This window comes from Girardinichthys multiradiatus, chromosome 15 (assembly GCF_021462225.1).
Source record: "Girardinichthys multiradiatus isolate DD_20200921_A chromosome 15, DD_fGirMul_XY1, whole genome shotgun sequence".
NCBI classification, from domain to species: Eukaryota; Metazoa; Chordata; class Actinopteri; order Cyprinodontiformes; family Goodeidae; genus Girardinichthys; species Girardinichthys multiradiatus.
The window spans coordinates 6,357,034-6,429,122 of record NC_061808.1 but is presented as its reverse complement, the minus strand read 5'-3'; the positions used below and the strand labels follow the sequence as shown (position 1 = coordinate 6,429,122).

General features: G+C 39.8%; 1 long non-coding RNA gene across 1 annotated transcript; it reads right to left on the bottom strand.

The window, feature by feature from the left end:
• Positions 1–34,323: 34,323 nt before the first annotated feature.
• Positions 34,324–63,407, bottom strand: LOC124881667. Its single transcript, XR_007041706.1, has 3 exons — positions 63,310–63,407; positions 41,207–41,277; positions 34,324–34,363 (listed from the first exon to the last, which is right to left on the bottom strand). It is a non-coding gene; the product is annotated as an uncharacterized LOC124881667 (long non-coding RNA).
• Positions 63,408–72,089: the final 8,682 nt, after the last annotated feature.

Below are 72,089 nucleotides of genomic sequence, written 5' to 3'. Positions count from 1 at the left end.
TGACAAATTTATTCTAAAAATCAGCATGAAAATCATAGAAAACATGACATTATTTTACATTTTTAAAACTAGATTAACTGCAAACAAACTGTAAATTTTTCTGCAAAAAAATAGGGATATTGCAGCTTACTCTAAAGCCCTAAATGAATTATTTCTGACTTAATCTAGGCAGTATGCAGTAACATTTGCTCCTCCTAAACTTCTTAAAACTCCAGTCTGATTTTTGGTAAATTAAATTCTGCCTCTTAAATTCTTCTAAATCACTTTTTTGCTTCATTTCCATCTGTAGCCATAATGAGGAAGTGTACGGCGTGCACTAAATCATCATGGAGAGTAAATTACAATAATCTGACAGGAACCCGGCATTTGCACAACACCTTCCTAACCACAGTACAGCACCCTTAGATTGTGTGTATGAGTTTGTTAGAGAGGGAGTGTTTCAGCAGGTCTGTGTTTCAATCATATGGACTCTCTCAGGGGAGTGGGTCAACTCTCAGAATACAGTGGGCTGGCAGGACATTTAGCAGCCATCAGAGAGAGGTTGACTCTAGTTTCACTGAAGCCTAAAGGTGAAGCTTAATAAATGGACACACGCACACACACACACCTTATCCACCTTCCTTGGTTGCCTGTTCAGGAAAAGGGGTTTGACCTTTATCAGATGGGAGCACTAACACGCTAATAGCCCTGTCCACACTCCAATTAGAGCTGGTAAGAGAGGAGTTGAACAGAGAACAGCCTGCCACTACGGATCCGACTGAGAGATGGGAATTGTACAGCCTGTCGGCCCCAGAGAGAGGGAAAAGGTCTGGAAAAAGATGAAAATTGAAAGGAAAGACAGAAATGTTACATAAAAGGGGGCTTTTAAAAAGTCTATACCGACTTTATATTTGCGGAGATATCCAGTCAAAATGGTGTATAAATTAACAAATCTAAGAGACATAAAGTGCTTCAATATTATATCTTAAAGTTGTAATTACTCATTTAAAAAAAAAAAAAAAAGTTAAACTTTTGAAGCAACTATAGTATTGTTGGATATTCCCACTGGTGTCCAAACATTTTGCCCTGTGCACCAAAACTGACAAGTTAAAAGCATATAGTTGCCATCTTTTTTTTTCCAATTAAAAACACTAAATTTTACTGTACATTATCTTTTTTCCTGCTGAGCAATACATTAAAATTGCAACATTTCAATGAAACAAAAGTAGGAAAGATATTATTGTAGGTCAGAAAAATGTCCTCCGATGTTTCTTATAATAAAGAAAAGGTGTACAGTTTCCTGACTTTTTTGGGTTGAATGTTTTCCATTTTGTTGGTCTAGAAAATGCTTTTAAATCAGTTCCTAGCTATAAAAACTTTCCTTAAGAATCTTGGCTATATTTAGCCAAGTTTAATTAATGGGTGTGTTCAAGTCTGTTTCTGAGTAAAAAGTTGCTGGTTGTTTGGGGCACCTACTTACAATGATAATGAAATGACAGCAAATAAAAACATTGATCAGAGAAACATACTTGGAGTTGTAGGTAATATTTTTCACTTATGAAAACTTAAATCTCCCAAAAATTACAATAAACTTCGATCTGCATCAGCTCCATTTGCTGGAGGGATACAATTGTACCATTCATGGTACATAAACTGCAGTCGGGGTGCACACAAAATTATTGCATGGGCTCCAAATGGCCCTTCGGCTGCGCTTTAGACACCCCTGCTCAAGTCAGTAATAGAAGCAAGAAAGACGACTGTGAGGAACTCGTAAGCATTAAACCCAGCCCCTCTAATACAGCAAAAAACTCACAATGAACAATTTATGATTAAGGTGACCTTTTACTCAACCCAACCAGGGAGTTTTCTTTACATACAGAGCCTTACCTAAATCAAATCTAGTACTTGTAGATTTATTTTAAAAACTTTACAGAGTGCTGAATTAGCTTATTTAAATGTTTTTATTATTTTTGCAATGTAAGCTATCCTCAAAATTCAATATTTTAATCTTTAATTTTCTCCACCGGACTTCCAGATTGACATCTCCATGTCCTAGCTTGCAGAGAGTCCTATGGTTACCTTCAATGTATGGCGAGATGTCTTAAGACAGAGATGTTCACGAGTCATTTTTCTCAAATCTTTGAGGAACAAGTTGAAGTATGGAGTTTTTAGGGTAAGATTAAGATGATTAGGGAAGCAAGTTTTAAATCTACATTTAAATGCTTTGTTGGCAAGGCTAAACGGTAAACATCTTCCAAGTAATGCTATAAATTACAACATCACAAGCAAGAAGTATAATGAGTACATGAGAGAAGGACTTTTTTTTTTAACAGAAAAGGGTGTGCTTTTATTTTGAAAAGTATTTTTTATGTGTAGTGTTGCAACATTGCAGGCATACCATATAGATCAGATGGTTGCCTACATGTTCCAGGGCGGTTTTGTTCTATAAAAAGGTGTCGTAGCTACCGCAGCCTGTTGGCGGTCAGACGTCTCGGAGTTCCTCCGGTCCTTGGTCCCCAGAAGCAATCATACACTCTATCTAACACTGACTCTTAAATGAACGACTCTCAAACAGAAAGGATGACAAAAGAGCCCTGAAAGAAGGTCACATGAAGTTTTATATCTGGCACTCCAATGCAATGGATGTTCCCTCCCTCAGTAATTATAGTAGACTATGTGTCACCATTGTGGTGTCTATCTGGTAGGTTGTGTAGTAGCGGGTGTCCTGTCATTCTAATCAAACCAGTTATACTGGCTGCTCCACCATCAAACCCAGAGCCCCAGCCTCAGGTCATTCATGACAAACCTTGGACCATTTATCCTTGTGCTGTGTGTCGATGAGCATTCTTATCCTATTCTAACAAAAGGGAAACATTAGAACGTATGCTTCATATCACTATGGTATAAATGGGAAAAACAGCTATGAGTAATATTAATAAAGGTTATTGGAACATTGGATATCTCAAGACAGAATCAAACCAGCATCAAAGTAGGCAGGCCACATTGATATTATAGTAACCTGAGTTTGTATGCCACTCTACGCCGCATATACCAAGCCCAGAAACCGATTCACCCTGGTGGCCCAGGGCCCATTCCAACCCCTGGCAGCAAGACCCCTGGCACCAAGCAGGGGAGACCCAGAGCCCCCCACCACATCAAGCAGGCACCAGCCTCACCTCAGCAGTTGGAACTCTGAGGGACCAAGGTAGGAGCAGCAAGGTGGAAGTGTTATGATTTGGGGGTGTTTGGTTTTTGGTTGCGGATTTTTCCTCTTATGTTTCTCACAGTTGAGTTTTGGAACCTGCTTCTGTTTATTGTTTTAAAGGTGGTGCTATGTTTTGGTTTCTTCTGATTGTTGTGTCCTGTTCATATTGCTTTCTGGATTATGTTCTGTTATTGCCATGTTTCTTAGGTTTGATTATGTCCAGGTAGTATTTAGTTCCTGCCATGTTTTGTTTTCACTCTCTATCTGTTAGGCTCAGCTTCATTCGGCCCGCCTGCACCATGTCAATCAGCTTTTGTTTTTCACCTGTGTTTCACCACGCATATACACACTTATTCTGTTCATTCCTCCTGTCTTCCCTGCCTGTCCATGCCTGTTTTTGCCTCCACTTGCTGAAGTGAGTTTCATTTATTGAATCTCTTCGTTTACTCACCACCGCTGCTTGCTGTCGTCTGCATTCTGGGGTCCTCCACTACACCGCTTCTGGCAGGAAGTGTCTTTGTAAATAATGCAGCTAGCTTAACTGCAAGAGAACGTCTGAGGTAAGTTTATTTTTTTCTGAAACGACCTGCAGTCTTGATGCACTTATAATTATACAGCAAACATGAACCAGAAACATTAACTTGCAACGTTTTAATAAATCAAGTGCACCCTTTACCACCATGCTTTACCAACAGCATGGCATGGAGCACAACGCCTGTAACAGCTGCAGTCTGTAGCTTACATTCTAGCTTGCCTTCACCCCAATTATACGCGACAAAGGTTGTTAATGAGACCATGTGTCTGAGTCAGTCTCGAGTCTTAGGTAAGTCTAAAGTCTGTTTTTACGACTTCTGTCCACCTCTTAAGTTTGAATCACCATCACTACCTTGAGAGTCTGATTAGTGGTCCTGCTAGAATAATTTTTATCATGCACACAGATTATATTTTTTATCAGAATTTTGTGGTGTATTTAAAACTTATGTCAGAATCAAAATCAGCTTTACTGGCCAACATTGTGTACACGAAAAAGAGATCTGACTTCGGTTATGCACACAGCGTACAGGCATTAAATATAAATCTACAAACTTTAGAGCAGATAAGAAACTAAAAGAACAATGTGTACATGTGTAGGTACGACCATTTTTTTAAAGGGCACCTGGTGGTAGTGCAAATATGCTTAGTTTGTTTCACAGTGGAATAGTTGACTACTCAGGCTGTAAGATGTTCACAGAGTTCATCAGAGAAACAGTCTGGGGCTTAGTCTAAGGTTTATTACCAGGCCTGTGCAGAACTTGACTGCATATTGAAGAAGTAATTCAGCCATTTAATTCAGGTGTGATGGACAGGGAGTACATCTAAAAGTTGCAGGACACCGGCCCTCAAGGACTGACTATCCCCACCCTCTGCCCTAGACCTTTACAAGCCCTGGATGGAGGCAGGTCTGCCCTGATGATCTTCTCTGCAGACCTAATTGTTTGTGGTAGTTTGGACCTGTCCTGTTTTGTACATGAGCCAAACCACACAGTAATGGATGAACACAACACTGACTGAATAATGGTAGTGTAGAAGATGACCAGCAGCTTCTGTGAAAGGTTGTACTTCTTGAGTTGCCACAGGAAGCAGAGTTTCTACTGGGCCTTTTTCCAAACAGTGTCTATGTGTGAGGACCATCTCAGTTCCAGAGAAAGGGTAGTTCCTAGGAACCAGAAGTGATCCACAGGAGACACAGAGGATAATGAGGGGAGGAAGTGTGGGGGTGTTCTCTGGAAGTCCTGTCTTCCTTGAATTTCCTTTGAAACATGCAAGTTCATCTAAGCTGAGGTACATTTATTTATTATGTCCTCTTTAATGATTCAATGCAACAGTGCAACACTCGGGTTTGCTTTCATTAAAAGGTGATGTGTCAACCTAAACTGAGGCTTTATTTCCTGACAAAGCATTTGTTGGTTTGTGCTTTGGTGCACAAAGCACAAACCAACACATGGTTTGCTTTTCATCAACCAAAATGTCAGATGAAAAATCTGACATTTTTCCAACTCCATTTTCCAGTTTGGACAATATGTTTGACAGTCCTGCTTAGTGGTTGCTCCCATTATATAGAATCTCACAAACCCAGGTAAATCTTTAGTTTAGAGGAGGGCAACCAGATTGAGACTGTGCTCACATGTAAAAAATGGCCAGGGGAGGGAAACATTTGTTCTTTTGTCAACAGTCATACCCAGATTCTTTTTGTACTTTCTGCCATAATACTATATGGATAGAAGAATAGAAATAGAAAGTATTGGTATAGAAGTAACTCAGTTCTTTGGGTGAATTTTAACTAATTTTGTCATCTGCCAAAATAAAATAAACCAGTAAGTTTTAAATCTAGCATAAAATCAGATTTAACTTCATATTTTATTTCCAATTCAGTTTTACCTTGCATATGCCTTTTTTAGTTTTCCTTTGTGTAACGTGTCACTGTGTTCATCTGTGTTGTTAGACGGCTTGGTAATTATAAAGCTTCTTCATACGTTGGTCCCTCAGCTTTTCCAACAACATGTCCGGCTTTATTTTCCATTTAGATTTTTTTTGTTTCAACTCTAAATACCTCCCATCGTTTAATTTTCCGGACTTTTATATTGTTTGACTTTAATGAGATTCTTGGGAGGACTTCGCAGCCCTTTTTCATTTGTGTGCCTTCACCTCCAGCCTTTCTTCACTCTCCATACATTCTTATTAAAGTGTCTTTGTTTATTTGACCTATGATAACCAGAGTTTCTGGGTATTTCCTCAGTTCAATAGGACGCGGTGCCATGCACAAAGCTCATCTGTCCACTTTGATAGAGGTGTATATATCTATATTTAATTTGTGTGTGTATGTGCATTGGGGATTTTTTGTGTATAGTGGGACCTGAAAGGTAGGTTGAGCCCCCTCTCTCTGAGCAGATTGGACTGAGAGCTCATGTGATATGAGACATACAGAGTTATTGAACCCTGGCTGATTGGATGGTAACTGAGAATGATTGCTCTTTTCTTTTTCAGCTTATCCCTTCCCATCCATGGGTTTTAGATGGAAAGACAGTATCAAATAACGCACATCTAAGGTTTCAGACTTCTATTGTGATAACAGCAGGAAATATCACAATTAAATGCCTACAATTAAAACAAATGTCTTTGGACTGTTTCTTGGTATGTTTGCATGACAACAAACATGTGAAAATCAAAGGACCAGTTTATTATGAAACATTTTGTTAGCAATATTAAAAACAATGCATTTTGTCATTAAAGTTCAATTCATGTTTAGTAGACTAATGTATCTAGCCGGTTTATGGACAGCACATAGGAAATAATTGAGAATGTTTTCAAGTGGGACATACCTTTCCACAGCAGACGGTATGGAGAAACAAGAAGACATTTTCATACAAAATGTAAGATCAGATCTCAGAAAACAACTCAAAAGTTATAAAGGGATGTGTAAGAGTGTAAAGATATATTCAGTTTGAGAGACTGGATAAAATAAGGTCCCAGGACGAGATGAGATGGGATTTAAACATTTTTATCAAAACTAAGAATCCTAAGTTTTTTGGTTATTTAAAATAAAGGTTTCTGTCTAAACTGTCTATTTACTTTTCAGTGCCATTTTTGACTTTTATTATATTGTTTTGGGATTAGTGCCAATTACATGACTGAACAGGTAGACTGAAAGAACCAGCAGTCTCAGGAAACCTATTTTTTTAGTAATGCAAATAATGTTTAGTTTAAAAAACAAAAGTACTTTAATATGGATGACATCTGCTCCTACATAATTCCAGTCTGACTAAATGTTGACTTTTTTTTTGTGCGAATACGTCGTATAAAATGTTTGTATTGGTTGAAGTTTCATGACTGCTTAGGTATGAACTTTTAGCATGGAAAATAAACTGTATTTGTAATTTAAACTTTAGTCCATTTGTTCATCAATCAATGTTTATCCATCTATTTGTCTGTCTGACTGTCCAACATTCATTTACTATTCGTTCCTGTCTATCCATCAATACGTTAATGTAATTGCTCATCTGTCCACCTCAGTTTTTCAATTCAATTTAAAGATACTTTATTGATCCCCGAGGGGAAATTAGAATTCCAGTACAACCCATCCAAACATACATCATGACACAAGACAAGGGGGGCGACGGGTCACCGAGGCTTTGCTGCCCACTCACAGGCGCTGCCCTTGCTAGATGAGAAAAGAGGCCACATTAGGTAAGTAGAGGGAAAAAAATCATATTTCACACTTTATCCTTAGCAGGATACAGTTTGAGACTGCAAAAAAAACCTCAGCACAAGAAGCAACAAGTTGACAAAACAACATCATGCTGGGAACGGTGAAGGTGGTGTGAGGGGGTGCATTTGTTTATCTTGAGCATGTGTGTGTGTGCAAGTGAGTGTGTGCAAGTGAGTCTATGAAGCACTGTCCCAGAGGCCATTGTCCTTGATGGTACGTTGGAATGTTCATCAACCGGCTACAAAGTTCTGAGCAGGTCCACAGATGTCCTCAGGGAAGGGAGGGGGCAGAGGGAGCAGAGCGTCATGTTTACATAACTTCCAGGAGAAGTTGAAGATAGCCAGCCATCAAGGCCGTGCAGGGGAGCCATATTCAGAAAAACAACAATTATTTGGGTTAGTCTGACTCTTAATTTCCCGTCAGCCTTGAGAGTCTCACTGGTGCTTCTCAAAGGCGAATCCAAACAGCCAAATTCCTGGTCTTTCTGCCAGATCCGAGCGATCAATTTTCTCCAAGATTTATCCCATTTCACCCCTGAGTCCAGGAACCGCAACCTGCCTGCAATCCTGTGTAAGGATCACATCCAGTCTGCGATTCAGCTCACGTAACATCTCAGTCTGAGTGTTGATCACTCTGAAGATCCCATCATACATGCCAGGCAGCCTCACAATTGCCAGAACAGCGGCTGACATTCTCCGAATTGGGCTCTCCCGACCCCTGTGTCGGGATCTGGGAGCCTGTCTGTTTTTTGCTTTCTGCTAACCTTATTCGTCCAGCAGAGGGTGTCGAAGCTACAGGAGGAACGTGGACAGGTGTTTTCCATCTTCTGATTGCTGTGTACGCTACTTAAGCCGTGGCTGCCTGCTACTCGTCGCCTGAATGTTGAGCCTATGTGGTAACCAGCTCAAGCCAGCTTTCTGGTTTTGATCAGTTCTGTTTTCGGTCTGTTCTGACTTGTGTTTTCGCCTTAGGAAACTGTAACCTGTGTGTGCGACGATCCTATCATCATTCCTCTAGCGCTTGGAGTCTTTTGGATTACCTGTCTGGATTCTGCATACACTCCAGGACCGAGCATTCTTCATCTTCTACTGGACCTATGCTACACTACAACAAGGGTACTCCTCCTGCAGACCTGTTCACCCTCCAACGTAACTCCAGCTTCACCCTCCGCTCACTTCCCACGGAGAGTACGAGTGCTGTGAACTCTACGTTAGTTTCTTAACTCCGTCTCCCCTGGCGGATTCCGTTCTCTCTCTAGTAAGAGCATTTATCTTTATTTTGATATATATATATGGAAGATATGCAAAAAGAGGCTCCAAAAAAAAGACAAGACACAGAGCTGAATCAGGGCAGATATGGGAGAGCTGTGGGAGACAGAGGAAAAGCGTCCTCCTCCACCGAGAGCATCCATCCATCCACCCAGGCTTCATATTAAAGCCCTGACAACTGAAGAAATATCCACAATAAATAGACTTTTGGCAAACTATTTCTTTATATAGTTTAGTTTTACAGGTAAGAAGGATAAAAGTACAGACTGCACAGAGAAACCCCTCTACCTAACAATAAACAAACATTTCCAGGTTTGGTTTGTGCCATCTGGAAGTGGTTCAATATTTAACATGCCCCCCATCGAAGTGCACTGGATGCTTATCTAAATAGAGCACAGCCACAAACTACAGAGGTGGCAATGAAAAAGATTCAGTCTAAATGCCATTATTCACTCATCCGAAGATGAGTGAATAATGGCATTTTACTCTCTGTATATTACTACTTTCAGTCATGTTAATGTGCACACCTACGATTCAGCAGTGCAGGTGGGTGGATTTCAATGAGCATAGACTGAATCTGGCAGAGGCCTCACAAAAAATACAGAGATTATAAGCAGAACTAACAGAATATAAGAAAAGAGCTAATGTATGAAAAATGAATAATTCTTTTTCTGCTTGCTCTTTGTTGGGTTCTGACTCCTATTAAAGTTCAGGAATGACCCAGGCTGTGATAGATGTGGCGACACACAGCAGAAATAAAAGAGCAGGTAATGAAAGGTAAAAAGGAGAAAACAGCGGGAGATGAGAGGATGATAATACTAAACTACACAAGGAGGCAAATCAGGTACAAGACTGAGAACAAAGAGCATTACAATGTGTTGGAGTTGACATGACACAGACAGCTGCGGGTGCACATTTAAACCTACTGATGATATCGTATTATTTGACCCATTACAGAGCCAATGTGGGGCTCAAGCTATATTCTGTGATTTTGTTTAACGCCCCGTACCCCACCTTCCTTTCTGTAGCCTCCAGGAAGAGAAGATATCAAAGTGAGAAGAAAAAGAAACAAAGAGTGCTCATTTTATAAGCAGGTAAAGACTGAGGAGCGCTGGAAGAGAGGATAGATGGGCCATAAAAGGCTTTAAGAGAAACAATAAGTCATATATACGATTTACTCTCATTATTAATGTTGCTTCTTATCATTAATTCAACCTGAAGAGGAAACAGAGAGCACAAACTCCACTGGAAAAGTGCCACTGTGGTGACAAATGAAAGAAATAATCTGTAATATAATAATAAATACTGAACCTACATTTACCGCTTCATATATTTTGGTAATAATATAGCCAGGATTCAAGCTAGTCAGTGAAACATCTAGTGTACATTGTTCAGGTTTCTAAGCTCATAAAAACAGACCTAGGAAGGAAAAAAGGTCTGCAGCTTCTTCTTTTTCTGGTTTCAATCTGTGTTCCGATCCAATTTATTCATAAAGCACATTTAAAAACAACAAATGGTTGACCAATTGCTATACATTAAGAGAATAAGGAAAAATAGTAAAGTAAAAACAGACATAAAACAATGTTAGACACAACAACTCACACAAAGACAGTAAGAACCCTGCCTAGCCTATAGAGGAAACCCGTTCAATAACTGCAGAAGTTTATCACCTCCATGCTTCACGCTCGTCTCTGGAATGCCAGGAGCAGCTTGTCAGCCGACCTTAGAGTCCAGGAAGTAGGAACATTAAAAACAAACTACTAGGTGATTTTAAGTATTAAACACATATCTAAGATTACAGTCTACTGATAGGATTAATTGGGGGCATAAAAAGTTTTTTTAAATGCATAGTTGGAGCGCTCATCAGGAAAAAAAAAAAGATTTTCAGCCACAAATTGTATTTTATTTGAGGATTAGAGGAGGCAGTGGATGAATGAGTTTTCTTTGAAGTGTCTAGTTCCTTTTACTTGTTTAAGGAGCAGATTTTACACCTTAGGCAGTGTAATTATGCTTTAATTATTTACTTTAATCACACAAGAATCTCAATCAGTGGCCTAACGATGCAGCACTTGTGTGCATTATAGCTGCAGCTGATATCTGCCAATGAGCTGTTAGGGGGCTTTAAAGTTTTTAGGGGTGGGAATCTTTAGGCAAATTGATTTCATTATGATTATGGTCAATGCTGCATTAATGATGCAGCATTGACCCCTCCACCATACATACAGATTCATGTCTTACTAAAAGTAAATCCTTCTTAGTTATCTGTAGTTTATCTGTTAGAGATGTACGACTCTGCTTTCCTTCTCTCGTTTGGAGCGCACAACATGCTAGTTTCTATAATGCTGCATACCATTTACCTTTGAAACTAGGAACTGGGAAGTCGGAGTGACGTAATCTACGAGGTGAGAGGTCCAGTTTCCGGCTTGTCTGAGAGTCGGAAAAAACATGGATGCCAGTATTCTTCATTGCTCATATATGGCCATTATGGCCACTGTTTCAACAATGACACTGTATTTTGTGCCTAAACAGCGTTGAAAACATCTCATCAACACTGAAAAGCAGAATGTGTTGATGTGAGTAGAAGCCATCTTGAATGTCAAAGTTGGGTACGGTCGTGTTGCCCCTACTTTCAGATTCATAATTCCGACATTTTTACCATTCACCATAAAAATTTCCTAGTCGGAGGTCCAAAACGTAGAAAACATACAAATAAAACGTTGACTAACAATTAAATGCCAGCTGCTAGCACACTAGCACAACAGAAAATGTGCAGCTACAATGACATTCCAGTCAGTGGCTTTTCATGCATCATATGTTAGAGTCATTTTCGTTTTAGTCTTACTGTATCTGAACAATTATCGATCGTCACAGATCCTGATCGTTAATAGATTGAACTTTATAATTTGCATAGCCTTTTCTGAATTAGGCAGAATCTTTAGAATTGCTAGATTGATGAGCTTCCGGTTTACGGGGTTAATTTACTTTCACGTCTGAAACAAAATGTGTAATATGGTTCTGCTTGTTTTCCTTTCAGTTTCACACAACCTACATATGGTATGGATCCTGTCCAAGTTATTTTCTCTTTGCATGTGAGGTTCATCATAAACCGACCAGGTGCTGACCCAACTACCAAACCGGGGTGTACAGTTACACTCCTAGTAGCTAGTGTTACATCAATGGAAGTAGATACTGGGAACAAAAGAGAGATTGAATTCATTACATGAACATTTCAGACGTTTGAACAATCAACAACGAATACACAGAACTACACAGCAGCTTTCCCATTAATTAATGGTAACTAATTTACAGAACCAATGAACTAGTCTGTACTACATGATTGTTTTGACACCAGCTGCAGTCTCTGCTTAGTAAATGAACGCAAAGTTCTGTATAATGTGTCAGACACAATTCACAGCATTTATTTTTTATTTACATGTTCCAGCTTTCACACATACTTTTATTTTCACTGAGATAATGGAGTTCAATTTTCATTGTAACGGAAACCCCAAAGCTGCCCTAAACCATTCCTTAATATTAAAGGTCAACTGTCAGGACAGTTGTTGAAATTTTACACAATAAATGCTATTCAGCGCCCATTAAAGTTTGTTGTCATTATAGTTTTTCAATTAGAGAAAGATACTTTTCAATTTCTGTCTTAAAAAACAAAACCGCACTGGTAACAAAATCTGCATTTATCTGCTGTAATGGATCTTGACATCCATCTATCCTTCAAAATATTATCTAGTCTTTGCACAGCATAATGAACGTAAAAACTAAATAAAAAAGAAAGTACACCATGGCCCAGTGTACCCAGAATTTCTGTTTACAGGCTAAGAACCTCTTCTTCTTTCACCTTTGTTTGCTCTTTTTTAATGTAAATTCTTTTTTTAATCCTCTGAGTTTTCAACCACTTCAAAGCAGACTTTTCCAGGATTGTCTTGTATTTAGCTCTGTCCATCTTCCCATCAACGCTGATCTGCCTCCCTTTCCCCTCTGAAAAAAGGCCCCCCCATAACAAGATGCTGCCTGGTGTAGTCAGGATCATGTGCAACACATTGAATTTTATTGGCATGCGGCCTTAAAGTTCAGTTCTGATCAAATGTGACCAAAGCAACTCCCTCCAGTGCCACACTAATAGTTGTCCTGTCAATAGATTCTCCCACCTGAGCTGTGGATCTCAGCAGCTCCTCCAGAATTACCAAGGAACTCTGGGCTGCTTCCAAATCTTCCCACAAATGTTTCCCTGACCTGTCTGCTGTGGTCCTGGGCCTTAATGATGTCTCAATTTAAGGCAGATTGGTAAATTGAAGCCAGTGTTGTCGACACAAAACCTTGAGAAAATTATTCACATATTTCTCACCAGCCATCTTGACTGCTGTAATGCATTTTGTATTAAACTTAGTCCCGCCTCACTATTGTGCCTTACACAAACTTGCCTTCCAAATGTCTGATGACCACAGGAGCACCAAATCCACAATAAAAGTTATCACAAAAGGTAAAAAGCAAGACCACATGATTAAGAAGCATAAAGAGACAATGAGAGAAGAGTGTAAAGATCATGGAGCTTAAGGATTTTCTCAACTGAACTTTCATGCTTAATAAAGAAGCCACTAACATCCCAGGACATATAAGCACCTCATCATTAATTATAGCATTAATCCTCATATGTCCAATTAAAACACACAGCTACAGTGGCAGCTATAAATACACTGAGACTGTTTGACTGCACAATCAGCTGAGATATTAGGACAGAGATACAGGAGTTTTCTGCGGCATCATTGTCACTTTCCTGGAAGCTGAGTAATCGCAACGTCTCCATGGTGACTGACACGCATCAATTCCCCAAAACGGAAACTCATTTTTATGGAGCCATTGTGAACCAATTTGACGGTAATTAGTGTTTAATGGCTTGTGCGTTAATGCTGTTGAAGAATCTCTGTGAAGAATCTCAGACCCATACTTGTTATAGTCCGATAAGACTTTCATTGACTTTTATCGATTTTAAAATACTTTCCAGTCATCAAGATATCACTGAGTTACCTCTAAAGTCTCTTAGGTTGTTGCCTAATTGAATATCAGATGACTGCATGTAGCAGACTCTTGGGGCTGACACTATAATTACCACTCAACAGCTCGTTTTACTCCAACAAATCCAGCGCTATTTTTCAATTCACTGTCCTCATTCTTATCTTAATGTTGATAACTTATCAAGTCAGCCTGAGTTGTAATCATCTGCTCTTACAACTCATTTTAGATACAATTTCCCCAGCTTCTCCCTGGCTCTTTCTGTTTATAGGCCAGCAGACACATGTGCAGGCTCCCCAAAGGCTTCAAAAGCCATTAAGAATTCATCAGCAGCAAGATGGTGCTTTTTTAATCAAGTCTGTGTGATCTTACATTAAGCCTTATTGAAGGAAAGATTCAAAAGCCTAGGATTAGAGGAGTGACTTCAACAGAGATTTTGATGGCTGTTTTGAGCAACTTTTTAGTTTGTTTTGGTGACAAACAACAGGTAAAAAATGGTTCATTTCTGCACATCAATCTTTGAGCTTGGAACATAATAAAGCCTCTGATATAACTGGATTATTATTTAAAATTTACTTTACCTTAATATGACAGGAGAGATTTGGAACTTTTAATTTCTATTGTTTCACTTCATGTTTCCCTGGAATATATATGGTGCTGTGAAAAAGTATTTGCCTCCCTACAGATTTCTTCTGTTTTTGCCACACTTGAATGTTTCAGATCATTCATCAAGAGTTTGTGATAACGGGCAACAAGTTTTCAACATCACCACTGAGGAATTCTGACCCACTCTTCTTACCAGAAATGTTTCAAATTCAGCTACGTTGGAAGGTTTCTGAGTATGAATGGCATGTTGAAGATCATTCTACAGTATCTGAATTGAATTTCACTCCAAAACCTCATTTTGTTTTTGTACAGGTGGCCTTGCTACTGTGCTTTGGATCTCTGTTCTGCTGCAGAACCAAAGCGTGATTTGGGCTTAAGGTCCTATAATGATGGCTGGACATTTTTTTTAAAGGATTCTTGTGTAAATAGCAGAATTCATGCTTCCATCAATTATGGCCAGTTGTCCAGGTCTTGAAAAAGCAAAGGAAACGCAAACCATCACACTACCACCTCCATGCTTGACTGTCAGTATGATGGTGTGTTTCCAAAATTCCATGTTAGTTTTAGTTCAGATGTAACATGACACTTACCCCAAAAATCCACTTTTGTCTTTTCAGTCCACAGAATATTTTCTCAAACCTTTTGAGGATCATCAAGATGCTTTTTGGTAAATGTGAGATGGGCCGTTGGGTTCTTTTGGGTTGGCACTGGTCTTGACCTTCATACTCTCCCCTTGGAGACCATTTTTCCTAGTCTGTCTTTCTTATTGTTGAATAATGAACTCTGACCTTAACTGAGGCAAGTGAGGTCTGCAGAGCTTCAGGTGTGTTTCTGGAGTGTTTTGTGACCTCCTGGTTAAATCGTCTATGTGCTCAAGTAATTTCTGGTTGACCATCCACTTCTGAGAAGGTTTACCACTGCTGCATGGTTTCTCCAGCTGTGGATAATGAGTGATTTAGGTTTGCTGGCATCCCAAATTATTAGAAAGGTCTTTGTAACCCTTCCCAGACTGATTACTTAATTTTTCTACTGTTTTTGATTGTTTTAGATGATGTGTTGCTTTTTGAAATCTTTCAGCACAGAAAGGTTTTATTTAAATTATATATAAGATCTGCATGTCAAGTACTAACGAGACCTGGGTTTGGCTAGGGAAATTGAGCTAAGCCTTCTAAAAATGTAGTTTTATCACAGTTAAATTGTAATTTAACATGTGGGACAGTTACTTTATCATATAGGGCCAGGTTGGTTTGGATAACTTCCCATCTTAATGAACGAAATCATCACTTGAAATCTGCTTTTTGTATTTTTGTATCTTTATTACATATCAAATTTTGTTTGATGATCTGAAATATTTAAGTGTGACAAACAAGAAAAAACAGAAGGGGGCAAACACCTCATTTACAGAACTGTAACTGAGGTGACAATATCCTAATTTATCCTATTCATTATTCAAAAGGAGTTTTAAAAATTAAATTAAATTACTGGAGCTAAGACAGACGGTGCTATTCTTCGGAAATAAAGCCTGGCAAATGATATGGCAACTATTAATCATTATAAAAATATTATTTTTAAAGTAAATTGTCATTTAAGGATGGTTTCTATCATGTTTAAGAGTTCACTTTCTATAAACTTAACACGTTTTATTCTTATTTCATGTGTGATTTTAAAATTAAAGCCTTATTGCCAGGATCTGCCATCTAGGACATTGTTTGGGTTTTCTGTTTGTTTTTGATTGAGCAGTTTATTTACTCCTGCGTTCAGGTAGTTTTGTTTTTTCCTCCTGGCTTTAAACCCCTTTTGTTATTATTTACCCAGTTGCTTGTTCCCCTTAAGATTAGTTGTTCTTTCCCAGCCTAGCTCTTTAGTATAGTTCCTCTTGTCCCTGCTTTGTCTAGTTAGTGTTCCTTTTACAAAGCTACAATTTTCTGTTAATGGTGTTATGTATACACTAAAAGATTAGGAGATATCACCATATCAGTATTGCTCTAATTCTGAAATTACAATTAGATGTGGATAACAGTTTTTAATGTTTGTAAGGCGAGGAATTAGCCTGGGACATCAGACAGATTTATTCTAAAAGGATTATGGAATCGGTGAGGTATACACAGATTTCCCATGTTTAGAGACTTTCTTTTTAAAATCCACATCAGATGTAGGTGAACCTCATTGACATCTATAGAAACTGAACTTTTCAGATCAGAAATCTCCCTTGAATGACAATTTGCTTTAAAAAAAAATTTGTATTATAATGATCAATATTTGGCAGCCTATTTTTCTGAAAAATGTATAGCTGAATCTTTTCCAGAAGTATTGTGAATGTCTAACAATGCTAATTTATTGTTGAAGTTCTTAAAATGTGTTTCCTTTGGTTAGATTGGGAATACAGTTTGTCACCGAGTCATGCTTTTTTTCTGAAGCAGGTCCGTAAACATTAATGCCTCTTAGTGCTCTGCAAACTGAAGTATTTTTTCAGTTAGAGCCAACAGGTTACAGTAAACTATCCCGACTACCAGCGCTATCTTGCACCAAATCCACAATGCTCCTGACTTTGGAAACATGACAGAAAATAAGTTAGCTGTTTCTGTTAGCTCCTTTTCAGAACCAGGCAGCCATAATGAGACTCAGCAGCTACTTCCAAGAGGCTTGACCTCAGCCAATAGGAGAGAAGCTGAGACCGCCTCCTCTCTCTGTCCTGCCTTGTTCATTTTTACATTTCCAGCTGCATGTTGAGGAGAAAAAGTCAATACAGCACCCAAGGACTGTAAAAAAAACAAAGACGTAAATAAATGGACTGAGGCAAATCCGTTGGGTAAGAAAATACAAAAGGGATATATTAGAGGAGAAAATACATCAGTGCTTAAAAAGTAAAAAGGACGGTAAATAATTTGAAAAATATTTGGGTGGGAATAAATACAAAACAAAAATTAAAGGTCTATAAAAAATAAACAGCAAAAAATGTATCTGTATTAAACAGTCATTTTCTACCGCTTGTTCCATAGTGGGTCGCAGAGGAGCTGGTGCCTATCTCCAGCAGGCTATGGGCGAGAGGCGGGGTACACCCTGGACAGGTCGCCAGTCCATCGCAGGGCAACACACAAACAACCAAGCACACACTCATTCATACACCTAAGGGCAATTTAGAGAGACCAATTAAACTAACAGGCATGTCTTTGGACTGTGGGAGGAAGCCGAAGTACCCGGTGAGAACCCACCAGATATTCACAGGGAGAACATGCAAACTCCATGCAGAAAGACCCCCAGCTGGGAGTTGAACCCAGGACCTTCTTGCTGCAAGGAAACAGTGCTACCTACGGCACCACCGTGCAGCAACTGTATTGAATAAACAAAGGAAAAATATAGAGTTCAAGAAAAAAATGTATGACTTGAAAATTGGTGGCTTAAATAAAAAATAAGTGTAATAAAAGAGATAAATTGCAATAGTTACAATAATCTATATCTGATTAATTGATCAATTATTGAATAGATCTCTTGTTTTTATCATTTTGTTGCATTTAATGGCACTCTAATTTATATGTCTAGCTACTTTTTTGACCAGTATTTTATTTTTTTGTTTAGTATTTTATTGATCATCCTTTTAATTTTGCAGGTTTGGCATTAATATTATTACCTTATATAACATTTTATACATTTCACTATGTCTTTGGAAAAAACAAGTTCTTTTGCATTTTACTTGACGTTTCTCTGTAATTTCTGCAAAAAACAAAATACATTGTTATCTGTGAAGTAAGCCAGTCTGTGCCACTTTACTGGTATAAACCCAAACTAACATCACACTACACTACTAACTCCACCTATTGCAACTGTTGAAAAATAATTTGCTCTGGTGTCAAAATGATAAAGCTTCTATTATATTTCCTGTACAGAGAATATTCCTCTTTATTCAAATTGTACTTTCAGCCTTTCAACGACCTTTGCCAGCTGCAGTAACTACTGAGAACATCCCTATGAAAGGTATTTATGATCACTTACATATGCAGACAAACACATGCCAGAATTTTCTTTATTATATATTTTTTTATTGTTATACACAGCATGCATTTGGTCATTAAAAGGGTCTTTTTGGCAGGAAGGGTAACATAAAACAATCCACCACCTGTTTAATTCAGTGTTTGTTGCAAATAATCAGTGTTACTGAGATAATATCACCTCATCACATCTGGTGGATTTTGTTAAAAGCAACAGAAAAGCTTGCATGCGCCAGCCAGGAAAGCATTTTGAATTGGTCAGAAAAATAAAAATGTCAAAATTTGATGCAAGAGGAAAATCAAAGCCTTTCACACAGGTTTCGACTACATTAAAAATGATTAAATACTGATATAATAAGACGAGAACATTTTCATTTAGTATATATTAATGCGTTTGGAAATAATAGTGGGATAAAAAAATAAAAGCAGAGATGTATCTTAGACTCTGACCCAAAATCATTATTCGACCCAATACTGACGTTATTGTTGAAATGGATGTTAAACTAATGCCACTGATCCATATTCAGTCGTCCTGTCTGTTTTAGGTTGTATTTTGGTGGCTTTCACTCTGGAAGTGTAATTGTTGCACACTGGGATAATTTAATACATATGGGAATCTCATAAACTGTGAATATACGCATTGGATGTATGTGAATATATAGCCTGTCTGCTGCTCACCATGGCCTATTTATTTTTAGAGAGAGAAAGTACATCACATGTTTTTGTGCCTTGTTGTTTTGTTGTTTTGGTTTGTTGTACTAATAAGTAAGGACAGAACTCAATAGTGACATTAGGTGCTTTATAGGTGAGAAATTAAGAGCTTCAAAAGACAATATGAAGACAAATCAGGTTGGAGAAAGAGCTCCTAACTTCTATCTACCATTGAATATGTAATATCTGGAAATGTTGGATGGTAACTATTTCCCCATAATGTCAGAGTACTGGTACATTTAAGACAAAAACAGCAACAATCGCTTAACTTTAGAAAATGTCACATGAGATGTTCTTGATTTGGATTTGCTAAAAGCATTTTAAATGCACTGTTTAGGGCAACTAATCTCACTCTCTTCTATAAAGAAGTAGTTTAATGTATCATTTTGGTCACCGTTGTCCTCAGCCACTGGGTCTTGTAACAAAAATGACAGCACAGACCCCATTAGGAAGCGGCGCATTCTGTTGTTTCGGTTGCCTGTGCACATTCTTATTTGTGCAAAATTGTCAAGTGGCGTGCACCTAACTGGAGGAAAAGAAGGGTACAGTCTGCAAGCACAGTCATTTTACTAGCATGTACATGCTTGACTATTTTAATACACAATGCTGCATACATTTAAAAAACTGAAAGTAACATTTATAAAAAGGTCATATAGAGCTCTGTTTATTGAGAGCTTCATATGAGGAATCTACTTCCATAAGATTCTTATTCATCACGATTATTGAATAGAGGCAGGTTTTCACTGTTTAAAATTAGAACTGAAGGATTGTGAGTGTAAAGTAGCAAGAGAAAAGCCAGCTGACTCTAGAACGGACCTATGTACCTCTATATCCGAAGCTTAGCTTTGTCTTTCCTCATAAATAACTGACTGCCGGTGAAAGAATTGCTCATTAAATGTAATTTAATGAGCATTTACATACAGTTCCTTTTGTGCCATAGTTTTGGAATAAACAGGCAACCACGTACGCTCCTTTTTGGATCAGTTTATTCTTTCACATAATACAACTTGGATCTGTGAGGTCACGGGATTTTACCTAAGCAAAGTGTAAGAGGTGTTGGGGGTTCCACTTATGAGGAAATCCCCAAAGCCCTAAACTTTATGTTGCGATCCTCATGCAGGTTTTATAAATCCATTTAGTGTTTTACATTTTAGCAAAGTTATTAGGCACCACATTTTAAGTTACCTGCATCAGATTATGCTGAGCAAAATACAGCTACATCTAAAAAAATTCATTACACGGAGAGGGAAATATTTTAAGCCTTTATTTTTTGTAACTTTGATGGTTATGGATTACAGATAATAAAAACCCAAATGAAAAATAGAATTTTGTGTTAAGTTAGATATTGGAAACTCTTGTTGTCACACCCTTGTTCGTTAAATAGCTCAAAACAGCTGCAAAGGTATCCTGGGCCACTAAATGGTCTTTCACTCTGGATCGGTAGGCTACAAAATCATGTGGAAGAAGTCCAGAAGTCAGTCACTGATACCCTCTCCCAACGAGGGAAAGCCACAAAAGGCCACTGGTGAAGAAGCTGGTTGTTCATCGAGGGCTGTATCCAAAAATATTCCTAGAAAGCTGAGTGGAAGGAAAAAGTGTGGTAGGAAAAGAATCCTACACATAAGCTACAAGTGTCTTATCCGGGGGCAGTGGAGAAAAAGAACTAGACTGTTGTTCAGTGGCCCAAAGTCATTTTTCAGATGAAGGTAAAATTTGCATTTTAATTTGAAAAATCAATTCAGCTATTTAGCAAGAAATATTAAAGCACTTCATGCTTCTTTCTGTTGACAAGCTTTATGGAGATGGCGATTTCATTTTCCTGCAGTACTTGGTACCACTCTGCCAAAGATACCAAAAGCTGCTTCAGTAACCATGGTGTTAGTGTGCTTGATTGGCCAACAAACTGGCCTAACCTGAACCCCATAGAGAATATATTGTATTGTGTATATTTTGCATGTTGCAGATATTCAATTAGTTTTCTTATTTTTTTGAATCGCAGACAATGCAGTCAAACATAATGGACAAAGAGTATATCTTCTATTCTGCATGAAGAGTTGATAACAATTTGCTAACTTAATATTCCACCCTACATCTTGTAAAAGTTGCTTAGCAAACAAATGCAACACCTCCAGGTAATCAGAACCAATAATAAGATGATATAAAATATGCTGGGGGTTGCAGGAAGGCCATGACTGCAAACATAAACAGGACGAGTAGCCTGAGGGTTCAGAAACACTGAGAGGTTAAGATAAGGACTTGGTAGAAAAGCTGTTTGATGTTTTAGCTTCCCCTTAAATAAAGCTGATGTGTTCAGTGCCGTGACCTTATGAAGTCTGCACTACAATGTGCATCACTGTATCATAACAACGTAGCTGGCATTCTAAGAATGGGAAGTGGTAGTTAAAGTTTCTGGTAGTCTTGAAAGATTAATGCTTTAAAGTACATGATAATGGTAAATCTCTGACAAAATCCTGCTAGGTCAGCTGGTTCTGTTTCATCTGTACGATGTTGGATCTGCAGCCACAATCTATTAGGTATTATTTTGTTAAAACATTCAGGGCCCTTCTTAGACAAGCCCATTCCTATATTACTGAAATGTTAGAGATATACTATTGAGCTGCGGTTGCCACTACATACATCTTGTATTAATTTGTAAAGTATTCTTTTCAATGATTATGTTGGTAAATATGTGTTGCTCCTCCCTGTGGTTTTCTGTCTTCCTGCAGGTATAGCAGAAGTCTTCCAGGGTGATATCTTGTATTCTCTGTATCCTTCTTTCTCTTCTCTATTCTTGCCTCCTTCTTGCCCTTTTACCCTTTTGCCCCACCTCTCTCTCTCTTTCTTATTTTTTTTCCAGTTTTGTTTCCGTCTCTGTGTCCATTGCATATATCATGCTCCAGTCGGAAAAATAAATCTGTTGGGCTTCAACAATCCTGAGTGCTACACTGCCGGACAGGACATGAAAAAAAAAAAAAAATTGTTAAAGCCATTGGGTTTAACTCTCAGGTCCTCAAACCAATGTCTCCTAGTAGTTCCAAGGACCAGGTTTGAAACTTGCTCTTTCCTGTCGACTGTGAATGAGGTTCTTGTTTTTACATTGTATTCTGACCCAACTTGGCCCTGAAGACATTTTTATGTAAAAGATATTTTTTTATATTCTATTTGTTTGTATTATTATTGTATTATTTGTATCTTTTATTTAGCTCTTTGACCTTTTTTCATGTATTATTTCGTATATGTATTTATAGGGTTAGGGTTTATATGTATATATAGAAGTGAAGAGATATTTAGTCATGTTTTAATGTCTATGCTGTCTTTGTGATGCACATTGTAATTTCTATTTGTGAAAGGTGCTAGAATGTTTTTTGTTGTCCACACACCAACATATTTCGGAAACTCAGCACTTTACATTAGACCTATGGTGGAAATAAAATATCTATTTAATATTTAGCAGTTTGCAAGCATAACTTAGCAATTTTAAGCAAGCAAGCTTTCAGGTTTTTCTCCTCCAGAAAACAAATTAAAAAAAACTTTTGCCAAAATACCTGCTGCAGAAACAAACACTAAGGTAGACTTAGCTCTACATTTTCCTATGCAACACAAATTTCAGCAGATTTTAGGGCTCAAACATGGGCTCTACATTTGGTTTTGTCTTCGTTTGTTTCCGACCTGGGTCCTTCCAGTTCCTCTGCAACACCCAGCATTTTTTTCAATGTGATACATTTGACCATTAAAGATGATAAAGTTATGCAAGGGTGAGTTCATTCATGAGGGACTGGAGGAATTGAAGTTAGAAGGTTTGGTTAAGAATCAGGACATTAATATTGGTTTTATAATTAGCTCATCTTATCGGGGTCCCAAATTTAGAGTTGCTAAACACAAAACACCCACAGCCCCCTGCAGAGTTTTTCCTCTTAGTTGGTCCTCTTTTACAGTCCGGCCCAGGATAAGAAATACAGCATCCAAGATTATGAGGCAGCAACCTTTCTGCCATCTGTTCAAATATCAACCCCTAAAGACTACACAGATGTCTACTAGCATGTCCTCCACCCTGCCAACTTTGTTTTTGAAGGGAAATTACATTTTTAAGGCCAGAAAACCTAAAAATCTTAAAAAAACAAACAAAACAAAAATCACAATCAGCCTTTTCTATTGATATTCAAATCAGACATGTAAATCAAAATAATGTCTGACAGAATAAGAGCCTCTTAAAGCAGACATTCAGTGCCATAACTGCATAACTGTGTGTCTGGAACCAAAGAGCACGACTGGCAATTGCTGTAAACAGAGAGATGATTTGCTTTTTTTTTATTTGTTGTTTTGATTAGGACACAATAAGGTTAATATCATGATGTTGACAGACTGCCAGTAGTCATTGAGAGAACACTGAGTGGCATAAATTTACTGATGTAAGAAAATGTTATGTGGCTTTTGTCTGTGCAAAACATCTCATGTCCACAGATCAGCTTTTTAAATTAAATCAGCCACCAGAAATATCAAAATGTTCCTCCTGCAAGCTAATCCTCAATTATTAGCAGCAAGAGCAACTATTATTTCCCCTGTGTGCTGAGCCAAAGGAATGGCAGCTTGTACCGTTGCATTTTGACTTCCCTTCAGAATTAGAATATCCTTTGCTGTCACAAGTACAATGAAATTGAGAAAAACATTATCTGGTCTGTGCATAAGCAATAAATAATTTATGTAACAGTGAAAAATAGAAGCAGTTGTTAAAAAACAAATAATAAAAACATAGGAAACAAAACACACACATTGATTCTGATTGCACATTCCCATTATTTCATCTCCTTTACAGATCTGCTCTTCCTTGCTTTAACTGATTTGTAGCGTCTGCCTGACTGTGACGGTTCAAACAAAGAGCGAACCGAGTGAGAAGTTTCTTATGATGTTTTCGGCTTTTTGGAGACTGAAGTTTTTCAAGTGTGGGGACAGAGCAGCCAACAATCTTTTGGGCCATGTTAATGACCCCTCGGAAGCACTTTCCTCTGAACCACTGTGCAGCTGGTGTACCACACACAGATGCAGTAGGACATTATGCTCTCTCTGTTATGTTTCCTAAAAACTTAGGAATTCTTAGTGAAAATAAAATTTTCTTAACCCCACCAATCATTACTTTCCAAGCACTACAAGTGTAACGTAGGCTAGAAGAGACCATTTTGGAGCCAAAGACATTATAGTAAGAAAACAAACTGTTGACAGTCTATCATCTGAATAATAAGTCGACAGCTACATTACTGTAGTGCAGTAAAAAACCCACACTAGTAAAACATAGACCGTTGGTGACCAAAGGTGACCGTTTCCGCTGCTTTCATTCACTGCCATGCTTTACAGAAATTTTGCATAAGCTTTTACTAATGCTAAGAGTGTGTGCATATTCTTAATGATAAAATCATTATACCTACCTATAATACCCAGAATTGCACCACTAAAAGTGGCAGCGAGTTGGAGTAGCTGTGTTACTTTTCATTAATTATTTTTAAGAACTCAAATTCCTCTTGTGGTGGATAAAAATACTTTTTTTTGGACTATTATCCTCTCCGGTATCGGATGCTGTGCAGCTGGAATCATCAATTAGGATGGGCAAAGTGAGATCGCTGGGAAACAAGTTGGATTAACTCCAACCCCTACAAAGAACCCAGCCAGAGTACTGGGAATGCAGTATTATGCGTTTCACTGAGACATGGTTACATGATCACATCCCCGACTCCAGCCTCTCTCTGAGAGGCTTTCTGACCATACGAGCAGACGGAGATTTAAAGAGGAGCAGCAAACGCAAAGGAGGTAGACTGGCAGTACTTTTGAACAACAGATGGTGTAATGCAGGACATCTTACTGTGAAGCGTCATCTCTGCAGTCCACATATTGAACTGTTAGCAGTAAGCTTTCATCCATAATATTTACCCAGAGTCTTCACCAATGTTCTTTTGGCAACACTTTATGATCCACCATCAGCTGCTGCCGCATCACTGCATGTGATGAAGAAAATACCTCAATGCGTTTGTTGCAATATTTGGTGTTTTAACCCTTGTGTGGTGTTCATATTGTTTTTGCTCAGCCAATGTTTCTGGATCTAGTGGACCCGTTGCATTTTGTGATGTTTAATGCCTCACAATAAAACATTTAATTAAAATCATGATATGAGTGGTAACAAATTATACAATTAATATACATTAATTGTATAATTTTTCCTTCAGTAAAGAATGAAAATGGGTCCCACAGACCCAAACACCACACAAGGGTTAATCATGCTTCACGCTCGGCAACACTTCCAAAGTTTCAACAGTTTGTCAGCTGCTCTACCAGAGAAAACAAAACATTGGATTTGTTTTATGCAAATGTCTAGGACTCCTACATCTCTAAAGTAAGATCTCCTCTAAGCAAACCAGATCACAATCTGTTTTTCTCTGCTCAAAATATAAGCCCCTTGTTCTGAGGCAACCTGTGATAAAGAGAACTCTGAGAAGATGGTCACAGGAAGCTTAAGAAACCCTGTGTGGTTGCTTTGAGGCTACAGACTGGAACGCACTGTGCCAACATCATGGAGAGGACATTAATGCCATGACTGAGTGTGTCACAGAATATACACTGCTCAAAAAAATAAAGGGAACACTCAAATAACACATCCTAGATCTGAATGAATGAAATATTCTCAGTGAATACTTTGTTCTGCACAAAGTTGAATGTGCTGACAACAAAATCACACAAAAATCATCAATGGAAATCAAATTTATTAACCAATGGAGGCCTGGATTTGGAGTCACACACAAAATTAAAGAGGAAAAACACACTACAGGCTGATCCAACTTTGATGTAATGTCCTTAAAACAAGTCAAAATGAGGCTTAGTATTGTGTGTGTGGCCTCCACGTGCCTGTATGACCTCCCTACAACGCCTGGGCATGCTCCTGATGAGATGGCGGATGTTCTCCTGAGGGATCTCCTCCCAGACCTGGACTAAAGTATCCGCCAACTCCTGGACAGTCTGTGGTGCAAAGTGACGTTGGTGAATGGAGCGAGACATGATATCCCAGATGTGCTCAATCGGATTCAGGTCTGGGGAACGGACATTGAAGCTATGGACTGGCTACGGCCAGTCCATAGCTTCAATGTCTTCATCTTGCAGGAACTGCTGACACACTCCAGCCACATGAGTTCTAGCATTGTCCTGCATTAGGAGGAACCCAGGGCCAACTGCACCAGCATATGGTCTCACAAGGGGTCTGAGGATCTCATCTGGGCTACCTCTGGCGAGCACATGAAGGGCCATGTGGCCCTCCAAAGAAATGCCACCCCATCCCACACCATTACTGATCCACTGCCAAAACCGGTCGTGCTGAAGGATGTTGCAGGCAGCAGATCGCTCTCCACGGTGTCTCCAGACTGCCACGTCTGTCACATGTGCTCAATGTGACCCTGCTTTCATCTATGAAGAGCACAGGGCGCCAGTGGCAAATTTGCCAATCCTGGTGTTCTCTGGCAAATGCCAAGCGTCCTGCGCGGTGTTGGGCTTTGAGCACAACCCCCATTTGTGGACGTCGGGCCCTCATACCATCCTCATGGAGTCGGTTTCTAACCGTTTGTGCAGACACATGGATATATGTGGCCTGCTGGAGGTCATTTTGCAGGGCTCTGGCGGTGCTCCTCATGTTTCTCCTTGCACAAAGGCGGAGGTAGTGGTCCTGCTGCTGGGTTGTTGCCTTCCTACGGCCTCCTCCACGTCTCCTGGTGTACTGGCCTGTCTCCTTGTATCGCCTCCAGCCTCTGGACACAACGCTGACAGACACAGCAAACCTTCTTGCCACAGCTCGCATTGATGTGCCATCCTGGATGAGCTGCACTACCTGAGCCTTTTGTGTGGATTGTAGAGTCCGTCTCATGCTACCACTAGTGTGAAAGCACCACCAACATTCAAAAGTGACCAAAACATCAGCCAGAAAGTATAGGTACTGAGAAGTGGTCTGTGGTCCCCACCTGCAGAACCAATCCTTTATTGAGTGTGTCTTGCTAATCGCCAAGGATTTCCCTCTGTTGTCTATTCCATTTGCACAACAGCATGTGAAATTGATTGTCAATCAGTGTTGCTTCTTAAGTGGACAGTTTGATTTTACAGAAGTTTGATTTACTTGGAGTTATATTGTGTTGTTTAAGTGTTCCCTTTATTTTTTTGAGCAGTGCATAAACTTCTGTGTGGATAACATCATCCCCACCAGAACGGTGAGATGCTTCCCCAATAACAAACACTGGATCACCTGTAACCTGAAGGACCCGCTTAACAAGAAAAAAAGAGCCAACAGAGAGGGAGACAGAGAATTATTGAGTAGATTACAGAAGCAACTTAAAGTCAAGATAAGACACAGCAAGGAGGTGTACAAGAAGAAGCTGGAGAGCAAGCCCCAGCAAAACAATATCAGAGATGTGTGGTCAGGGATGAAGATCACAAGCTTCAAGCAGAATGACAATCACACTGATGGATGTCTGGACAGAGCCAATTAACTAAACGGTTCAGTTCAGAAACGAGTTCAGCATCCTCTTCTGCTCACAGCCAAACAGACATCCCACCCTCCTTTGACCCACAGCTTTCCTGTCACACCTCAAATGTTTTATCTTCCACCTCAGCCATGGACCCTTCTGCTTCTACATGTTTGCCTCAATCAAATCAGAAGATGCTGATGCTCACTTTGCCTGTGTGTCTCAAAAGGTCAAGTGAAGAGTCAAGTGGAAAGACTGAACCAGAATACGGCTGCAGGTCCAGATTGTGTCAGCCCTAGAGTCCTAAAGGCCTATCCAAGGCAGCACTGTGGGATTCTGCAGCACCTCTTCAACCTTAGTCTGGCCGAGAAGAAGGTTCCAGTGTGGTGGAAAACCTCCTGTCTTGTTCCAGTACCAAAAATAAAAACTCACGCATCAGTCCTCAATGACTATAGACCTGTTGCCCTGACATCCCACATCATGAAGGTCCTAGAGAGACTCCTGTTGGCCCACCTGAGTGAGAAAACAAACTATCAGGACCCCTTCAGTTTGCTTATCACTGTGTAGCTAGAGTTGAAGATGCCATCATACACCTGCTTTAACAAACGCACTGTCATCTGGACAAAGTAAGCAGCACTGCGAGGATCGTGTTTTTTGATTTCTCCAGTGCATTTAACACAATTCAACTGGATTTGCTTTGTCAGAAACTCCAGAAGACACAGATGGAGGCCTCAGACTGAAGGGTTGTGAGTCTAACCAGGTAGTCAGCAGCACAGGAGCACCATAGGGGACTGTACTCTCACCATTCCTTTTCACTCTGTACACCTCAGACTTCCAGTACAAGACAGACTCCTGTCATCTGCAGAAATACTCGGATGATTCTGCAGTCGTGGGGTGGATCAGAGATGGACAAGAAGCTGAGTACAGGAAGGTGGTGGACCTCTTTGTGGCATGGTGTAGAAACAGTCATCTCATCTTGAACATGACTGGACTATTTCTATCATTGGAGAAGAAGCGGAGGTGGTGGAGGAGTATAAATACCTCAGTGTTCACCTGGACAACAGACTGGAGATGCAACTGTGATGACATCTACAAGAAGGGACAGAGCAGACTGTACTTCTTGAGGAAGCTCAGGTCCTTTGGTGTTTGCAGCAAGATGCTGCAGATCTTCTATAAGTCTGTTGTGGAGAGTGTGATCTCTTCTGCATCATCTGCTGGGGTAGCAACATCAGAGCCAGGGACTTGAACAAGCTAATAAAGAAGTCTGGCTCTGTTCTGGGACTCCTCTGGAACCTCTGGAGATCATTGTGCAAAGAAGTATTCTTCATAAAATTTAGAACATTATGGAGAACCCTGAGAATCCTCCTAATGAGACTGTTGTACAACAACAGAGTGTCTTCAGTCAGAGGCTTCTTCAGATCTGCTGTAAGACAGACCGCTACAGGAGATCCTTTCTGGCCACAACCATCAGCTTCTACAACAGCTCTTTGAAGAAACCTTTATAATGAGCTACAACAACATTTAATTTCCCTTTGGGATGAATAAAGTATTTTGGATTCAAATTGATTTAGGCACCCTTGCTAAAATGAAATACTCTGCTGACATAGTCGGGAAATGGGAGTGGTTCGGCATACTGGTGTTGTCAGAGTAACAATGCTGGTCAGAACTGGAGCAGAAAATACATCTATGTGAATCCTATTTTGTTGAACATTCTTCATCACCATAAGTTGTCACTCAACATAGTGATTGACTGGGTTAAAAAGAGCTTTTAAATCTTACCATGGGGTCCTGGTTTATAAGATATTCAAACTACTGCTCTCCTCCAACAACTTCCCTAACTTCCGCTTTTTCATTACACAAATCACCATAGTAACCTTAATGGGAACTGGAGACCTTTTAATTATCATTTTCTTCTTGGTTAAGTTTTGTATACATCATCACCACCATTCAGCAACTTGTCTTTCAGGTTAAGCCAGAAAACAAATGAAGAAAAGTTGTACAAATGATGTACTTTTTAAGGTTCGCTTGAATGAAGAAACTGCTTTAGAGCCACACGTGCCCCCGTGACCTTTAAAACAAAGTCAGTGGTATCTTTCTCATTTGTGGTTAAACTTAAATTTTACGGCAACATGTACAGCCTATTCTTTTGCAGCTGTGATCGGAGTCCTCTTATAGAGAGAGAAACATTGCACTAAGGCAGTTTTTCTTCATAAAAGGTTTATTTAACTTGACCCACATTAACCTGCTTACTTCTCTATGTTGACATGGGAGCAATTTATCATCCTGCTGTGCAGTGTCCCGCCTTTGTTTTCTCATTATAAATTAGCCCTAAGCAAGCAATGTGTTTTGTTGTTGCCTTATTACAAGCTTGAGGTATTAGCTATTCCTTGCTGTAATTATCAGAACAATAAATTCCTAAACAACTTGAACAATGAAAACCCTGCAGGCTTAAGTATTTATTATAGGCAGTATTGTATCTGGTAACTTAATTGATCGAGTTGAAAACTGATTGATTGGTTGAATAATTTGCCTACTGACTTAAAATATTGTCCAAGATATTTTCTGTGGAATCATTTATGGGAGCTAGCTCTTTAGATTTGGAAAACCTTGAACTCTGTACAATGAATCAAACTAATTATTTAAGCAGAGGTTATTTTGTGAAGTAATGACAGATTTTAAGGAAAGAAAGCTTTTTGGGAGCATGTTTGCTTATTTTCATCTCCTGAGTCAGATCAAGCTTTTCAAACTGAAATTCCTTCAAAAACCTGCAGTTTTTGAAAAATATGACCTGCAAGTGGCTTTTTCATAAAGTTTTCATCTGATTTTTTGCAGTGCTCATTACATTTTGCTAATCATGAAGCTATTTAATATTGATTTTTTATTATATCTTAATAAGGAGGGAACTGTGTACCTAAGGAGTATAAGAGCCCTCCTGTCTTTTATGAATTATAAATGCTTTTTTGTCAAATATAGGATCATCTGTCTGGCTGTACTGACAGTAGCAGGTCTAGATGTGCTCCACTCAAGCGGTCAATGAAATCCAGGTTAGCATGAACATGCAGGGTGGTAGTAAAGGCAGATTACAATTCGTTGTAGTATACATTTCTCCTTCTGTTCTTCAAGTCCTCTGTTCCTCAGGATTTTCCAGGTTTCTACCTTTCCTTATCTTTTGTTACTACTTTGGTTTTAGCTCTCTTCTTGTCCAGTCCCTTCTCAGACACCCTGCCTTTCATCATTTACTCCTTGTCCATCTTCCTTTCTTCTTACCTACACAGGATAATCCATCAAAAGTCTGTATGCTAAAAGGCCAACCTGCTGCAGAGTTAAATCAATCAAACCTTCCCACCTTGTCAAAATGAGAAAAAGGACTCCCTTTTTCTCTCAAAGTAGAAGACCAGCTTTCAGTGGTCTGTAGTGGCTTACAGAGGTCATCAATTTTACACACAGTTAAATGGAGTGCTGCTACAGGTCATAAAACACTCTGTATCTGCTACATACATCAGTCATCTTTATAACGACTGGCACTGCTGCCCACTTCCTACAGTTCTGCTCCTTCAGGCCATGTTTTCTGCTGCCTCTGGACAATGGGAGATGTGTTGATACAAGAAGAAAAAAGGGGAGGAGAGACTGAGCTTAATGTTGGAACAATCATGCTGCCCTCTCATTAATAAGTATCATAGCCTTCACCGTTTTGAAGCAATGGTTCGGTGTGCTTCAATCAAGAGTTTTAAATACTTTTCTCTGTCATTTTCTGAAATTAAATTTGTCTACAGAATATAGTAAAAAAAAATACCTATTTGGTTGGATTTTATTCGGTGAATAAAGTAATATAAGACGGTATAGCCAATGCCTGACTTGAAATGGTCAATGTTGATAGTTAAATGTTTTTAAAAGCCTGTGCCCATATTTGAGAATAAAACCTGTTTAAATCATTTTGGAGTTATTCGGATATTTAGATAGCCTAGTGTACCAGCTGTATCTGAATGCAGCATGCACAACTGTTGGGAAAATCCCCTCTCATAAAAGGACTTACATTTCATAAGATGTAATGAGTTTGGGCTGATTGGATGCTACAGGTAGCGATTTGAACATCAGCTGATTTTTCTCAGTACCAGTGATGATTACATTGAGCTTATCTTTTCTTAAATGACTACAGGGGTTGGACAATGAAACTGAAACACCTGGTTTTAGACCATAATAATTTATTAGTATGGTGTAGGGCCTCCTTTTGCGGCCAATACAGCATCAATTCGTCTTGGGAATGACATATACAAGTCCTGCACAGTGGTCAGAGGGATTTTAAGCCATTCTTCTTGCAGGATAGTGGCCAGGTCACTACGTGATACTGGTGGAGGAAAACGTTTCCTGACTCGCTCCTCCAAAACACCCCAAAGTGGCTCAATAATGTTTAGATCTGGTGACTGTGCAGGCCACGGGAGATGTTCAACTTCACTTTCATGTTCATCAAACCAATCTTTCACCAGTCTTGCTGTGTGTATTGGTCCATTGTCATCCTGATACATGGCACCGCCTTCAAGATACAATGTTTGAACCATTGGATGCACATGGTCCTCAAGAATAGTTCAGTAGTCCTTGGCAGGGACGCCCATCTAGCACAAGTATTGGGCCAAGGGAATGCCATGATATGGCAGCTCAAGCCGTCACTGATCCACCTCCATGCTTCACTCTGGGCATGCAACAGTCTGGGTGGTACGCTTCTTTGGGGCTTCTCCACACCGTAACTCTCCCGGATGTGGGGAAAACATTAAAGGTGGACTCATCAGAGAACAATACATGTTTCACATTGTCCACAATCCAAGATTTGCGCTCCTTGCACCATTGAAACCGACGTTTGGCATTGGCATGAGTGACCAAAGGTTTGGCTATAGCAGCCCGGCCATGTATATTGACCCTGTGGAGCTCCCAACGGACAGTTCTGGTGGAAACAGGAGAGTTGAGGTGCACATTTAATTCTGCCGTGATTTGGGCAGCCGTGGTTTTATGTTTTTTGGATACAATTCGGGTTAGCACCCGAACATCCCTTTCAGACAGCTTCCTCTTGCGTCCACAGTTAATCCTGTTGGATGTGGTTCGTCCTTCTTGGTGGTATGCTGACATTACCCTGGATACCGTGGCTCTTGATACATCACAAAGACTTGCTGTCTTGGTCACAGATGCACCAGCAAGACGGGCACCAACAATTTGTCCTCTTTTGAACTCTGGTATGTCACCTATAATGTTGTGTGCATTTCAATATTTTGAGCAAGACTGTGCTCTTACCCTGCTAATTGAACCTTCACACTCTGCTCTTACTGGTGCAATGTGCAATCAATGAAGACTGGCTACCAGGCTGGTCCAATTTAGCCATGAAACCTCCCACACTACAATGACAGGTGTTTCAGTTTCATTGTCCAACCCCTGTAAGTTGGCCATTAACTTTAAATATGTGGAAGAAAATTAAACAGAATTCTCTAAATGACATGTACATTAAAAATATTTGTCTTCTTTGCTGCACCTTTCACAAATTGGATTTTCTTCAAAACTCCACAGAGACAGTCTCTACAGACGGTGGCTTGGGCCAATAGTCCACCCAACCACATGTGAAAGTGTCCTCCGGCAAGACACTGTTGCATACCAATATAAATATGAGTGTATTAATGTTGCAAATGGTTGCTAGTGAAGAGCTAAATAAGTTTAGTCCATGTGTTTCACCATAGTTGGCAATAAATGCAATGCTTAAACCCTGGTGCTTGTAAAATCAGGGATGAAGAAGATCACAGGCTTCAAGCAGAAGGATGATCAGACTGATGGAGGTCTGGACAGAGCCAATGAACTGAACACATTCTTCAATAGGTTCAGTTCAGAAACAAGCTTCGCATCCTCCTCTCCTGCTCACAGCCAAATAGACATTCCACCTTCCTTTGACCCACAGGACCCACAGCTGTCCAGTAACACCTCACATTTTTTATCTTCCACCTCAGCCCTAGACCCTTCTGTTTCTACATGTTTGCCTTCAACCTTATCAGAAGATGATGATTGCTTCCTTTGCCTCCCCCTTCCACCTGTGGTCTCAAGAAGTCAAGTGAAGATGCAACTGGAGAGACTGAATCGGAATAAGGCTGCAGGTCCAGATCATGTCAGCCCTAGAGTCCTGAAGGCCTGTGCAGAGCAGCTCTGTGGGATTCTGCAGCACCTCTTCAACCTTAGCCTGGCCCAGAAGAAGGTTCCGGTGTTGTGGAAGACCTCCTGTCTTGTTCCGGTGTCAAAGAAAACTCACCCATCAGTCCTCAATGACTATAGACCTGTTGCCCTGACATCTCACATCATGAAGGTCCTAGAGAGACTCCTGTTGGCACACCTGAATAATCAAACCATTAACCATCAGGACCCCCTTCAGTTTGCTTATCGCTGTGGAGTTGGAGTTGAAGATGCCATCATACACCTGCTTCAACAAACCCACTGTCATCTGGACAAAGCCAGCAGCACTGTGAGGATCATGTTCTTTGATTTCTCCAGTGCATTTAATACAATCCAACCTGATTGTCTTGTATGCCCTTGAATAAACCTGATCAAACCAGAGGCTGAAAGTTTTTCATCCGAGTGCCATCAACCGCAGGCATTGTCTGTATTTAGATGATCCAACAAATTGTAAGTGTATGAAAAGGATTAATACAACCATGTTGAAAAGAGTCATCCTTTATAGCTAACTAAGATATTTATCTAAATGCAAGCACTGTGCTCCATTTAGATGCACAGTAAGCAGTGAACAAGTGGGAAAGTGGATTACCTGTTTTGGGCTCCTGTGTGTTTGGCCATCTTCTGTTTTCCTCTGTTACAGAACGGTGCTGCAGCTTCATGAGAAACAATTACCAGTTAATATGTTTGGACATAGAGATGTGGACTACATATAACCTTGAGAGAAACAATTGCATGAATGATTTGTTCTTCTGTTGCTATTTTCTGTGGAAGTTATGCAGCTTAAAGTTTAATTCAGACTCCAATGAAGTGTGTATTAAGGGTGGTCGTACACAAGACAAAATGTCAAAATGTTTTGTCTGGACAGGACATATGGACTATATCTTTTCCATTTTTAATTAGATTTTCTGGACTAAATAAGGAAAATGACTGCAAAATCTAAAAAAATCTAATTAAAAAGTGACCTCAAAATGCCATGATAAATTAGACTTAAGGAAACACTACTGTTTACTTATAAGCTGGTTCCTACAAAAGAAATGATGTAAAGCATGAAACCCTGAAAAATGCAAGCTGATCCTAACACTGTCATGTTGCACATGGGTGGCTTTTAATGCATCAATCATGCAAACAATCTTGTCTGGTTTGATTTAATATGCATCACCTGCTGAGGATATCAATCTTTCCTTTGCAAGACTTTTCAAACTCAGTAAAATGGGCTTCCAGGGTTGCAATAATAACTTTAGGTTCCCTTTCTGCCTAAATATTTAACCTCGACTTGAACATGCTTTTATTTAAGCTGCAGGAATCCAGCCTGGCTGGGTGACTTTTAGCCACACACTGAAGATCCCTGATATTGTGTATCATGTTAGTTTACATTTGATGGCTTCTCTGTTTGAGTCATTAGGTTTCTTAATTAATGCGGAGCTCTCTTCACTCGAGATTCTGGTAAACATTGTAAGCTTCCCAGCTTCTCTGCACTGGTGTATTACAGTGAAGATAAATAATGAAGTGAAAGCTGATCTGTCTCGTGTATTCGATATGCATAAAGTTAGTCATCTTTTAAAGATTAAAAGAGATGCATTTCTTCTCGAGTAATCAAACATCAGCATACAATAATTTGAACCTGTCAACAACTGCTTGCTGTGTGGAGGCGCATCGGTGAAGTGCTGCTCATAACGGACCCTCCTGCTTTAACTAGACTCAACAGAGACACAAAATAAACGGGTCAGTTATTGAGAAAGGCGGTTATTAAAATTAAAGACACTACAGCTACAAAAAAAGCCTTTGCCTATTTATCCATGAAGTAAATAATGTGTGATGTACTTTTTCAACTTTTAAATCTGTAAGATATCTGGTATATCATCAGGAGTAAAAGAAAATCCACTTGGTTAAGTCTAATGTTTAAGTGTCAGGACAATAAAAATTATCTGGTTCTTACAGGTTCTTAATGTATATAACTTTAACCTCAAGAGTAAAAAAAACAATTTGATTCCAGTCATTTATAGAACAAACATGAAGAAAATTTGATTAAATAGCTTAGAGAAACCACATTTGCCTTTTATCAACCTTTTTTAAGACTGTGGAAGAAACTTGGCCTTTAAATCATTGCTTTCTCCATGACCTTCTTAAGATCCCACCATGGTACTTGGTCATTGAAACACCTTCCTTATTTTCTTTTTCCAGGCATTTTGTTGTAGATTTGTTGCCGTTATGGGATCATTAAGCTGTTACCCCGTTTTGGCTAAGCCTCAGGTGTCAGACAGATGCCTTCACTTTTTTCTCTAAAATACTTAGGTATTCAGAGAAGTTCCTGGTTGACTCATTGTGCAGCGGTTGTACTGCCACATTCTTTAGAAGAGAATAGACTTTCTCTGGCATTCCAAACCAAACTTATTCAGTCTTTTTTTCAAACTACAGAACAAGTATTTGATACACTGCAGATTTTGCAGGTTTTCCCACTAGTATGTATAAGTCTTTAATTTTTAATTCAGTACTCAACTGTGAGTGACAGAATCTAAAGCAAAAATCAAAAACAAAAAATCACATTGTGTGATTTTTAAGTAATTAATTTGCATTTTATTGCATGACAAATATTTGATACATCAGAAAAACAAAAAAACATAATATTTGGTACAGAACCCTTTGTTTGCAATTCCAGATATCCGACGTTTCCTGTAGTTCTGGACGAGGTTTACACACACTAAAGCAGGGATTTTGGACCACTCCTCCATACAGATCATCTCCAGATCCTTCAGGTTTCAGGGCTGTTGCTGGGCAATACAGACTTTCAGCTCCATACAAAGATTTTCGATTGGGTTCAGGTCTGGAGACTGGCTAGGTCCCTCCAGGAACTTGAGATGCTTCTTATGGAACCACTCCTAAGTCACCCTTTAGTTGTCCCCTTTGCAGAAAAGAATCCTCAAAGAATGATGTTTCCATCTCCATGCTTCACAGTAGTGATGGTGTTCTTGGGGTTGTTCTCATCCTTCTTCCTCCAAACATGGTGAGTGTTATCTCATCAGACCACATGACCTTCTCCCATTCCTCCTCTGGATCATCTAGATGGCCATTGGCAAACTTCAGACAGGCCTGGACATGAGCTGGCTTGAGCAGGTGGTCCTTACGTGCGCTGCAAGATTTTAATCCATGGCAGCATAGTGTGTTATTAATGGTCTTCTTTGAGACTGTGGTCCCAGCTCTCTTCAGGTCATTGACTAGGTCCTGCCTTGTAGTTCTGGGCTGATCTCTCACCTTCCTCATGATCACTGATGCCCCACGAGGTGAGATCTTGCATGAAGCCCCGGACGGAGGAAGATTGACTGTCATCTTGAACTTCTTCCATTTTCTTATAATTGCGCAAACAGTTGTTACCTTCTCGACAAGCTGCTTGGTTATTTTCCTGTAGCCCGTGCCAGCCTTGTGCAGGTCTACTATTGTATTCCTGATGTCCTCACACAGCTCTCTGGTCTTGGCCATTGTGGAGAGGTTGGAGTTTGCTTGATTGAGTGTGTGGACAGGTGTCTTTTATACAGATAACGAGTTAAACAGGTGCAGTTAATACAGGTAATGAGTGGAGAACAGGAGGGCTTCTTAAAGAATAACTAACAGGCCTGTGAGAGTTGGGATTCTTACTGGTTTTTAGGTGACCAAATACTTGTGTCATGCAATAAAATACAAACTAATTACTTAAAAATATGAAAATGTGATTTTCTGGATTTGAGTTATTAGATTCCGTCACTCACAGTTGAATAGAAGCTATGATAAAATTGAAAGACTTTTACATCTTTGCAGGTGGGAAAACCTGCCCATATGCCAGCAGCTCTGGTGTACGAAGTTGTATACCAACTTGGTGAGACACAAATGGCTCAGTTTCTATTGATTTTGGCCGAAATTAGTGGCTCGTAAATATATTCTTTACATTGATTATATTGAAATATTGATTATTTAGGCAAACCCAATAGTGGACTAGCAAGCGTTCTGACTTGAATCTGATAGAGATTCTGTGGAGGGTGCTAAAGGTTAGGAAGATGGCAAGGAGTTCCTTTTTTTAAACACTGCACTTACATACTTACCCATAATAATTAGATGTAGCACCATTGTTTTTCCTTTGTTTTAGCCAAATGAGTCAAATGAAGATGAGAACATTTGACTTCCCTTCCAAACATGACATGTATAGCATTAGCTTTAAGGGGCATTTTGGGCCCAAATGACATCTTGTAAGAAAACAAACTGTAGACTGAGTCACAAAGTTTTAGAGGCATGACAAATAATGTCCCTGGAATAATGTTGTACAACTATATTAGTGAGGTACAGTTAACCCCCATGAGTAAAACACAGACTTATGTGGACAAAAGTGAGACATGCACTAACAGCATGAGTCTGTATTTTGAAGTAGGTTATTCTGCTAATTTAGTTCATGGGAGTAATTTTAGTGTTATAAATTTGAGTTTGTCTCACTACTTTTGGCATCATTGTAAAATTACATTGAGACTGGGCTCATGACAAAGCACATTTGAACATAACCAGTTAGGTCTCTGAGCTACTGCTCTTAAGATCATATTTCTCTTCCTCCTTTTCACTTAATTATCATATAAATCATCACAATGAGCTAATGTTCAGGCTGCAGACTTAGCCATGACTACCTTCTTCCTGGTTGACCACTGTTTCATGCATTGATACCAATGTTTAGCGTCCCAAACATGATGCGTCTTCTTCAGCTTTCAGCGGTGTCTCATAACTATTGCACATTTGGGTGAAAATAAATCTTTTATTATTGCAAACAGTCTTTGAAAACAATACCCCGAAAAACATTTGTTGCAGTTGAACCAAAAAATGTAGCAACTATAACTATTTTTGGCCAGGCACTGTGATAGGACTCATCTGAGAAAGGAACTGTGCTTTTGACCCAAGTTGCCAGTGTGCAGATGAATTGCATCGAGAAGAACAAAAGAACCAGCTGGATATGGAAACGGTGAAGACAAGAGCTCATTATTAAAATAAACACCATGTTCCCCTCTTCCTGCTTCTTCTGTCGTCTTTGTTCGATCTGTTTTATGCATGAGCTCAAACATATCCTTGTTCTCCTTATTTTAGCATGCTGTTTCTGTTGTTAAAGATAAAAGTTAGGAATGTTTCTGCAGTGCTCTAAAGTGTTTCTCAGGCAAACTCATTCAGCAATAATAAGAGCTCTACAACAAATGACAAGATTCACAGTCTGTGGACAGCTTAAGAGACAAGGTGGAAAGCTGAAACAAGGGTGATGGTTCAGAAAAGATACTCCTTATTAGAGCTGCAAAATATATCAAGTTGCAGTCATCAATGTACTTTCAGTGTGTTTGAGTGCAACTGCCAAAAACTACTTGGATGTTATATTTGGTTAGCTGTAAATCTTTAGGGTTCATGAATCCAAACTCTGTTTGTCCTTAAAACAATTAGCCAGTTGGATGGAGCTTTATAGTTTAGGAGCGGGTGGTCTTATCACTGAGCTAAAATAATTAAAACAGAACAAGTGTAGTGTTTTTAGACTGTTCTACTGCGTTACCATACGTAGTGGTCTCCTCAACTCCACTAGTGTTAGTTAAGGCGACTCTCCATTTAACAATCAATGCACTTAATGTTGTTTTGAATAAATAAATGGTAAATGGACTGAACTTATATAGAGCTTTTCCAGTCATACAGACCGCTCAAAGCGCTTTACACTAGAGCCACATTCACCCAATCGCACTCACTAACGCTCACACATTCATACACCAATCGGTAGACAACTTGAGGTTAAGTGCCTTGCCCAGGGGCACATCGACATATGGCAGGAGGAAGCTGGAATCGAACCCACAACCTTCTGATTGCAAGATGACTACTCTTTCTACTGAGCCACAGTCGCCTTTTAGTGGGTGCCAACGAGGGCATAATATTTGTACTGTTTATAGGGTTTGCTATTGTGCTTACTATTGTAGTGGGCGCAATGAATTTTTGCGTGGTATATACCTGGGGTAGAATTATTTCATCTTGTTTGTCTTTATCTGTCACAATCGTGGGAGTTCTACTAGTAACTGTAAACAGCGAATAACACTTGTTTTCAATTAATACGCTTTCTTTGTCTGGAACTTTCCAAAACATAATTGACTCTACTATTCCACCATTTGTAGCTTCTTCTAGTCTCAATTCATATGTTTTCTCTATTTTAAGAGCTATCACGTCCATTTCCACAGTCCATCCACAGGTTGTTTTTACAACTTGTAAACCACATTTTACATTTTTATGATTTTTTACTGTAATCTGATCATTTGAATCACCAGCAGTACCAACTGCACATTCGCCGTTTGTCATTTGTGAGACCTAATCTAGAAATAATTATGCTCCTGCCCAACAAGTTATCTCTTGTTTCTTAGGAGGAAGGATCAGGTTACACATCTCACTCCATCATTTCTACTTTAGCATTTAACGTTGTATCCTCAATACGCTCCAAATCCCCTACGTCTCTTACTGCTGCGGTTGTGTCTGGATTTCTCATGATCCATGATTACTATCTTCACTCCAATGGGTTTCTAATCTCACTTCCGCGTCAAAACTGTCATCCCTTATGTTCATTGTAATTGTAAATTGATCTGCACCATACTCTGTTTTCCTTTCTTTGACATTTCTGCCACATAACCTTCTTCCAACCCAGCTTACATTCACTTCATATTCTGTTGCTAACCCTGTTTTGAATTCGGTGTCTGTAGTTCAAACCTAATTTATAGTATTGTTGATGTCCCAATTGATGAATTCTCTTACTTTGTGTAAGCTCACGAGTTAATTGTTTGCTTAACTCACTTTAGTCTTTTTAACAAGATCACATTACTACTTCTGCAGAACACAAATCACTACTGCTCACCATAGAGATCTCAAACAAACAAAAAAAGAAAACACTGCAATCAACATTGTAACCTCCAAATTGTGTACATGTAAAATTTCAACAGCTGTGGCCTTTTCCAGCGCTTTTTTGCCCTCCAGGCATCACTATGAGGCACTATATATATTATATATATATATAAAAACCTGTTAGAAAAGGTAAGTTGAGGTAAGAGAGTGCCTCATAGTGATGCCTGGAGGGCAAAAAAGCGCTGGAAAAGGCCACAGCTGTTGAAATTTTACATGTACACAATTTGGAGGTTACAATGTTGATTGCAGTGTTTTCTTTTTTTGTTTGTTTGAGATCTCTATGGTGAGCAGTAGTGATTTGTGTTCTGCAGAAGTAGTAATGTGATCTTGTTAAAAAGACTAAAGTATAGACTTATGTCTGCCCTGGCACCACGAAAAAGCTGGGGGTGCGCACTACTCTTTTTAAGACAGCCTTCAGCCAATTCCAACTATATGTTTTTTTGGTAGTCTTCCTGCATGCAGGAAACCGTGGAGACTGTGAGAAGAGAGAAAAAGAGAGAGACCAAAGTCTCCATCTACACCCCCTCAGTCGAGGGTCCGAGGAGCTGAATTTCTTTCAACAAAAGATAAGAACTCACCTTCTCTTGTTGTGGGCCCCGAACCACAGCCACCCAGGCTCCTCTCCGGAGGGGTGACTGCAAACCTCTCCCTGTAGATTGAATCACATCGGGATCACTAATATTTAGGAGCGGGCGGTCTTATCACTGAGCTAAAATAATTAAAACAGAACTCAGAAATATCTCTCTCAAACAATCCCCACCTGGGGGAACTTTTATTCTTCAAAAACACACAGAATCATCTTCATCAAAACTTCCAGAAGTCTCCCCGGTTTCAGTCTTTACAGGGCGGTTTTTATACAGATACAAAGCATCGGTGTGTATTGTATTGCATCCTGACCAATTGACATCATCATACTCATTTACGTAAACCTTCTGGGCACCTTCAACATTGCTTTTCTCTACTTTTCCGGGAATACACTCCGGCCAGACATCTGGAAAACATCAAATTGGCGTACATGACAGTTTATAATAACAATTTCATCCGTTATCTGGTTGCTGAATTCCATTGTCACAGTGACCTGGCTGCAGTGATGAGATTTCCTGGCTGAACTGCACTAACAAGCTCATTAGTCTTTCCTCTCGCCAGGAACTATTCCCCAATGTAAACTATTATCAGAAGGCTTACAAAGAGTGAACAATTCTTCACAGAATTCATCTTAAAATGGTAAAAATAATAACACTTTTTAATCTAATCAAACACAGTTTTGTGCTTCCACAATAGTCTTGTACTTTGTGACAGAAATTAAGAGTTGTGTGGTCATTGTGATGATGGAAAAGAGAGGAGAGAGTGGGGAAAATTAGGGTAACTGCAATTAAATGTTTTATCATAAAATTTAACAATATCATAATTTCATGTCATTTTAATGTCCTGCACACTAAAAACTAGTAAATATTATGTGCAATTGCAGCCATTACACATAATTGCTGTCAAAGTGTGGGTGTCATTGTGCCATCTATGGCTAACCTTGGAACTTGCCTATCAAACCCACTTTAATATGCATTAGGAAGGACTATGCAGTGTGCATGATTTTTAAAAGGTCATTATTTTGCATGAGTATAAAAACACATTTGCAGCTATTGACTTTGCACATAAAAAATATTACCTTTTTTGTGGCCTCAGAGAAACGTTTTACACTCTCTGTTTTTCACTTCTGACATTCTCCGTTTGAACCCAAAAAGTTTTCTAGAATTATGACAAGCTCCAATTGAAACAAAGTTTAGGGACGCGTTTGGTTTACTGTGAGTCTGCTGACAATAACTGAACACAGATTTTAATCTCATCTCTTAAAATGTAGCTGTATAATTAATATCTTCTGAAATAAGTCTTGAAAGATGAGTCTTCAAACAATAATTGATCAAATGTGGGTTGGTTTATAACTATGCTTAGGTGGACTGTTGTGGGATTGTTATGTGGGATAATTACGATTGGTTATGTGTAACTGCTGTAAAAATATGGATGTTTATTTGAAATTTCATGGTGTTACAAGCAAGTTGACCTGAACATTTTCACCACAACTGGTGAAGCAAAACTTGGCAGTAAGTGACCATGCGTTTTTGTTGGAAACAAATCAGTCGATCAGGGCAAGGCAGAAAACTTTGACTCCTTTGGTTCATGATTTGGCATATGAGACCTACCTACTATTTCTGTATACAGACGTTGTGTCTTCAGTGAGGACACAATAGACACAATAGAAATAGAAATAGAAAATTAACCCTGGCAGGCTACAGAAATGGTTTAAAATTATTTGTAAATATCTTGTTGGAAGTGCAAAAGTTGCTAAACGTCAAAATATTCTGAAAACCGACCATTCAGAATACTTACAGGATTTGCTACATAACCTCCTGGCATCAGAAACATCAGCGGACGGGAAATCAGTGGCCTCTTTCACAAAACATCTTAAGCCAGGTACGTCAGACAGACTGTGACTTTCAATTTTTTATTTTTTTTAAAGGGGCAAGACAACGTGGGGTTAAAATAAGCCAACTGATGTTACACCTCTGGGCAACTAAGCTAAGTCGTTCCAGTCCTGGTATGGTTGACTTATGTAAAGATATGCTAGATTAATTGATCCTCAAGACATTGCTTAAAGTTAAGGTCACACAACTTAAAACCATGTTTTGTTCATAGTTTACCACCTAAACAGTCTAAGCTGAACTACATTCACAACCTGAGCTGGTACACATTAATTTATACATTTGTCTTTAAAATGTAGATTTATTGTCTTTAAAACACACATTTTGACTGTCGTTGCCTTTACATCCTGGTTTTGCTGTCTTATTAACATCCATTTAATTATTTTTCTCTTTTTTATTTTAGTATGGCTAAATCATATATAAAGGTGTTTCCATTTTACCAGTTTTCCTGCTTTGCTAGTCAAAAAACAAAATGAGTTTGGCCACATATTACTTTTAATTGCAGCCCTCGAAGCACTTCCAGGTCGGTGTTCCTCTTTAATAAAATGCTGTTTGTATTTCGTTAAATGAACTAACTGAACTGTTTTGTTCAGTAAAAAGTTTATTAGATTGTCTTAACTTGAAAATACATTCTTTATGTGTACAAGGTCACAGCATAGTATTCATCTACTTAGTGAAAAACATATGGCATCCATTCATCTTGCTGCTGTTTCAGAATGATAAATTACAGGAATAAAAGCATATGGACGTATGAAAAGTGCTCAGGGACTCAGGACCACTGACGGCTGTATTTGTGTGAATTATTATTAAAGGACATTTTGAAGTTATTTTAAAGTACATTATTTACAGCTTTTAAGTGTTGTGGTTGTCCACCCCTGAAAAGGTTTAAAATGCAAACAGTTTTTGGTGTCATGCATGTAGCCTTTAAATTACCAAGCATATTAATAAAAGTAGCCTGAGTGATGGGTTTTTGTAAGTCACATAAACAGGCCCAAGTCTTCTTATCTAAAGTCGTGTTTATCTATGCATTCATCCATTGTCTATACCAGCTTGTCTGAGCAGGATCTCAGGGAAGCTGGTGCTATCTCCAGTGGTCATTAGGCATACTCATACCTAAGGTACATACACATTTTTATTCTTATGGGCACAAACAAATTATTTAAGCCTTTTTTTTTTTTTTAAAACAAAAAACATTTGTAAACAAGTTCATGTATACTTTGGGTCATTTGTTTTTTTTATATATTCTGCGTTTATTTATAGCGCTTGTTTTATAATCGTGTGTTTGTACTGGGTGTACTGGGAATCTGGAAGATCACCATGGTAATAAACTATTGGCTTTCTTGTGTTTTCTTCCTCAGCGATGGCACTTGACTTTGGTCATGAATTTCAAATGTTGCGCTCAATTGTGCCATTATCACATGACAAGAGAAGCAAACATTCTGCATGTTTTTTAATAAACCATTAAATTCCTTATTTGGGTGGGTTTCCTGTATAAAACTTACAGCATACAGCTTACTGCAGTGGCCAAGGTGCAGCAGCTTTGACATTTACAAGTGCCCCAGTTGCACTTCTTAGATACGAGTTAAAGTTTATGCAAGACAGCACTAGATTTACCAATGGTTGCTGTTCCATAATTACTGAGAAGACCCCCTTTAATTACAAGAGAGTTGTAATCTCTATTTTTGTCATAAACACCCCTTTAACAATGTAAGGCCATTTAAAAAAATAAAATGCATTGCCCCTGGTCCTGCTGCCCATCAGAGGCTTCCCCTGTTCAGGTCAGACAGGTTTTACAGTACAGTAGTTTAATCATAAAATGTTAAACAGAAAGAGCAGCAGGATGTTTAACTGACCATGTGAGGCCATGCATTTAAAGGCGGCCAACGAGCAAGCAGGAAGCAAAAAAGTCAGGTCAGTGACTGATGTGTAAAGCGCTTTGGAGAATTTGATATTTCTTATTCCTTTGAATCTTTTTTTTTTTTTTTTTTTTTAGGTAAGAAGATCTGCTACTACATCTTGTTTGAAAACCAGTAAATACTTTGTCCAAGCCAACAGAAAACAATAAGCTGAACATTTATGAATCCTTAGAAGTAGCCTTTCACACTTTTTCTCTGCATTGATATTCCACTTTCTTGTTTGCTTTATTTTTGTCCTTTAGGGGCAAACTCCTTTATGACTCAACTGTACAGTATCTGAAGGTCAATTACGACTTCAATATGAATTATCCCAACCAGTTTCTGAGAGCAAGTGGTTCTTAATTACAAGGAACACAGACTCTAGAGCTACAAAAGGAGTGAAGGCCACAGATCAATCATATGTGGTTCTCTCTGTTCAGGGGACTTTCAGATTGTTCTTTATATCTACAAGAAAAACAGTACAATCAACATTGACCAGGTTTTGTAGGTAAGGTTTTGCTCAGCTGGCTTACAAAAGTGCTTTAATATTAGTTAATCCAGACAAAGAAGTACTCAGGACATCAAGATGGCGCCGCAGATGATCGCCTCGGCGTGTTGGTGCGCATTGTTTTGTTTTTTGCTTTAAAACGGTCTTCTGTGATGGTACCCGGAGCTCTCTCACCAGAGAAGAACTCATGAACATCAGGGCTACTACACCAGAGGAGTTATTTCCGACTTTTCTGCCTACTGCTCTGGAATTTTTGGACATCCTGGTCAAAGGTGCGCTCACCTTTGCTCATGCGGTGAAACGCCGGAAGAGAGGGAAACGTGGACTATGAACACCGTTACCTGGAATATTTCTCTCTAACGTGCGCTCACTTCCCAACAAATCGGGGAACTACAACTGCTGTTGGGGAAAAACAGGGACTTTTATTCATCGGCAGTTTTGTGCTTCAGGGAGACGTGGCTGTGTGGATTAATACCGGACTCTGCGTTGCAGCTGGCAGGATTCCAGCTCTACAGAGCGGACAGAGACACGGAACTCTCCGGCAAAGCGAAAGGTGGAGGAATCTGTTTCTACCTCAACAGTGGTTGGTGTAACGACGTGACAGTGATTCAGCAGCACTTTTCTCCAGACCTGGAATCCTTCATCATAAACTGTAAGCCTTTCTATTCCCCCCGTGAATTTGTTTCGTTCATCCTGGTCGGTGTTTACATCCCGCCACAAGCTAACGTGCAGGTCGTACAGCGCATGCTCGCCGACCAGATACTGAGTGTGGAGCGGACCAACCCAGACTCCTTAGTTATCGTCGCTGGCAACTTTAACAAAGGTAATCTCACCCACGAACTCCCCAAATATAGACAGTTTATTAAATGTCCGACCAGAGAGGACAACATTCTGGATCACTGTTACACCACCATCAGAGACGCTTATCACGCCGTCCCACGTGCTGCACTGGGCCAATCCGACCACATCATGGTCCACCTGAATTCCTGCATACAGGCAGAAACTTAAAGCTCTGCAAACCTGTTGTGAGGACGACAAGGAAGTGGAGTAGTGAGGCTGTGGAGAATCTCCAGGCGTGTTTAGGCTGTACAGACTGGGATGTGTTCAGGACTACTACCAACAGTCTGGACGAGTACACAGAGGCTGTGACTTCCTACATCAGCTTCTGTGAGGACAGCTGTGTACCATCATGCACCAGGGTGAATTACAACAACGACAAACCCTGGTTCACAGCCAAACTCAGAAGGTCAAGACTGGATAAGGAAGAGGCCTTCAGGAGTGGGGACAAAGACATATACAGAGAGGCGAAGTACAAGTTTGCCAAGGCAGTGAAAGAGGCCAAATGACTGTACTCTGAGAAGCTCCAAAACCAGTTCTCAGCCAACGACTCTGCATCTGTGTGGAAAGGGCTCAGGCAGACCGACGCCTCCCTACAACCTGAACGAGTTCTACTGCCGCTTTGAAAGACAAAGGGACAGTCCTGCAACCATCCTCCCATCCTCCACAACACCCCCAAACAGCTGCAGCCACAATCCACCACCCCCACCTGCCCTACCTCAAGAGGGCCCAGGGCACCTCCAACCCTCACTCTGACGTTCCCCCCCCATCAGCCCCCTACCCACGCCGAGGACGGCTCTTTCCATCCAGGAGAGGGACGTCAACAAACTCTTCAGGAGACAGAACCCCCGGAAAGCTGCTGGACCGGATTCTGTCTCACCAGCCAGCCTGAAGCACTGCACTGATCAGCTGTCTCCAGTCTTCACAGACATTTTTAACACCTCACTGGAGACATGTCATGTGCCAGCCTGCTTCAAGTCCTCCACCATTGTCCCTGTTCCCAAGAAGCCAAGGACCACAGGGCTTAATAACTTCAGACCCGTCGCCCTGACCTCTGTGATGATGAAGTCCTTTGAGCGCCTTGTGCTCTCACACCTAAAAGACATCACCGACCCCCTCCTGGACCCCCTGCAGTTTGCCTACAGAGCCAACAGGTCTGTAGACGATGCAGTCAACCTAGCCCTTCACTTCATCCTCCGCACCTGGACTCCACCGGAACCTACGCCAGGATCCTGTTTGTGGATTTCAGCTCTGCCTTCAACACCATCGTCCCAGTTCTGCCACAGGAGAAGCTCTCCCAGCTGAGTGTGCCCGACTCCACCTGCAGGTGGATCACTGACTTCCTGTCTGACAGGAAGCAGCGCGTGAGGCTGGGGAAGCACGTCTCTGACTCCCTGACCATCAGCACCGGTTACCCCCCAAGGATGTTCTCTCTCCTCTGCTCTTCTCCCTGTACACCAACAGCTGCACCTCCAGTCACCAGTCTGTCAAGCTTCTGAAGTTTGCGGACGACACCACCCTGATCGGACTCATCTCTGATGGTGACGAGTCCGCGTACAGATGGGAGGTAGACCATCTGTTGGACTGGTGCAGCCAGAACAACCTTGAGCTCAACGCTCTAAAGACAGTGGAGATGGTTGGGACTTCAGGCAGAACCCAGCCCCACCTGCCCCCATCACCCTCTGTGACTCCACAATTGACATTGTGGAATCTTTCCGCTTCCTGGGAACCATCATCTCCTGGGACCTCAAGTGGGAGCCAAACATCAGCTCCCTCATCAAGAAAGCCCAGCAGAGGATGTTCTTCCTGCGGCAGCTGAAGAAATTCAACCTGCCAAAGACTATGATGGTGCACTTCTACACAGCCATCATTGAGTCCATCCTCACCTCCTCCATCACCATCTGGTACGCCGCTGCTACAGCCAAGGATAAGGGCAGGCTGCAGCGTGTCATTCGGTCTGCTGAGAAGGTGATTGGCTGCAGTCTACTGTCGCTCCAGGAACTGTACATCTCCAGGACCCTGAAGCGGGCAGGGAAGATTCTGGCTGATCCCTCCCACCCCGGTCACAGACTCTTTGAGACTCTCCCCTCTGGCAGGACGCTGCGGTCCATCCGGACCAAAACCTCACACCACAAGAACAGTTTTTTCCCATCTGCCACCAGCCTTGTTAAAGTCCAGAAACCACCCTGACACTCTCCCTGGACCCGAGAAGTAGCCAGGATCACAAAGAGAAAAGAAACGGAGCACTTACGGCACCCGAGGAGAAGAAAAGCGAACAATCTGAGACACTACCTAAAATATTGTGTGTTTGGGTGGCTTCACAGAACCACTGGTTCCAACAGTGGGCCACTGTGACACCTCTATGCTGAGCAGTTGAAGGGCATTGCAATCTACAAAACCAAACTGTGTTTAGGAGACATCCTGTGTGTTTGGTGACCTCACAGCTTTAGATGACTGTTGGCAGCATACTGTCTAATAGCCACTAATGATGCAGCCACTTATGCCCACTGGTGCTTGTTTTGGACAGGTCAGCTCCTTGCAATCATCACTAGTATGCATGCCTGCCAATTTATATCGACATTAAATTGTTCATTCTTGGTACTCAACATTTTTTTTTTGCACGAATGAGAAAGTACTGCCAGCCCCCTCACTGCTTCAGCTCGTCTTTAATCAGCTACCAGGTAGACAAGATGCCAATTTGTCCCCAACAGTGACTGCATGCTAAACGCCAGTTTTTCTTTAAGTGATTTCTTAGCATTTTAAAGTAGCACTTTGAAATCAAGTATTAACTGTTATAACTGAGCAGATGTGAAATCTGAGTAACCAAAATTATTTGACAAGAAAGTGTGGGTGAATTTTACTATCAAGTAAGCAGCTGTCGCTCTCACCACTTAAAAGAAATCTACTTTAAAAAAACCTACTGCCACCTTGTGTGATGGTAAAGTTCATTGCTGTTTGAAAGGAAAAGAATACTCCATTCCTCAAGGTAAGAGCAGTATATTCATAATGTTTTTGTATATTGGTTTTAAAATATCCTAAAGATTTTAACATGTCCAAAGCAAAACAAACTGGGACAGACCAGTCTCTGTCCTGTCCACACACCACTTTGCCCTGGACTGTGACTGTAAGAAAAACCCTGGCAGCTCCATTGGTATGTCTCTGGTACAGCAGGGACATATTGCATAAAGCAAATTTCCTCCCTCGGCTAATATTTTATTTCTGTATCGTCTTTGCAATCTCAGTTCATCAGCACCAGTTTTACAAGAGGACAGGGCCAGATTAACATCCCACTTCATTAAGAATGAAAGTGCAAGCCAATACCCTCACCTGCATTAATGTTTTCTGGGGGAAAAACCTAAACAATTCAACAACCTGAAACTTTTAAGGCAATATTAACAATTTCCCTGGACTGAAGGCCTTCAAAATACAGCAAAACAACACGTCATCTCAAGGCACTTTACAAAGTAAATTCAATCAAATCATTTAAATTTCTAGTCAGGTACATACATTCCAATTTATCCTACCTATCAAATAATGCAGTCAGATTCAGTTATTTATTCAAATTGGTTAAAAGGTTTTTTCTATCTAAGGAAACCCAGCTGATTGCATTGAGTCAGTGACTTGCAGCAATCACTCCTCCTGAATGAGCATGTAGGAAGGGTGGACAGTCGCTGGCATTGACTCTGCAGCAATCCCTCATAGTGAGCATGCATGTAGCGGCAGTGGAGAGGAAAACTCCCTTTAAACAGGAAGAAACCTTTGGCAGAACTAGAACCAGGCTCGGTGTGAGCGGCCATCTGCCACAACCGACTGGGAGTTAGCAGCTTTGAAACAACTCGTTGTTTAATGCAGAATAAAAAGTTTCAAAAAGGTAAATAGGCGAAGGTCAAGGTAGTCAAGTCATTACAATTAAGTTATTTCAATGCAATAAGAGAAGAAATAGTCCAGTAGCAACTTTTACATAAAATGTTATGGTTGAGATGGATATATTAAATCTTATTTTGAATGTTTTTGCAGTTGCTGGATAAAGTAACAATTATCAGTATGTTCGTACATTACATGCTCTTCTAATATCATGCAGCCCTAATATATACCTAAAACAAAAGGCATACCTCTGTGAAATAAGACTTTTCAGCCTCTGTTTCACCATTTTCTCAAGCAAATGTAGCTGCAGCAGTTTGAGAATCCCTGTGCTGCTTGACTGTGAAGATAGTCGGCTGCAGCTGAAACGGTGAGAGTAAACATCAGTGTTTGTCTAACAGAGTTGGAGCTTTAAAGACATTTCTCTCAATCTTAGATCAAGAGCACACCTAAAACTGGTCTGACTAGCATGCTGGCACAAAGCTTGTTGAATGTCAGTGGACTGAAAGATGCTGTTTTTGTTGATTAAAGATTTTCAATATACAAAATCAAATGAAATGAACATCACCAATCAGTAGTGGAAATATTTACACTTTGAGAATCACATGGTTAGAAATTTTTACATATCTTTGCAAAGGTTGGCAGTAATTGTGTCGGACGTCAAATGTGAAATGGTTAGAATAATAAAGTCCTATATTTTTTTGTTTTAGGCAGCCTTGAAACCTGTTTTGTTTTTGGATCACAGTCTTTGTTTTGATATAGTTGACAGTGAAATCCCTTGTATTCAATTAATAATTAACCATATTAAGGCTTAGGACTGGTCTATGCTTACTGCTTTCTTTTACCACAGCTCTGCCTTGCATCTGTGTTCTTAAATTTTAAATATTTCAATAGACTAGTGTGCTAAAACTCTAAGGAAAGGTTTTTCTTAACTGACTCAAGATGCAGTTGTGTAGAGGACGAAAGAATTAGGGATGAATCAAGTGGAGCAGATGCGAAAGCAATTGTGAATTTGATGTGGAGATAACGGGATGAGCTGAGACTCCAGCTGACGGGGAGACTGAACAAATTTAATGAGTAAAAGAAGGAAGTTTTATACTTGACTAGACTCCATTTTGTCAACACAATTGTTTTTTGCAAATACAGCACAGCCCTGAGGAAACCGTCGGCGAGAAAGCACAGATAAACAAACTCAAATTCGAACCATGGCAATGATGTGAAGGTGGAAAGAAAACGTTATAGTAGTAATCCTAAACTCTGAGAACTATTATGCTGTCAAAGCTGCTGTAAGTAAGTTAGGAGGTATTTTTTCTAGAGGAAATACAGTTCACAACCTGCCTGGTAAATCCTAGGACAGCGGTGCCCAAGTCTAGTCCTCTAGACCTATTGTCCTCCAACTTCTGGACCCATCTCATGTCCAACACACCCAAATCAAACGAATGGCTCATTACCTGGCCTCTGCAGGGCTGAATGGCTGAATGCAATGAGAGAATTCAGCCCTTTGATTCAGGTGTGCAGGGATGCATCTAAAAGTTGTAGGACAATAGCTTTGAGGACTGACCTGGGAACCCCTACTCTAAGGTGTTAGGCAAAAGAGGATCCGGCCGACTGTTAAACCTTGGATTTAAGAGAAGCAATGTAGCTCATGTACGAACCGTGCTTACGTCCTCCATTTCTGTCATGTTTAGATAGAAAAACTCATCAGTCTGAGCGCTGAGGGACATAAAATGCATGTGAATCATCTATGGGACACTTTCATTCTCACTGAAAAAGAACACTGGAATTAATCTGTTGATCTGACACAGGTTTGTTTATTCTAAGGTGGACAAGCTGAGGACATCGCCAATAGAAGAAGTCGGAGGGAGCGATGTTTTCAGAGATCGTACTGATCTGCTGGTATATGACGATGGATAACTTATTAACCGGTTTAAATTGTCCAGGGCAATTTCTTTGAAGCTCTGCACGGAGCTGGCCTCAATGCAACAGAGGGAAACCAGGAGGAACCGTGCATTGCTGGTACCGTTTCAAGTCCTCAGTATGCTGTGGTCCTTTCAACCGGAGCTTTTCAAACAGAGCTGACTGACAGGTTGGGTATTCAACAGTCATCCTGAGCCGTACCATGCCAGCCATATGGGACAGCCTCATCCGTACGTTGCTCTGATATATAAAGTTCCCCTAAACTGTGGCTCTCATTTGCAGTGAGGAGCCAATTTCTGAATGTAACCAGAGTTATGGACTGCACTCATACCTGAATATCATAAGGGCCCCATCTGGAAGAGCTTTTGTGAATAGAAAGTATTTCCATTCCAATACATGTACAACATATTTATGATGTGCAAATGTGTCTCACAAATGCAATGGCAGGTTAGCTTCCTCAACTCATGATTCTGTTATACTATCAAAATATTAAAGTTATTCTAATTATAATAGTTGTGTTGGAAACAAACCTCAATCAGGATCTGTGTGCGATGGCTGGCTTCCGGGTCATTTTCTATTTTTTATGCGACGTGCTGAATGGTTTTAACGATTTAAAGTACTTCACATAGTGTGTGTGCTGACAGTCTTCCTAATATAAATATAGGAGGCATATTCTTGTCATTACAATGATCATCACTGAGCTATGATTGAGCTTAGTGCAGCAGCTAGACAGTGCACTCTTTAGTACATGAAGCCCCAGGTCGTTACCCTCGCACTAAGTTACTAAGGGGGTCAGGGGAGCTGGTCTGTCTGTTCAACGTGTTTTTCAGATCTGGAGAAGGCTAATGATTTGGTCCCTTGAGGCATTTTAGTAACAGGTGTTTTCTGGGTTTACATGCAGATGAAGGTCACTCAAGGGAAGGAGATGTTTCTGTGTTCCTGGCACAAAGCCGAGCTTGTTCCAAGTGCCTGTTGGACGCCACCAGGGCGGTCTCTCATTTAAGATCCTGTGTGAGGCATCCATAGACGGGATTTTAATTTATAGTTTGGGCATCCTGTTTGGTTTTTACAGATGATTTGGTTCCATTATTTTCTTCAAGTCATGACCTCCAGTATGCACCAGAATGATTCACAGAAGAGTGTAAAGTAGCTGGGATGAGTGTCTGTCCTTCTAGGTCTAATGTCATGGTTCTCAACTCGAAAAAAAAAACAGACTGCCTCTAGGTTAGGGGGTCAGTCTACCTTTAGTGGAGATGTTAAAGCATTTTGGTGTCTTATTCCTGAGTAATGGTAGGATGGAGCATAGAATGGATTGTTAGAAAGTAGTACTGAAGAACTGTGAGCACTGCTACAGTCTGTTGTGGTAAAGGAAGAGCTGAGGCAAAATGCAAATCGCTCAATTTATCTATCTACCTCCAAACCTTTATCTGTGGTCAGGTGAAGCTGAAAGAAAGAGATCCTGGGTAAAAGAGGCTGAAATAAAACTCAATAATGTGGACTTAGTCTTCAAGATGAACTCTGAATAAATCCACCGTGGTGTCTTAGCATAAAAAGTCAGATGAGGTGGTTCTGGCATCTAATAAGGATGCCTCACGGCCACCTGGAGGTTTTCTGGGTATATCCCACTGGTAATAAACCCCAGGAGAGACCTAGGATTCACTAGCGGGACCATAGAGCCCTTCTGACATGGGACACCTTGGGATTCCCAGAATGAAATGGAACCTGTAACAGGAAGACGGATGTTTTGATTTCCTTCCAGAACCTATCTGACCCCTTGTCTCTGACGTACGCAAAAAACAACAAATGGATGGAAGAGTTGTTCAACTGTTTTATCAACAGCCCTAACAAACATTGGCAGAAACTTTGGATCCAGGCTATGTTAAGTCATCAGATGTACGTGTATCTAAAAATCTATTCAATTCAGTTTATTTATATAGCGCCAAGTCACAACACATGTCGTCTCAAGGCACTTCACAAAGTCAGGTTCATACATTCCAATTAATCCTAATCATTGAACAGTGCAAACAGTTATTTATTCAAATTGGATAAAAAGTTTTTCTATCTAAGGAAAGATAGAGAATGACAGAAAATCTATGCTACTCCATTGAATTGCACTTGCATGTTTTTAAACTCCATGAAATATTTGATGCTGGTTTGCATATGTCCCACTAGTTTTGACTGAAATGTGTGTCATTTACAAGTATAACAGAAAGACATCTCAATTTGACAGGGACCTGACACTAAACATGACAGCAGATATGCATTTGAGGAAAAATATACCAGGATTCATACTTTTCATATTTTTTGATGCATTTTAAGATCAAATCATTTCCAGAAAAGAAAATCTGATGATTTCTGCTTTGTTTGAATTTTTGCTTAGTTTTTTCACTGAGTCATTCAGTCGGTCTCTTTTCATGCTTCCCTGACAGTTGTTTGCATCGTTGCCAGAGTTTACAGCGTGTACTCGTTACTAAAACATCAAGTGTGCTGCTTTAAAGCTCCACAGCAACCCTGCATTGCCTCCACTGGAGTTTGCTTAGCGTTATATTTCTCTTAAGTCCCAACAAGCACTCCCATTTTGCTCAAGAGGAATACGTTTACACACATAACTGTTTCTTTTTCCCTACTTATATCTGTCTGGGCTCTCGAGCCCAGTCGGATAATACCGAAGTCTACTACATCTTCAACTTTTTCCCCGTACTCAACTCTACAAATATTTTCATAACACTTTCCCTTCACGTTACTTCCCATCAAAGCACTGGCTTGTATTATTTTTCTCACCACAGACTTTTAATAAACAAAAGCACAGCTAGTTCACTGTTCTGCATACACCTTTTTTCTTAGAATATTTGCTGAACGTGTATTAAGTAATGACAGCTGTCCTTTGCATGTAACGGCTGTTCTCTTATGACCAAAAAAACTCTGGACACTGAAGACAAATCTATTTCCCAAAATGATTTTAATAGATTACAAGACAATAAGTCATCATGAAAGAAAATAATAATAATTGGATGTGGGGTCATCAGTATTTGAATCGGCTGAGTGGCAGTGGTAGAGCTGAGCTGGATAATGTTTCTCCCTGGGCTATCGGTGCAGTGGCAGTGATGTGTTTGCGAGGGCATGGTGGGGGATGCCGGCCCCAAGTGCTTGCCGCTGGCCAGGGACGTCTTGCCGGGTGAGTATGTATGGGAAGTGTGAGTCATTGTACGACGTCCACTGTAGTTTGTCTTTACGTTGGGTGCGTCGGTGTGAGTGTTTTTATGTGTACCCATGAGGGTAGGAATGTGTGATTGTGACTGTGTGTGCCTGTTTTTTGTGTCAGGTTGGGTCTTGGGCTGCTCCCTCTCCTAAATGTTTTTAGTTAAATAAACGTGCCAACAAACATTGCAAATTTAAAAGATAAGCAGAGAAATTTGTTTTAAAATAGATTTTAAGTGGAGTAAAATTGCCATGAGGTTTACAAAAACATTAACAGTTCCTTTTAAAAGGATGAGTTATTTTTTAAAAGGCAACTGGTTTGCTAAAAAAAATATTTAAGCCTAACTTATACAGGTTTACAGTCAGTATTATGAAATTAGTTAGCATCAACAAATTGTTAGACATCCAATTAATAGCCTGCAGTTTGCTGACATCCCTGGCTGATAAATCAATCGCAGCCTTTAGTAGGAGACTACCAACCTCATTTTCAGAACTGAGCTGTCTGGCTCAGACATTTTGTTGGTAGCTGAACTGCTAATTCTGGATGGGACATTACTGAAAGTTCATCAGCCGTCTTCCATACGCATTTTTTTGTTGCCATCTTGATTGTCCATCACTGCATTCCATCCGTAACCATGATGGCAAGTTAACACAAAATTAATAATTAATTGTCGAAAATGTTATTGATTTCTAGTTCCACAACTGATTTTTTAAACATTTAATTAAAATAAGATTTCATTATCCCTGGTCTCCAATTCCCAATGCTTCATAATAAAAAGGGATCTTTAACATACATATTCACACTGAACTGTGATATCCCTGCATTGTTATTTTATTAATCATTAGTGTTTCAGTCATCAGTCAGTCAATCATTTTCTACTGCTTATTCCAGAGTGGGTCGCGGGGGAGCTGGTGCCTATCTCCAGCAGTCTATGGGCGAGAGGCGGGGTACACCCTGGACAGGTCGCCAGTCCATCGCAGGGCAACACACAAACAACCATGCACACACTCATTCATACACCTAAGGGAAATTTAGAGTGACCACTTAACCTAACAGGCATGTCTTTGGACTGTGGGAGGAAGCCGGAGTACCCGGTGAGAACCCACGCATGCACGGGGAGAACTTGCAAACTCCATGCAGAAAGACCCCTGGTCGGGAATCAAACCCAGGATCTTCTTGCTGCAAGGCAACAGTGCTACCAACTGCGCCACCATGCAGTTATTTTATTAGTCATTAGTGTTTCAGTTTTATTCTTATTCGTTCTTTTTTAATCATTTGTTTCCTGTTTATTAGTTTTCCTCTCTTTTCATTTTCACTTAGTAGTTGAATGTATCTAGCCTAGTTAAAAAGTTTCTTCACTCAAGTATTTTAAATGGAAGTTGAAGTATTTTGTAATTAAATTCTTGTATTTGGAGAGAAATTGTTTGTGTTTATTCGGTATATTTGTGCACGGCATGCTGTTTGAGAACCGCAGTGCAGGAATTCACTCCATCTATTGTTCTATAATAACCACACCTCACCTGGCAGGTATTCAGAAGTTCTATTTAAATGATTTATTATATCTGCAGGTCAGGTAATAATCAGGCCTGGGTTTGGCTCGTGAAATTGAGTTCAACTCCTAAAAAATTTAATTTAATCACAGATTCCTCATGATTTTACAATATTTTTTCCCTAGGACCAGTTTAATGAAGGAAATAATCATTTGAAAACTGCTTTTTGTATTAAGTTTATTTGATATCAAATGTTTTTTAGACATGAAAAATTTAAACATGACAAAAAAAAAACTTTTTCAACACTTTTTCACAGCACAGTAGCTATTTACAGCAGTTGAAAACTGATTTTTGTAGTAATCTGCTAATAAAATCCAGAATAATCCAAAATATTGTAGATTTTGTGATTTGTCCTTGTTTTCCCCTCAATAACACCTTCAAGATGAGGAAGTTATATCAGATAGAGCAGCAAAAACCTTCATAAATAAAAACTTTGCTGGGGTATTTGACTTAATATGACTTAATATATTTTTACACCTTTCCTTTGTTTTCCAGGCCAATATATTTGTTCTTGAATAATTCTGCTGATTCCTCAAGATCATTTAAAATGACCCGCATGTTTTTGGAAAAACATTTTATTACCTGTTAGGTTAATTGGTCACTCTAAATTGCCCTTAGGTGTATGAATGAGTGTGTGCATGGTTGTTTGTGTGTTGCCCTGTGATGGACTGGCGACCTGTCCAGGGTGTACCCCGCCTCTCGCCCATAGACTGCTGGAGATAGGCACCAGCTTCCCCGCGACCCACTATGGAATAAGCGGTAGATGATGACTGACTGACATTTTATTACTTCAGTCCATGTAACAAATTTTTTGTCGCACTCCTCTTTGTTGTTGTGGGGTTTCAGCCTTTGAAAACTGACTTTAGAAACCATCTAAGCATTGAAACGGCTCTTAGGATTCGAACCAGAGTCGTGTCTTCACACATTTAGAAAACACCCTGCTTTTGAATATTATATTAAGACATTTCTTTACCAACAGCTTTTCACTAAAGCACATTTTTTTATTTCCATTTACTTTATCACATTATTGAAGAATTTAATGTTAGCCTGTTTTATCCAAATCCATATTTTGATATGACTAGGATCATCATCCTTCTGGAACAACCAGCCTGGTCCATATTTAAACCATCTAGTGCTTGATTGCAGGTGAAGTTTAGGAATGCCTTCATTATTCCACTTTGTGCAATGCACCAGTTCCAGTGGCAGAGCAACTGCCCCAGAGCATGATGCTACCCACTCCATGCTTTACAGTCAGTGCAGTGCCCATGAGTTGATCTCGACCCCAGTATACTTCTCGTCATTCTGACAGCTGAGCGTTTCCCTAATCTGACCTTAAAACATTTATCCATAAGTCCATGTGGGCAGCTGAAATTGTCACTAGAGCTTGAAGGTATCAGCTTTGAATCAGGGCCTAAAATCTTGGACAGCCGCATCTCAATCCATAGTGATGTGGAACTTGCTTCACTGTGGAGAATGATACTGGTGTCCCACCGGTTTCCAGTTCAGGGAAGGCTTAAGGCCTGTTGGGTTTCTTTCTTCTGAGGGTGACATTTTAGTTCACAAATGAGTGCTCCAACACAGTTCCAAAAGATACCAGTATCAAGATTGGTTTTGGAGAGGATACATCAGAGTAGGGATGCACCAGTATGAACATTTTTGTATCCGATATTAGGGCTACTGCCCTGCAACTTCATACATTCCTGCTCAAGTACAAATTTGTTGAAATGCACCGCTTAATGTAAAATCAGTTGATCAGTAGCAAAATGGATCAACAATAAAACATAAAAACATATTCAAAGAACAGAATCTGGTTTACCATTAATCTGAAACTGTAAAGCCAGCTGTATCAGTGCCTTTAAATAATATTTTATCATATATTCTTGGTTTCTCAAAAATCCCTCTAGTTTTTCTCAAATTGTATGTCAAAGTATAAATTGTAACGGTTTGTAAGGTTCAGTCGTTTTGGAAAAACGAGACTTTGGTAGACAAAGACTTCTAACTTAAACTGGATGATAAAGCTTTGTTTCTGTACCATTAAAACGGTACAACTTGTGTTACTGGTTGGGTTGAGAACCAAGGGCTTTTCACTTCACATTTCATAAACCCAATAAGCACTTGCTTTTGCTTTTACTGTGTTTATGTTAAGACTTTATGGAGGTCACGTCTACCACTAAAATCACTTGAACAGAGAATTTAAAAACCCATCATTGCATGACTTAAACATAACTTTTAGAAAAACATAAAACTGCTGGTCTGTGTAGAGCTCATGATGATTTGGTGCAGATAGGTCCAGTACTGGGTTTTACTATTCATTTCTACAACAGAAGCTACAGTACAACAGCTGTAAGATTATATCAACAGAAGGTCATAATGTCTTATTTTTGATGTTCTTTTAAACATCTGTGCATTCATGTATGGAAAAGTGTTCCCATAATACCCAAATTTATTGAAATTACTCTGTTTTCGCCATTTCTTTCCCTTTCTATCTGAAAAACACCCACACCAATCCAATCCCCCCAAAATCAGAGCCATCCAAAACCATCCTGAGATCCAAATGTATAAAAAACAACTGTATACCTCCAGCAAGTGTGTCCTGCCAGATCTATGGAGCTTTTGTTACACAGCTGGCAGGGAAATGCCATTTTTTATTGCAGTGCCTACAGGAGTGTTGTCATACGCTATACAGATCTGTTTGTTTGGCTTATCATGACAGGAACAATTCATCACTGCTGGGCATGTTGGATTAGCCTTGAGCACTACCAACACAAGCAGAGCAACTTTTCCACGGTATGAGTGCTTTTTATGCTTCGCCCCATCTCCTCTGGCATGCTGCCTCTTCCTTTTAAAGTGGCCTTTATGCCTTTTGTTATCCCAGACTGCATTGTCTCTTAATTCTTCATTTCTGCATATCTTTTTTCTCATTACTCAAAGCTGCATTGTTAAGCTGCAACAATAACGGCTGTAATGCTTGATTCCCCTCTTTTGCTAAACATATCCTTCACTGTATTTACTTATATTTAATAAAGACTAGCTTAGTGTGGTTGTTTTTGTTAAGATCTATAATAAAGTGTCTAAAAATCTTTCCAGTTAATTTTATCTAATTAGATACTGCCCAACAATGACAATACTTGAGGCACAATAATACAGTACACCCCAGACATTTTTGTAAATACTTTAATATATCTTTCTTATAGGACAACACTAAAGATCTGAAACTTTGATTCAATGTAAGTAATCAGTGTATAGCTTGTGTAATAGTATAAATTTGCTGTCCCCTCAAAATAACTCACACAGCTATTAATGTCTAAACCGCTGACAACAAAAGTGAGTACACCCCTACGTGAAAATGTCCAAATTGTGCTCAATTAGCTATTTTCCCTCCTCGTTGTCATGTGACTTGTTAGTGTTACAAGGTCTCAGGTGTAAATGGGGAGCAGATGTGTTAAATTTGGTGTTTATTTATGGGCGCTGAAGCAGAGTGCTTGCTGGGATCAGGAAAGCCCTCATTCAGAGAGTCTTACTGACTTCTGATCAATTCATTTGGAGAAATTTAAAACATTTGGCTGAAGTGGCGCTTGTAATCCCAGTCTCCAGTGTGGTGACAGAACGCAGATTCAGCCTCCAGAACAACATCAAAACAGCCACGAGAAGTGGTCTGTCCAAGGCAAAATTGCAGACCTCATAACATATAGCCTCTGCAGCAATACCACTCGAGACATATGATTTACGCACAAGTAGCTGTGCATTTTAGGTCCATGTGGACCAGGAGGAAGCTGTGAGGCTGTGTGTTCAGGTCACAGCAAGTGATCTGTTCATATGTTAAGTTCAATCGTTTAATTTCATTGTTTATATGCAGTTAGTCTGGGACCACCGTTAGTGTTTTTTGTCACTGCGGAGAAAAAGTTAAATGTATTCATCTGTTCAGCTCGTAAGGACTGAATAATAATTAAAATGAATGAATGCTATTGATCATTTCATTATCACTTAATTTTTAGATTATGAGAGAATTTTTTTTGACCCTGTTATTTAAAATGACTGACGAGAGAAAGTCTAGCGCAACCTCTGCTGTACACTGTCCGTGTCTAAATAACTAGGACACGTCTCACCCTGGTTGACCAAAGAAGTTGAACGGACGTGCTCAGCGTTATACCCAGAGGCTGTCTTTGGAAAATAAGAGTGCTGCCAGCACTGAGGTTGAAGGGTGGAGGGTCAATCTGTCAGTGCTGAGGCGAAACATCGCAGACTGCATCAAATTAGTCTGCATTGCTGTTGTCCCAGAAGGAAGCCTCTTCTAAAGATGATGCACAAGAAAACCTGAAAACAGTTTGCATGAGTGATGCCGGGTGTGGATTGCTACAGTTCATTGAGGAAACTATGACTGCCAACATGTACTGTGACACACTGAAGCACGATCCCCTCCCTATAGAAACTGGGCCGCAGGGCAGTATTCCAACATGATGCCCACCCCAAACACATCTCCAAGAAGACCACTGCCTTGCTAAAGAAACTGAGGGTAAATGTGCTGGACTGGCTAAGCATGTCTCCAGATCTAAACCCTAGAGCATCCTCAAACAGAAGGTGGAGGACCAAGCATCTAACAGTCACCAGCTGAAGATGATTCCAGGGGCAACCTGTGAAGCTCTAGTGAGAAAATAATGGTGGCCACACAAAACAGAAATTTTTCAATTAGGAGTGTACTCACTTTTGTTGCCAGCGGCCTAGAATAAATAGTGGTTACATCATCAGTCAGTCATTTTCTACCGCTTATTCCATAGTGGGTCGCGGGGAAGCTGGTGCCTATCTCCAGCAGTCTATGGGCGAGAGGCGGGGTCACCCTGGACAGATCGCCAGTCCATCGCAGGGCAACACACAAACAACCATGCATACACCTAAGGGCAATTCAGAGAGACCAATTAACCTAACAGGCATGTCTTTGGACTGTGGGAGGAAGCCAGAGTACCCGGTGAGAACCCACGCATGCACGGGGAGAACATGCAAACTCCATGCAGAAAGACCCCCGGACGGGAATCGAACCCAGGACCTTCTTGCTGCAAGGCAACAGTGCTACCAACTGCGCCACCGTGCAGCCCTGGTTATGTCATTTTAGCATTAATATAAAAACAAAATGACTCTATAGGAGAAGATGCTTTCCATACAAAGTGAAACAAATTATGGAGAGACATCTGCATTGTGTTAATAATCATCTGTGTAAACATCTCCTCTGTTTGCACTATGCTACCTGACACACATGGAAACAGCAAGAAAACAAAGATCCAGAGGACGACGTTATCTACATGATACATTTGATAGGCAAACATGAGCAAACTAACAATCTTTGCCAGGGCTTTGTTTGCGCAATTTAATTTAGCATTTGACTCTACGCATCCTAACTTGTTTATTGAAAGGTTAATTAAGAACAATGTCAGTCCTTCCATAATTAAGTGGCTTTATTCGTTCTTAAATGGGTCTAAACAGATCAAGGTCAGCAGTTAACACTGTGGCTGAGCTCACATTCTTGTGGTATCCATGTACAACAATCAGTGGCGTGCACAGACATTTTGGTGGCAGGTGCTTAAGTGGAAAAAAAAGGGCACCTTGTGTGGCACATGGAGCTGTCAGCTGCCTTTGTAGTGTGAGATTTATTACAGGCACAGCCTGAACAGCATGCATATGTATTATTAAGCACCCATAAAACGAGCTGTCCACTGGGATCAAAATTCTTCATATTAATTAAGAAACAAAGGTACCATAGATTGATTAAAAGTTAGATTACTGACTCACAACCAGCCTTTAACCTGAAACTTCTGAGTCAAATTTAAAACTTACATTACCCTTAATTTGTTTTTATTATTACACACTGAGCACTACATGTTTGTCTTGTCTATATCATTCAGTACTTTTATCACAAAATTATCTTCTACACCATATAACCTTGTGTTGCAGCAGGTTACCCTGCCAAATTTACCGGGCAGGTCACACTAAGTGAGGCATCTTCAGAAATCTGAGTAACCAGTGACTATTTTCCAGCATAAACCAACTGTACTCAAAAAAGTCTTTAAAGTCAAAAATAAACCAACAGCAGAGAATATGGTCATAAAAAGAATCTTCTGTACTTCTACATGTAGCCAGTGTGAGATGACAAAAATTATTCTTAAAGAGTTCAGATTAATGAGATTAACTACTGTTCTGAGAACTGATAACAAGATATCTGCTATTTACTAATTAAAATACTCTGATCACATAATGTTTTACACACAGAGCAATAGAAAATACAACTTAGCCTACATGCCCCACATTTACTGATCTTTAGAAATATTTATTTCTTCAAATTTAATCTAAGACCTAGCAGGTAAAGGAATGCCATTGATTCACCTGCTCTGTTTAGATAAAATTGAATCATGTGAAGTTTGGGAAGTAAATACACTCGTTTTGTTTGTTACCTGGATGGTTAGCTGGCCTGTCGGCAGGGCAGGGCTCTATCTGATGGCGGAGGAGAGGAGAGAAGAGATATCCACCTATCCGCTCTGCACGCATCCCTTCCCTATTGAGACACACACGAGGCGGGGCAGTTAAACGTGTGTGGCTGGAGGGGTTGTCAGGCAAAAATACAAAAATGTGGGACACTTGAATAATAGGTCTTTAAATTCAGATATGTTCACACTATACACTGTAAAATAAATAAGATCTCTGCAGCTCCTCCAGAGATTCCATGAGCCTCTAAGCTGCTTCTATGAACAATGCCTTCCTTGCCTGGGAGTTTAGATGGATTTTGATATCCACGTAGGTTTGTATTTGAGTCATGCTCTTTGCAAAGCTTTAAACATCTCGCAGATAATTGCTCTATCAATCAGCTGAAAACAGAAATTTTTTTAGAAACCTGCTTTTAACTTCTCCATTTCCCTCACTTGTCTGCAGTCTTCCTTGGTCTCCACGATGCCGTTTGTTCACTAATTTTTCCATTTACTAATTAAGTGACTGGGTTGCACTGGGTTTTATTTTGGGGTATCAGAGTAAAGGTGGTTGAATCCAAATCCACTCCATAGATTTCAAATTTTTATTTCTAAGAAATTTTAAAAACAACGCAACAGTTTCCTTCCACTTCACATTGATTCACTCCGTTGTGTTTGTTCCACATTCCCTGCCCAAAAACAACAACAAAACAATACAGTTTGTGGTTTTAACCTGACAAAATGTGAGAAATTTCAACAGGCATCAATAATTTGCAATGCACTGTGTACCGTTTAGTGTAAATCGATGAATGTAGAAGTCAGCAGCAGAATCATGACTTTTTCTGAAGGCCCACTAATTTTGAGCCCATTGATATATGATATATAAGATATATGCACTTCTAAATATAACAAAGTCATTGACAAAAACAAATAAAACCTGATTCTAAATGCAAAGAAACCCAAAGAGGTCAGTCTATGATCCAGTCATCGTGGACCGCAATAATATTGAAAAAGTAAGACCTTGTAAGTACTTTGGGGTTTTTTTTTTTTTTTTTTAAATGGACCATGAATCACTGTGGGCTGACTGAAGAATCTGGGTTCAGAGGCATCAGTTTCCCAGAAAGGTCAGACTGTTTGTTGTAAATAGTACCAACATGCCAACAAGTTAAAGTAGGTTTCGGTTATAAAACAATATCCCAAGCTTTGAACATTTGGTCGAATACAACTGAAAACCCACCAAGACATGGTCATTTACTTAAACTGGCTGGCTGGGTAAGGAGAGCGTTATTCAGAGAAGCAGCCCCTGGTAACCCTGGAGGAGTGGCAGATATCCACAGCTTAGTGGGAGAATCTTTTGACAGGACTAGAAGTTCACATCACAAGATGTGACCTTTGTGGAAGAGTGGCAAGAATAAATAAATATTTGTACAAGAAAATAAGATGTCTCATTTGTCACTAATTATGTAATGGACACTGCAAACACATGCAAGAAGATGCTATGATCAGGGGAGACTATAATTTCAGTTTAGGCCTTAATGCAAAACACCATTCATCACTCAAAGCACACCAGCCCATTAATGAATCATGGTGGTGGGAGTATCATAGTGAGAGGATGCGTTTCTAGACAGAGAAGCTGTTTATCATGGAGCCTATGCCTGCATTTGCATCATCTGCTATAAAAATAGCAATTTTTAAAAGAATAAATGTATTTAAAGTTATTTCCTTACAGTTGTCTGCTTCAGCTCATCAGTGGTAGTCATGCTACAAAGCGTTATTGTTCAACATTTGTATAGTTTAAATAAAGTTAAAATCAGAACCTTTTCAAACACTATGTTACTAAACTCAAATTTGACAGACAATGCCAGAATAATAATCCAACCTTGAAATGTGCAAAAACGTCTTGAAAATGAGACTCCAACTGATTTGTCTTCTATTAAACATGGGACAGATTCAATATTAAATGATTATAGAAGAAGAATGAGATACTGTGGAAACGCATGGAAACAACCCACCAGTCGTTGTACAGAACAGAAATCCTAAAGGTATCCTTAAAAACAGGGGTGGCAGATGAAAAGGAGAACATTTCTATCCTGAAGGAATCAACAAGGACAATATTGGATGAAAAAGGTTGTGCTTAGAAAAAGTTTAATAAAGCAACTCCCAACATAAAACACATTCCTGACAATGCTGCAATCACCCTCTACCTGGGAGCTGCACTTACTTTCAGTCATTTTAAAGGTTGCATTCATGGTGCTGTCCTGACAATTGTCAAGTGTGTTTTCATACTGCGTTTTATTTTTGTAAAAAGCCAATCTGTCCTTTTAGTTAGGGTCTGTATGAAGTGTTATGGTGCCATGTAAAATGATTTTTGAACACACTGTCCATGAATCATCCAAGTCCACATGATGTCACTTGCCTACAAAGCAACTAGGAGATTCAAGCAATCAAGTGATGCATTAACTTTGATTGTCTAATGTCCAAAATAATGTCAATATTTTTTGCTACTAGAATACAGCATCAGTCTAAAGTCTTAGAACACCTTTCTCATTTAAACGTTAGTTTATGTTTATGACTATTTACATTGTATGTAGATTCTAACTGAAGGCATCAAAACAGTGAATGAACCCATTTGGAACTATGTAGCAATAAAAAAAAATTGTAAAAAAACAAAAAGAAAACTTTAAATATGTTTTATATTTTCGATTCCCTAAAGTAGCCGCCCTTTGCTGTAATGACAGAAATATTAACCTTTGACCTTCTCTCAATGAACCTCTGGGAAGTTCTTTCTAGACTCTCTGAAAAACCATTTCAGGTGACCACCTCATGAAGCTCAGGGAGAGAACGCCAAGAGAGCAAAGTAATAATCAAAGCAAAGGGGGTTATTTGGAGGAATCTACAATATACATTTTTTTATTATTTTACACTTTTTGATCACTACACATAATTCCATTTGTTTTCATTCACAATTGTGTTGCCTTTGGCAAAATCTACAATGCAAATAGTGATGAAAATAACAGAGACCCATTAAGTGAGAAAACATTTGACCGGTAGTGATATATATATATATTTCATACATGCAACCTGTGCAGAAAATTAGCTCGAGCTCATTAGCATGTTTGTCCACTTTTAAAAGGACTATTAGATTGGTTTTCCTCTGATAAAATCTTTATTCTATTCATGCTGATCAAATACCAGCTCTAAAAAAAATTTTACATTTTATGCTGACCACCTCTACAATGGTTAGAAGGGAGCTGTGACTTCATGCCTCTGATTATTCATATGCATCTATAATAAAAAAAATAAATCATTTGTAGCCAAAAAAACAACCCCTTTTTAATGCAGCAAAAATATTTATAGCTGCAACAATTTTTGAGGAGAGTTTTTATGCAGCTCAGAACCATTTTTCTAGTGCATCTTTTATGACTGACACGGCGGCACAGGGTGAACAGTAACACATAAAACATTTAGCTGAATATTATTTTTTTTAGCCTGTGGTTAGACAACTTCTAGATGCACAAAGAGACTTCTATTTCTTACGGGTCAGCAGTTCTGGCTCAATATCTTAGTGCTATAAATCATGTACTGTTGCAAACCATACTTGTTTCTAACCTGTTCACTGTGTTTTGTCCTATTAAATGTGAATCTTAAGCCAATTTAATATCTTTGAAGACATCTGGGTTCTTCCTAGGCAAATAATTTTATTGTGTCAACTCTAAATTCAATGACCCAAGGTCTCTGCAACATGACCTGGCAGATGGTTTGTTGCAAATAAAATACTGCATGCAGTGTGTTCCTTTCTTTTTAAAAGGTTGAAACTTTGATATTAATTTCACATCCAATTTAACAGAGTTCCCACTGGGACTCAGAAAAGCAGCAGGATTCTGTAACTGCTATGTTTAAAGGATTACGTAAACTAAAATCAGGAAAATAACGTAGTTTTCTTTGTTTCTTGTATTAGAAACACTGCAGCAACCTAAGGAAAAGATTCTAAGGAAAATATTATGAAAATGTTATCTAAGGAAGCCCAGTCAATTACATCAAGTCATTCACTTAATCTCTCATCCTGGGCAAGGGAGAGACTGAGACGCTAAGCTGCTGGCATCCATAAGTTCTTCAATGCCCCATTCCAGGCAAGAGACAGCTAAACACAGGCACTGAGCCAGAAGTACTTTCTATAGGACATCTAAACAGAAAGAATGGCAATAATAATTCTGTCAGTGGCTCTGTTCACGGAAGACACACAGCTAAACACATAAGCGCTGAGTCAGGAGTACTTTCTATTGGAAATGTACACTAAGTGCTAAGAAAAGGTTCATCACTGCAGCTTCTTCTGCTTTTTATACATTAGGCAGCAATGCTTGGTTCTGAGAAATCATAACTCCAAGTTTCACTAGAAAATAGCAAGAGAAAGTGTACTTTGGAGGGAGAAATACAATTAAATTTCTACCATTTGAATCTCCCAGTCCCTCATAATACAGAGAAAAGTGATAATCACAGTACAAGTTGCTGATTGGTTAAAACTTTGGGTTTTGACCACGAGCTTGCAGTCTCACACTATGCATTCTATTGTGATCAAGGAATAGGGATCCAGATACCTTTCAAGACAACTCTTTTCACTTCATGTTACAATAGATAATTTATTTCCAGAACCTGAGGAGGACTGGAACACACCAATCTATCAGCTGGTGTTGACCCTGTCACTGTTGGTAAGGTTGTTTTATTTTTTTAGTACAGATCCTTTAGTTTTATTTGGCAGAGAAATGATGCCTTCATAAATCACTGCGTTTAAATCAACAATGAAAGCTTTAGGGATTAAAATAGAACAGAAATGAGTCATCAAAGCAACACCTGAACGAATTGCTGCAGACGGTTAAGAGTCTCACTTGTTTTATACTCGCTGAGGCTAAAAGTTAGACTTAGTCACAAGAGACAGATGAGTCCATTGCAACCTTAGATGTCCTGCTGGCATGCAATGGACAAATACATTTTTTATAATCTGGATCATGTATCGTTATTTTGTTCTTTCTGTGAAGGAGTGTTAGAAAATAAACTGACATGACGGTAAGCCCAATGAGCATTTTTAGCTTTGGATCCATACTTGTGTCTTAAATTATGTGGGTAGGTTTTACTTCAATGGAGGCTACATTTCTACACATGATCAGAAGAGGAGAAAAGACTTTGTTGCAGGAAGGTTTCTGTCTGTAGTCTGATTCTTTATGAATAATTTTTTTAGATGACTTTGGATCAATGCAGACAAAATCTTTGTGAAGTATTGGGTTTCATTTTAAGGGCTATTCAGCCCTTATTTACCCAAAGCAAGAACTATGTCCTCGTATAAAACTTGCTCTCGGTGCATGTTGGCCTCACTCAAGGTTGTTCCATGTGACCAACCACATTTGTGTGGTTTAAGGACAGGATCTCAAGGCGTAGCAAGGAGAGGCCATCTGGTTTCTCACTTATGCTTCTTGAAAGGAGCAGTTCAAGTATCTCTGTCTCCTGTTGACAAGTGATGCTAGGCAGAGTCTCCTCCACAAAGTGGATGGACTAAGTCTTAGAGATGAGGTGAGGATCTCTGTTAACCAGAACTCTGAGTAGAGCTGCTGCATCTGATGTGTCAAGGAGTCAGTTGAGTTGGCAGAAGTCTCTGGAGCAGACCCAGTAACTGCAGGAGGGACCATAATGCATCATCACTTCTAGCATCGACTTGTCTTAGTACCAGCATGAGATTGTTACTTAGAAGATGGATGTCTGCATTTGCCTCCTGGATCTTTTTACTGTGCAACCCAATCTCAGATGAATTGAAAACGACAGGACAGATTGATTTGCTGCAATGCATGATTTTTCCTTAACCTCACCTCCTTCCTTCCTATGGAAGGGTCAGTGTGAAGATGGAGGCTTGTGCGAAAAAGTTATTGTCCATCCTCCATCTTCACAGTGCATGTCAGTGCCTAGCCATGAGGCTACAGAGTTTTGACACTAAAGCAATGTCTGAGTCCAGCTGTGGAGGTACTAGCAGCTAACATCTTTTTGTCCCAACAAAGATGAGGGTCTGTAAAACCTATATCTTGATGTTATGTTTATTATCTAATTAAAAACCTTATTCATTGATGGAAGTGGCAGAGTCAATCCATCTCATCATCCAGGTCAACAGTTGGTTACTGTGGGGACTTTACCCAGGCTCTAGGAGACACATTGATTACCAAATAGTTATGAAGAACTGGAAGGTATAACCTACTGCTGTTTGGGTGTCAACAGATGCGAGAGGTGCTGCACTCATCCCAAGTGCTGTTAAATCTCCTACGTCCAAAGGAAGACGCCACATCAATGTCCTACTGAAAAGAAAAAACATTATTGTGTTTCGTCTCACATTTTTGATAGTCATAATATGGCCATAAATTACCCATTACTTATTCAAGTTGTTTAAAAAGTTTACAAGTTTAAGGGTGTGCACACTTTTGCAAGCAGGTTATTGCACCGTTTTTACAGATATGCTTTCCTTCTAAAAGGTTTCATCTTTCTTTTTGTTGAAAAAGAAAGGATGTGTCACATTATGCCTGGAAAACATTTTATGGCATTTCTCATGGTCTCATTTTTACATTACAAACCCCTGACACTGTAACAGTTTTGTTAAACCATTGTCTGTATGCAAGGAAAGTGTTTTCACAGTTACAGATGGAAAAACAAACCAAGAACTAGGTGCCAGATACACTCAGTTTGCTCTAAATGTTGCCACAGCAGTTCATCTTAAGCCTCGGCTTTCAGGAATTCTTGTTCTCATGCAGACATCATCATGAGTCATCCTTTGGAAGAACCATTTTTTAAACATCTGATCATAAATCTAATCTTATTTTTGTAAACGACGGTTGCATCAACAAGCTGTACTGCTCAAGTAATGTGGACCATTCATCCATTGTATTATATATCTATGGTTCTGTTGCATCTCCTCCTCACCTCGCATCCATTTTCCTCTCTTCCAGTCTACATCATCAGTTTACTTGTTTTCCTCAGCTAACACAGCAGGTCAGCCTGACAAGGATAAACTAGACACTGAAATCTCCAGTAGTGCAACAGTGTGTGTTTAGAGGTTCGTCTTCCCTCTTTTTTCCATCTTCTTGTTATTTTTGATCAGAACCACAGGGTACAAGGAGCGGCCTGTATACTGACCAGTTATGAGATTATGCCCAATACAGAGTCCTAATTGGTTGCTACATTTAAATAGCCCATGTATATACATGAAAATTCAGCTTTAGATCATAATAGGCCAACATATGTGTCATCAGTTTTACATGGTCTGAATTGGTACTGTGTTTAGCACTAACATTTTTACGCCCTTACAGATTACTTCTGGTTTCGCTTTTTCATACCTAAATGTTTCATATCAAACACATTTTAATATCAGACAAGGATGATCTGAGCATATAAAAATTATTTTTTTAAATGATGGAAAACCAAACCAATCAGGACTAATGTGAAAATATGATTGTCCCTCTTATTTAACTATGAATAACTGATTAATCACATTTTTTCAGTTCAGTTTCTCTTGCCACACGTTGCTAAAAAGATCTCAAAAAACATCACATCAGGCCCCAAGCTGAACAAATTCAGGGACAGATGCCCCAGTTAATATCCGGGTGTTTGATTAAAAAAAACAGAAAGAAATCTGCAAAAATGGCCTCCATAGGACTGAAAGCCACTTCTGACAACACAAAGGCCCTTCTCCCATTTACCAAAAAATATCTTGATGATCCCCAAGATATCTGAGAAAATATTCTGTGAACTAAAGAGATAAAGATGGAACCTTTTTAGAAGGTGTGTGTCTGGTACATCTGGTCTAAACTTAACAGTATTTTAGAGAAATAAAATTACATTGTCATGGTCTGCAGGTGTTTGGGGTTTTAATTTTCTTGTGTGTACTTTTTGACCATTTCTTTGCCATTATTAAGTTATTATTTAGTGCATTTCCCTGTGTCCCTTACTAGTTTGTGTTTGGCACGTGCCATCCTCGTTCTGGAGTGTCAGGCCGACAGCTCCATTCCTGGTCCAACGGGTCTGACCGACGCCTTCTCTCCTTTTCCGCAGGGTCTGGCCAATCCCTTCCTTCTTTCCCCGGCATCCAACCTCGTCTCGGGCTTCCTGGTCACAGCCCCCCGGCTCAGCGTTCCTGAGGCCAGGGTTCTCTACCCTTCATCGTTTCTTCAGCGGCCTTTAATGGCCAACGGTGGAAAATGGGCTTTTCCAGCTTTTTCCAGCCAACAGCGGCCACAGTGGATCCCAGCTTCATGTTCTTCATCGTCGTATGTTGCTAAGGCAGTCCCCACGTCGGCAGAAGCAGTGGCTCTCACTGCAGTAACTGTTGGAGTTGCTGCAGTTCTTTGGACTGCTGTTTTGCTGCAGAGACTCCCCCTGGTGTAGCCTTCATCATAACCCCCATTCATTGCCTTCTGCACTTCTGGCTCAGTCATCACCTCCATCAGCCTCTCTTGTTCAGCCTCCTTCCACGTGGACCAGCCTGGTGTTCCTGCGTTCTTAGACAAGGTTGTCCAGATAGACTTACTTCTGTCTACATCTCCAGAGGCACTCTCCAAGGTTCCTCCAAGGGTTCCAGCATCGCTCTCTAGAGCTCCGACGAGGGTTCTCCAGGCTTCCACAGCGCTGTCCAAGTTTCCTCCGAGGGTTCCGCTGCCGGCTTCCAGAACTCTGTGTCTCCTGGGAACGGCCTCCGGGGTGACCTCCTGAACTAGTTTGTACAGAAGGTGGAAGTACAGACTCAT